Source organism: Triticum urartu, chromosome 6, assembly GCF_003073215.2.
Source record: "Triticum urartu cultivar G1812 chromosome 6, Tu2.1, whole genome shotgun sequence".
In the NCBI taxonomy this organism is placed as follows: domain Eukaryota; kingdom Viridiplantae; phylum Streptophyta; class Magnoliopsida; order Poales; family Poaceae; genus Triticum; species Triticum urartu.
In genome coordinates this window covers 102,921,569-102,993,161 of record NC_053027.1, presented here as the reverse complement: position 1 = coordinate 102,993,161, position 71,593 = coordinate 102,921,569, and the positions used below count along the sequence as shown (strand labels likewise).

Here is a 71,593-nt window from a genome sequence, read left to right as displayed (position 1 = left end):
TGACTCAAGCTAGGGTGCTCCATAAATGCAAACAAAGACATGGATGGATAGAACACCACAATGTTAACAAAACATCCTTACTGATCATCCTCAAAAGAGGCACGGATCACTAGGAAACAACATGAACATATGGCATAACAACAAAATCAGGACAAGGACTTAGTGAAATTCTAAGTCCCTGAAATCAGCATTACCGATTACGATACTTTGCAAGCTTGTGCTAGTCACCACAAATATCACAAAAATACACGGCAAGCACCCCTGTAAATATGGCATGGCATATAACAAAACACATGTAGAGCTCAGGATCATATCATGCACACATTAATCATGGCAAAAATGACAAATTGTCATTTGATGAAACAGATCTGACAAATTCATCACATAGCCCTCTTCCAACAGCATTTCGGACATCAAGATGAGCTCAAATGAAAATGATGCGATGAGATAAAATGATGTACTCGTCGAGACGAACATTTTGATATGCTACACGCACAAATCGGATCTACGATGAGAGAGTTATGACATGCCAAAGTTTGCAAATATTTAGGGTTCGGGGATGAAAAAGTCAACCGAGGGGAAGACTGGATCTGGATCTCAGATCGACCGGCACTATAGCGGCGCGCTTCCCGAAGCTCGCCGGCCGGAGTTGTGGTCGACGCGGCCGGATCTCGGAGGGGGCACCGGAGAAGAGGAAGCCGCGGTGGCGGCGGCCACCGGCGATGAGGCGGCGAAGGGCGGCCGCGGCGGAGGTCGCCGGAGCAAGGGGCTCCGCTCCCTGGCGCGGGCGCCGGCGAGGTAGGCCGCGACGGCGGTCGGCGTCAGGGGCGGTGGCCGGCGGAGGAGACGAGAGGCGCGGGCGGCGCGGCCTCCCTGGCGGCGGGCGCGGGCGACGGGCCGGTGACGGGCCCCGCGGGTCGCGGCGGGTGCGGAACGGCGATGTGGGGCTTGGCCGCCATGTGGCGCGCCCTGGTTGGCGGCGGCGACTTTGTCCGGCCGGACCGGACGTGTCCGGCGCGGTGCGGTGGAAGAGGAGCTAGGTTAGGGGTAGAATGATCCGCGAATTTTTCGGGGAAGGCCTTTATATAGGGGTAGAGGAGGCTAGGAAGCTCCAAATAGAGTGCGGTTTTCGGCCACGCGATCATGATCGAACGCTCTAGATGATGGAGAGGGTTTAGGTGGGTTTGAGGCCAAATTGGAAGGGTGTTGGGCTGCAACACAAACGAGGCCTTCTCGGTCCCTCGGTTAACCATTGGAGTATCAGACGAAGCCCAAATGACACAAAACTTGACAGGCGGTCTACCGGTAGTAAACCAAGACCGCATGGCAAGTCTCGGTCCAATCCGGAAACGTTTAACCCCCACACACGAAAAGAGGTAGAAAGGGACACCGGGTGACATAGGATCGCCGGAATGCAAAACGGACAACGGGGAGAATGCTCGGATGCATGAGACGAACACGTATGCAAATGCAATGCACATGATGACATGATATGAGATGCAGGACAAAGACAACAGCACACAGAGACAAAACCCCGACACCGAGGAAAATAAAATAACTTAGGCCGGAAACGGCAAGATTGGAGTACAGATAAGGTAAATTACATTCGGGGTGTTACAACACTCCACCACTACGAAAGGATCTCGTCCCGAGATCTAGGACTGGAAAAATGCCGGGTACTCAGAACGGACGTGATCCTCGCGTTCCCAGGTGGCTTCACGGTCGGAATAGTGTGACCACTTGACTTTGAGGAATTTGATTGACTTGTTGCGAGTCTTGCGCTCAGTTTCTTCAAGAATAGCAACTGGGTGCTCACGATAAGAAAGGTCTTGTTGGAGATCAATGTCTTTGAAGTTGACGGTGCGGTCAGGGGTCTTGAAGCACTTGCGAAGCTGAGAGACATGGAACACGTCGTGCACGTTTGCAAAGTTGGAGGGAAGCTCGAGTTGATAGGCGAGATCGCCTCTCTTGCTGACGATCTTGAAAGGACCCACGTATCTAGGGGAAAGCTTCCCTTTGATACCGAAGCGACGAGTACCTTTCATTGGAGAGACGCGGAGGTAAACATGGTCTCCGATCTCGAAAGCCAAATCACGATGCTTACTATCATAGTAGCTCTTCTGGCGCGATTATGCTGCTTTGAGGTTATCACGAATGACTTTGCACATTTCCTCTGCCTCTGTGATCAAGTCATTTCCAAGAAGTTGACGTTCACCGGTCTCTGACCAGTTAAGAGGAGTACGGCACTTCCTGCCATAGAGAATTTCAAATGGGGCCTTGCCCGAACTCGCTTGGAAGCTATTGTTGTAGGAGAACTCGGCATATGGAAGACAATCTTCCCACTTCATACCGAAAGAGATAACGCAAGCCCTGAGCATATCTTCAAGAATCTGATTGACACGCTTGACTTGGCCGCTAGTTTGGGGATGAAAAGTTGTGCTGAAACGGATGTTGGTGCCCATGGCCTTCTGAAAAGAATCCCAAAACTTGGAGGTAAAGATGCTGCCACGATCTGAAGAAATCAACTGTGGAATGCCATGCAGAGAGACAATCTGAGAGGTATAAAGCTCCTCCAATTGAGCTGCTGTGATAGACTCTTTGATAGGTAGAAAGTGAGCCACTTTAGTGAGTTTGTCGATGACAACGAATATAGCATCATTGCCACGCTTGGACTTTGGAAACCCCGTCATGAAGTCCATCTCAATGTGGTCAAACTTCCATTCTGGAATGGCAAGAGGTTGGAGGAGACCAGCTGGTCGTTGGTGTTCTGCCTTCACTCTTCTGCAGACATCACATTCATTCACGAACTGAGTAATCTCACGCTTCATTCGAGTCCACCAATACGCCTGCTTGAGGTCATGGTACATCTTCGTACTCCCAGGGTGGATGGAGAGGAGTGAATTGTGAGCCTCATTCATAATGACTTTACGAAGGTCACCTTTAGGCACAATAATGCGATCCTCGAAGAATAGAGTATCCTTGTCATCAAGGCGATAGCACTTGTACTTGGATTGACTCTTGGCAATCCCAATCTTCACCTTCTTCACCATAGCATCAAGAAGTTGAGCCTCGTGAATCTGATCTTCCAAAGTAGGAGAGACTTGGAGGTTGGCGAGGAAACCTTGAGGAACAACTTGCAGATTGAGTTTGCGGAAAGCTTCACAAAGCTCGAGTTGGTAAGGCTTGAGAATCAAACTGTTGTAGTAAGCCTTCCTGCTCAATGCGTCAGCAATTACATTGTCCTTGCCTGAAGTATATTCGATACTCGGATTATACTCTTGAATCATTTCGACCCAACGAGTCTGCCTGAGGTTGAGATTAGGCTGAGTGAAGATGTACTTGAGACTCTTGTGGTCAGTGAAGATGTCCACTTTTCTTCCCAGTAAGAGATGTCTCCAAGTCAAAAGAGCATGCACAACTGCCGCCAACTCGAGGTCATGAGTGGGGTAGTTCTTTTCATTGGGCTTCAACTAGCGAGAAGTATAGGCCACAACTTTCTTCTCTTGCATCAACACTGCACCAAGACCTTGAAGAGAGGCATCACAGAAGACCTCGAACGGTTTGGATTCATCAGGAGGAGTCAGAACTGGAGCAGTGACTAATTTCTCTTTCAGGGTGTTGAAAGCGATGTCACATTCTGGAGACCAAACGTACTTGACGTGCTTCTGGAGAAGGTTGGAAAGAGGCTTCGCGATCTTTGAAAAGTTCTCAACGAACCTTCGAGAGTAGCTTGCGAGACCAAGGAAGCTGCCGAGTTGCTTCACGTTCTGAGGTGGTTCCCAATTCACAATTGCAGACACCTTCTCAGGATTCACCGCTATGCCCTTGGCAGAGATGATATGCCCAAGATAAAGAACCTCATTGAGCCAAAACTCGCACTTTGAAAACTTGGCATAGAACTGATGTTCTCTGAGCTTATCCAGCACCAAACGCAAGTGCTTGGCATGATCTTCCTTGTTCTTGGAAAAGACCAAAATGTCATCGAGGTAGACCAAGATGAAGTCATTTGTGTACGGGTTGAAGATGAAGTTCATCATGCGAGAGAAAGTTGGCGGAGCGTTGACGAGGCCAAAAGACATGACAGTGTATTCATATGAACCATAGCTTGTTCTGAATGCCGTCTTGGGGATATCTTGCTCACGATTTCGAATCTGGTGATAGCCCATACGGAGATCAAGCTTGGAGAATACTTGAGCACCTTTGAGTTGTTCAAACAGCTCGTTGATGTTGGGAAGTGGGTACTTGTTCTTTATAGTCTTCTTGTTCAATGGACGGTAGTCAACACAAAGTCAGTCCATTCCATCCTTCTTCTTCACAAAAATAACTCCACAACCCCACGGAGAAGAACTAGGTCGGATGAGACCCATATTCTCTTGTTCATCGAGTTGTTTCTTCAGCTCCTTCAACTCTTTAGGTCCCAGCTTGTAGGACGTTTGCAAATAGGTTCCGTGCCGGCTCAAGATCGATGATGAATTCAATTGGCCGGTGCGGAGGCATTCTTGGAAGCTCTTCTGGAAAGACTTCTTGATATTCGCAAACGACTGGAATTTGTGAGATGGCATCCAGTTCACCCTTCTCATTGAGAGAAAACAGACGGATGGTATCGTCATTAGCGGCAAAGACAATTACATCCTCAGATGAATGAGTTAATTGAATCTGCCTGGCAGCACAATCAAGCTGAGCCTTGTGCTTAGAAAGCCAATCCATACCAAGAATAAGATCAATATCCGAGTTACCAAGGACCATTGGAGAAGAAAGAAACTTGTAGTCACCCAACGTGATAGTAAAATCCGGAGCCATCATTTTGGTGTTCATGAACAAACCCGGAGAAGAAACCGCTATCGGCTTAGGCAAATCAACAGTATGCACATCATGCATGGATGCAAAAGGCTTCGATAAAAATGACAAAGATGCACCAGTATCAAAAAGAACTCTTGCGGGAATGTCATTAACAGGAAGGTTACCCATAATCACATCTGGCGAGTCCTCTGCCTGAGTTGTGTTCAACAAGTTAACCTTAGCAGACTTGGGGTTATGCTTGACCACAGCTGTACTTGCCGATCTCACAGGAGGAGGAGGAGGAGGGAGACGCCTCTGTTGAAGCATTTGTTGGCATAGTGACCCTTCTGTTGGCACTTGTTGCATGTGACCTCCGAGAGCAGACGGTGATACGAAGCACTCGATCTTGGAGCTTGAGACGAAGTCTTGTTCTGAAAGCCAGGGTTGGGTGGGTGGGAAGATCCACTGCCACCTTTGCTCTTTTGCTGATAAGGCTGACGGAACGAAGGAGGAGGAAGCCAATACTTTTGCTGCCTAGCCACTTGAGTTGAGGAAGAAGGAGTTGCATCTCTGACTCGCTTCTTGGAAGCATCGCACTTCAGTTGAGCAGTCTCTTGCTTCATTGCCATGTTGTAAAACTCATCGTACTTCTTAGGCTCAAAGAGGACGAGAGCTAGCTGGATTTCTTCTCTGAGACCACCCCTGAACTGGTATATCATGCTCTTCTCGTCAGGGACGTCCTGCTTAGCAAAACGGGCGAGCTTCTGAAACATGATGTTGTACTGGTAAACAGACATAGTGCCTTGCTTCAGGTTGCGGAATTCCTCACGCTTGCTCTCACCCACACTCTGAGGAATATGATGAGCTTTGAAGTCTTGACGGAATTCATCCCAGGTAATCACACGGCCTCCTATGGAATCTTTGTACTGCTGAAACCATTCTGCAGCTTGGTCTTTGAGTTGGAAGGAGGCAAACTTGACAAAGTCCTCAGGCCTCACGTTACTGCACTCGAAATGCTTGCATATGTCCACGAGCCAATCATCAGCGTCTGTTGCCTCAACACAATTGCTGAAGGTCTTTGGCTGATTAGCAAGGAACTGGTTGAGTGTAGCAAACTGATTCGGATTGTTGCCATGGCCCTGGTTCCCTTGGTTGTGCTCTTGAAGAAGTTGCATGATCAGATGCGTGTTTGCATTGGTAGCGGCCATCACAGCTTGCCATGCCTCCGGAGGTGGAGGTGGTGGTGGCGGATCAGGATTCTGAGTCGTGCGCGTTGGAGGAGCCATCCTGAAGAGGTTGACATCCGTTAGCATCATGACAGACATATATTGAAGCTGAATCAAACGGGTTGAAATTGCAACATAAAGTCTTCACATCCGAACAAAATGAACGAATGCATTCCAATTGAAATGGTCACATATCCATAAATTGAGAAGCCACTTAGAAATGAGGTAGAAGAAAAACAACAAGGTACGGACAAGAGCAAATACTTGGTGAGGATTACCCAATCCCAAACCAAATATCCACAGAAGAAGAACTAGAGCTACAAGAATTCCCACCTATGAAACTCCCGAACCTTTCCGGTTATGCAATCAGGTGTTGGGGATACAGGGGAAGCATAATATCTCACCCAAATCTAGCAAATCCTACATCCAGATGTATCCATCCTTCAACACATAACCGAGAAACCTTCGGAAATCATTTACCTCAACCTTCGAAAAGCATCCATTATACAAGTTATGGCAATACTCCTGAACTCCTGCCCCAGTACTGGGTGGCGTCGAGGTTATCTCACCAATAACTGCATAAAAGAGATTTTCGATGTCGGCGAAACTCAGGTATTCCAGAATCTCAACGATAAAATTGTGACGACAACACCTCGGAGCTCAACTCCCCGGGACACTGCCACAACCCCTAAATGTCAGGAGGCACCAAGAACAATGTTCTCGTCACAAATCGATCGGAACGATTCCAAGATACCCGCGTGATCCTAAAAAAATTTAGTGAAATTTGAGAAGAGAAGAGTCAAAACTCTATGTCAGGATGCCTTACCAGAGCGATGAAGGGACTGGGGAGTAAAAAGAATTCCTAAACTCTCTGATATATATATACTAAATGACTCAACATTTTTCTAGACTCAACAACGCCAACGATTCGATCAAGCAGGGGGTTCCGAAGGTCGGGGAAGGCTCTGATACCAACTTGTAACGCCCTCAATGCGGCTATATCTCCTACGTGTCGAAGCACGACTTAGAGGCATAGCCGCATTGAAAGCAGTGTCGCAAGTAAGGTAATCTTCACAACAACCCATGTAAATAGATAAAAGGGAAAAAGATACATAGTTGGCTTACACTCGCCACGTCACACAAATACATGAATAACATTACAATCATCCAATACACTCATGGTCCGACTACGGTACCAAAATAAAGATCAACCCCCACATGCGACAAAGTCCCCAATCGCCCCAACTGGGCACCACTACTGATCATCTGGGAAAGACACATAGTAACGGCGAGAGTCTTCATCGAATTCCCACTTGAGCTCGGTCATGTCATCTGGAACGGTATCATCGGTCCCTACATCTGGTTTGGAAGTAATCTATGAGTCACGAGGACTCAGCAATCTCACACCCTCGCGATCAAGACTATTTAAGCTTATAGGTAAGGCAAAGGTATGATGTGGAGCTGCAGCAAGCGACTAGCATATATGGTGGCTAACATCCGCAAAAGAGAGCGAGAAGAGAAGGCAAAAGCACGAACGAACAACTATGATCAAGAAGTGATCCTAGAACAACCTACGCCAAACATTACTCCAACACCGTGTTCACTTCCCGGACTCCGCCGAGAAGAGACCATCACGGTTACACACGCGGTTGATTCATTTTAATTAAGTTAAGTTTCAAGTTATCTACAACCGGACATTAACAAATTCCCATCTTCCCATAACCATGGGCACGGCTTTCGAAAGTTCAAATCCCTGCAGGGGAGTCCCAACTTAGCCCATCACAAGCTCTCACGGTCAACGAAGGATATTCCTTCTACCGAGACATTCCGATCAGACTCGGCATCCCGGTTACAAGACATTCTCGACAATGGTAAAACTAAACCAGCAACACCACCCAGATGTGCCGACAAATCCTGATAGGAGCTGCACATATCTCGTTCTCTGGGCACACTGGATGAGCAAGACGTCGGGTAGGCCAGCCCAGAGTTGCCCCTGGTAGCCCCGGACATCGCTCAGTTGGACCAACACTTATAGAAGCACTGGCCCGGGGGGGTTAAAATAAAGATGACCCTTGAGTCCGCGAAACCCAAGGGAAAAAGGCTAGGTGGCGAATGGTAAAACCAATGTTGGGCATTGCTAGAAGAGTTTTATTCAAGGCGAACTATCAAGGGGTTCCCATTATAACCCAACCGCGTAAGGAACGCAAAATCCGGGAACATAACACCGATATGACAGAAACTAGGGCGGCAAGAGTGGAACAAAACACTAGGCATAAGGCCAAGCCTTCCACCCTTTACCAAGTATATAGGTGCATTAAGATAACAAGATAATATAGTGATATCCCAACAATAAACAATGTTCCAACAAGGAACGCTCTCCAATCTTCACCTGCAACTAGACGGTTAGCTAGGACATGGTGGGTTAGAGGTTTGACATGGCAATTTGGGAGGCATGATAAGCAAGTGGTAGGTATCGTAGCATAGGCATAGCAAAAGAGCGAGCATCTAGCAAGCAAAGATAGAAGTGATTTCGAGGGTATGGTCGTCTTGCCTGCAAAGTTGTCAGAGTTGACTTGATCCTCGTAAGCGAACTCAACGGGCTCCTCGCTCACGAACTCGTCTCCCGGCTCTACCCAAACAAGAACAACAAGCAAACGGAACACAATCAACCACGTGCAATGCTCAAGCAATATGATGCAAACATGGTATGATATGCGGGATGTGATATGTGATGCATATGGGATGTGGTATGATATGCGGGATGTGATATGTGATGCATATGCGGTCGGCGTCGGGGGCGGTGGCCGGCGGAGGAGACGAGAGGCGCGGGCGGCGCGGCCTCCCTGGCGGCGGGCGCGGGCGGCGGGCCGGGAGGGCCGGTGACGGGCCCCGCGAGCCGCGGCGGGTGCGGAACGGCGATGTGGGGCTCAGGCTGAAGGAAATATGCCCTAGAGGCAATAATAATGTTATTATTTTATTTCCTTACATCATGATAAATGTTTATTATTCATGCTAGAATTGTATTATCCGGAAACATAATACTTGTGTGAATACATAGACAAACTAAATGTCACTAGTATGCCTCTACTTGACTAGCTCGTTAATCAAAGATGGTTATGTTTCCTAACCATAGACATGTGTTGTCATTTGATTAATGGGATCACATTATTAGGAGAATGATGTGATTGACATGACCCATTCCATTAGCTTAGCACCCGATCGTTTAGTATGTTGCTATTGCTTTCTTCATGACTTATACATGTTCCTATGACTATGAGATTTGTGCAACTCCCGTTTGCTGGAGGAGCACTTTGTGTGCTACCAAACGTCACAACGTAACTGGGTGATTATAAAGGAGCTCTACAGGTGTCTCCAAAGGTAAATGTTGGGTTGGCGTATTTCGAGATTAGGATTTGTCACTCCGATTGTCGGAGAGGTATCTCTGGGCCCTCTCGATAATGCACATCACACAAGCCTTGCAAGCATTGCAAGTAATGAGTTAGTTGCGAGATGGTGTATTACATAAACGAGTAAAGGGACTTGCCGGTAGCGAGATTGAACTAGGTATTGAGATACCGACGATCGAATCTCGGGCAAGTAACATACCGATGACAAAGGGAACAACGTATGTTGTTATGCGGTCTGACCGATAAAGATCTTTGTAGAATATGTGGGAGCCAATATGAGCATCCAGGTTCCGCTATTGGTTATTGACCGGAGACATGTCTCGGTCATGTCTACATTGTTCTCGAACCCGTAGGGTCCACACGCTTAAGGTTTCGATGACAGTTATATTATGAGTTTATGAGTTTTGATGTACCGAAGTTAGTTCGGAGTCCCGGATGTGATCATGGACATAACGAGGAGTCTTGAAATGTTCGAGACATAAAGATTGATATATTGGACGGCTATATTCGAACACCGGAAGTGTTCCGGGTGATTTCGGAGAAAACCGGAGTACCGGAGGGTTACCGAACCCCCCCCCCCCCCCCCCGGGAGAAGTAATGGGCCATATGGGCCTTCGTGGAGAGAGAGAGAAGGGCAGCCAGGGTGGGCCGCGCGCCTCCTCCCCCCTTGGTCCGAATTGGACTAGGAGAGGGGGGGCGGCGCCCCCCTTTCCTTCTCCCTCCCCACTTCCTTTCCCCCTCCTAGTAGGAGTACTACTCCTACTAGGAGGAGGACTCCTCCTTGGCGCGCCTATAGGGCCGGCAGGCCTCCTCCCCTTGCTCCTTTATATACGGGGGCAGGGGGCACCCCTAGACACACAAGTTGATCCACGTGATCGTTTTCATAGCCATGTGCGGTGCTCCCTTCCACCATAATCCTTGATAATATTGTAGCGGTGCTTAGGCGAAGCCCTGCGACGGTAGAACATCAAGATCGTCACCACGCCGTCGTGCTGACAGAACTCTTCCCCGACACTTTGTTGGATCGGAGTCCGGGGATCGTCATCGAGCTGAACGTGTGCTAAAACTCGGAGGTTCCGTAGTTTCGGTGCTTGATCGGTCGGGCCGTGAAGACGTACGACTACATCAACCGTGTTGTGCTAACGCTTCCGCTGTCGGTCTACGAGGGTACGTAGATCACACTCTCCCCTCTTGTTGCTATGCATCACCATGATCTTGCGTGTGCGTAGGAATTTTTTTGAAATTACTACGTTCCCCAACAGTGGCATCAGAGCCTAGGTTTTATGTGTTGATGTTATATGCACGAGTAGAACACAAGTGAGTTGTGGGCGATATAAGTCATACTGCTTACCAGCATGTCATACTTTGGTTCGGCGGTATTGTTGGACGAAGCGGCCCGGACCGACATTACGCGTACGCTTACGCGAGACCGGTTCTCCCGGCGTGCTTTGCACAAAGGTGGCTAGCGGGTGTCAGTTTCTCCAACTTTAGTTGAACCGAGTGTGGCTACGCCCGGTCCTTGCGAAGGTTAAAATAGCACCAACTTGACAAACTATCGTTGTGGTTTTGATGCGTAGGTAAGATTGGTTCTTGTTTAAGCCCGTAGCAGCCACATAAAACTTGCAACAACAAAGTAGAGGACGTCTAACTTGTTTTTGCAGGGCATGTTGTGATGTGATATGGTCAAGACATGATGCTAAATTTTATTGTATGAGATGATCATGTTTTGTAACCAAGTTATCGGCAACTGGCAGGAGCCATATGGTTGTCGCTTTATTGTATGCAATGCAATTGCGCTGTAATGCTTTACTTTATCACTAAGCGGTAGCGATAGTCGTGGAAGCATAAGATTGGCGAGACGACAACGATGCTACGATGGTGATCAAGGTGTCGCGCCGGTGACGATGGTGATCACGACGGTGCTTCGAAGATGAAGATCACAAGCACAAGATGATGATGGCCATATCATATCACTTATATTGATTGCATGTGATGTTTATCTTTTATGCATCTTATCTTGCTTTGATTGACGGTAGCATTTTAAGATGATCTCTCACTAATTATCAAGAAGTGTTCTCCCTGAGTATGCACCGTTGCGAAAGTTCTTCGTGCTGAGACACCACGTGATGATCGGGTGTGATAGGCTCTACGTTCAAATACAACGGGTGCAAAACAGTTGCACACGCGAAATACTCAGGTTATACTTGACGAGCCAAGCATATACAGATATGGCCTCGGAACACGAAGACCGAAAGGTCGAGCGTGAATCATATAGTAGATATGATCAACATAGTGATGTTCACCAATGAAACTACTCCATCTCATGTGATGATCGGACATGGTTTAGTTGATTTGGATCACGTAATCACTTAGAGGATTAGAAGGATGTCTATCTAAGTGGGAGTTCTTTAGTAATATGATTAATTGAACCTAAATTTATCATGAACTTAGTATCTGATAGTATCTTGCTTGCTTATGTTTGATTGTAGATAGATGCCCGTGTTGTTGTTCCGTTGAATTTTAATGCGTTCCTTGAGAAAGCAAAGTTGAAAGATGATGGTAGCAATTACACGGACTGGGTCCGTAAATTGAGGATTATCCTCATTGCTACATAGAATAATTACGTCCTGGAAGCACCGCTGGGTGCCAAGTCTGCTGCTGGAGCAACACCAGATGTTATGAACGTCTGGCAGAGCAAAGCTGATGACTACTCGATAGTTCAGTGGGCCATGCTTTACGGCTTAGAATCGGGACTTCAACGACGTTTTGAACATCATGGAGCATATGAGATGTTCCAGGAGTTGAAGTTAATATTTCAAGCAAATGCCCGGATTGAGAGATATGAAGTCTCCAATAAGTTCTATAGCTGCAAGATGGAGGAGAACAGTTCTGTCAGTGAGCATATACTCAAAATGTCTGAGTATAATAATCACTTGATTCAATTGGGAGTTAATCTTCCAGATGATTGCGTCATTGACAGAATTCTCCAATCACTGCCACCAAGCTACAAGAGCTTCGTGATGAACTATAATATGCAAGGGATGAATAAGACTATTCCCGAGCTCTTCGCAATGCTGAAAGCTGCGGAGGTAGAAATCAAGAAGGAGTATCAAGTGTTGATGGTCAACAAGACCACTAGTTTCAAGAAAAAGGGCAAAGGGAAGAAGAAGGGGAACTTCAAAAAGAACAACAAGCAAGTTGCTACTCAAGAGAAAAACCCAAACCTGGACCTAAGCCTGAAACTGAGTGCTTCTACTGCAAGCAGACTGGTCACTGGAAGCGGAACTGCCCCAAGTATTTGCCGGATAAGAAGGATGGCAAGGTGAACAAAGGTATATGTGATATACATGTTATTGATGTGTACCTTACTAATCCTCGCAGTAGCACCTGGGTATTTGATACTGGTTCTGTTGCTAACATTTGCAACTCGAAACAGGGACTACGGATTAAGCGAAGATTGGCTAAGGACGAGGTGACGATGCGCGTGGGAAATGGCTCCAAAGTCGATGTGATCGCGGTCGTCACGCTACCTCTAAATCTACCTTCGGGATTAGTATTAGACCAAAATAATTGTTATTTGGTGCCAGCGTTAAGCATGAACATTATATCTGGATCTTGTTTGATGCAAGACGATTATTTATTTAGATCAGACAACAATGGTTGTTATATTTATATGAGTAATATCTTTTATGGTCATGCACCCTTAAAGAGTGGTCTATTCTTATTAAATCTCGATAGTAGTGACACACATATTCATAATGTTGAAGCCAAAAGATGCAGAGTTGATAATGATAGTGCAACTTATTTGTGGCACTGCCGTTTGGGTCATATCAGTGTAAAGCGCATGAAGAAACTCCATACTGATGGACTTTTGGAACCACTTGATTATGAATCGCTTGGTACTTGCGAACCGTGCCTTATGGGTAAGATGACAAAAACACCGTTCTCCGGTACTATGGAGAGAGCAACAGATTTGTTGGAAATCATACATACAGATGTATGTGGTCCAATGAATGTTGAGGCTCGTGGCGGATATCGTTATTTTCTCACCTTCACAGATGACTTAAGCAGATATGGGTATATCTACTTAATGAAACATAAGTCTGAAATGTTTGAAAAGTTCAAAGAATTTGAGAGTGAAGTTGAAAATCATCGTAACAAGAAAATAAAATTCCTACGATCTGATCGTGAAGGAGAATATTTGAGTTACGAGTTTGGTGTACATTTGAAACAATGCGAAATAGTTTTGCAACTCACGCCACCCGGAACACCACAGCGTAATGGTGTGTCCGAACGTCGTAATCGTACTTTACTAGATATAGTGCGATCTATGATGTCTCTTACTGATTTACCGCTATCGTTTTGGGGTTATGCTCTAGAGACGGCCGCATTTACGTTAAATAGGGCACCATCAAAATCCGTTGAGACGACGCCTTATGAACTGTGGTTTGGCAAGAAACCAAAGTTGTCGTTTCTGAAAGTTTGGGGTTGCGATGCTTATGTGAAAAAGCTTCAACCTGATAAGCTCGAACCCAAATCGGAGAAATGTGTCTTCATAGGATATCCAAAGGAAACTATTGGATACACCTTCTATCACAGATCCGAAGGCAAGACTTTTGTTGCTAAATTCGGAAACTTTCTAGAGAAGGAGTTTCTCTCGAAAGAAGTGAGTGGGAGGAAAGTAGAACTTGACAAGGTAACTGTACCTGCTCCCTTATTGGAAAGTAGTACATCACAGAAACCAGTTTCTGTGACACCTACACCAATTAGTGAGGAAGCTAATGATGATGATCATGAAACTTTAGAACAAGATACTACTGAACCTCGTATATCAACCAGAGTAAGATCCGCACCAGAGTGGTACGGTAATCCTGTTCTGGAAGTCATGCTACTAGATCATGATGAACCTACGAACTATGAGGAAGCGATGGTGAGCCCAGATTCCGCAAAATGGCTTGAAGCCATGAAATCTGAGATGGGATCAATGTATGAGAACAAAGTATGGACTTTGGTTGACTTGCCCAATGATCGGCAAGCAATTGAGAATAAATGGATCTTCAATAAGAAGACTGACGCTGACGATAATATTACTGTCTACAAAGCTCAACTTGTCGCAAAAGGTTTTCGACAAGTTCAAGGGATTGACTACGATGAGACCTTCTCACCCGTAGCGATGCTTAAGTCTGTCCGAATCATGTTAGCAATTGCCGCATTTTATGATTATGAAATTTGGCAGATGGCTGTCAAAACTGCATTCCTGAATGGATTTCTGGAAGAAGAGTTGTATATGATGCAACCAGAAGGTTTTGTCGATCCAAAGGGAGCTAACAAAGTGTGCAAGCTCCAGCAATCCATTTATGGACTGGTGCAAGCCTCTCAGAGTTGGAATAAACGCTTTGATAGTGTGATCAAAGCATTTGGTTTTGTACAGACTTTTGGAGAAGCCTGTATTTACAAGAAAGTGAGTGGGAGCTCTGTAGCATTTCTGATATTATATGTAGATGACATATTACTAATCGGAAATGATATAGAATTTCTGGATAGCATAAAGGTATACTTGAATAAGAGTTTTTCAATGAAAGACCTCGGTGAAGCTGCTTACATATTGGGCATTAAGATCTATAGAGACAGATCAAGACGCTTAATTGGACTTTCACAAAGCACATACCTTGACAAAGTTTTGAAAAAGTTCAAAATGGATCAAGCAAAGAAAGGATTCTTGTCTGTGTTACAAGGTGTGAAATTGAGTAAGACTCAATGCCCGACCAATGCAGAAGATAGAGAGAAAATGAAAGGTGTTCCCTATGCTTCAGCCATAGGCTCTATCATGTATGCAATGCTGTGTACCAGACCTGATGTGTGTCTTGCTATAAGTCTAGCAGGGAGGTACCAAAGTAATCCAGGAGTGGATCACTGGACAGCGATCAAGAACATCCTGAAATGCCTAAAAAGGACTAAGGATATGTTTCTCATATATGGAGGTGACAAAAAGCTCATCGTAAATGGTTACGTTGATGCAAGCTTTGACACTGATCCGGGCGATTCTAAATCGCAAACCGGATACGTGTTTACATTAAACGGTGGAGCTGTTAGTTGGTGCAGTTCTAAACAAAGCGTTGTGGCGGGATCTACATGTGAAGCGGAGTACATAGCTGCTTCGGAAGCAGCAAAAGAAGGAGTCTGGATGAAGGAGTTCATATCCGATCTAGGTGTCATACCTAGTGCATCGGGTCCAATGAAAATCTTTTGTGACAATACTGGTGCAATTGCCTTGGCAAAGGAATCCAGATTTCACAAGAGAACCAAGCACATCAAGAGACACTTCAATTCCATCCGGGATCTAGTCCAGGTGGGAGACATAGAGATTTGCAAGATACATACGGATCTGAATGTTGCAGACCCGTTGACTAAGCCTCTTCCACGAGCAAAACATGATAAGCACCAAAGCTCCATGGGTGTTAGAATCATTACCGTGTAATCTAGATTATTGACTCTAGTGCGAGTGGGAGACTGAAGGAAATATGCCCTAGAGGCAATAATAATGTTATTATTTTATTTCCTTACATCATGATAAATGTTTATTATTCATGCTAGAATTGTATTATCCGGAAACATAATACTTGTGTGAATACATAGACAAACTAAATGTCACTAGTATGCCTCTACTTGACTAGCTCGTTAATCAAAGATGGTTATGTTTCCTAACCATAGACATGTGTTGTCATTTGATTAACGGGATCACATTATTAGGAGAATGATGTGATTGACATGACCCATTCATTAGCTTAGCACCCGATCGTTTAGTATGTTGCTATTGCTTTCTTCATGACTTATACATGTTCCTATGACTATGAGATTGTGCAACTCCCGTTTGCTGGAGGAGCACTTTGTGTGCTACCAAACGTCACAACGTAACTGGGTGATTATAAAGGAGCTCTACAGGTGTCTCCAAAGGTAAATGTTGGGTTGGCGTATTTCGAGATTAGGATTTGACACTCCATTGTCGGAGAGGTATCTCTGGGCCCTCTCGGTAATGCACATCACACAAGCCTTGCAAGCATTGCAACTAATGAGTTAGTTGCGAGATGATGTATTACATAAACGAGTAAACAGACTTGCCGGTAACGAGATTGAACTAGGTATTGAGATACCGACGATCGAATCTCGGGCAAGTAACATACCGATGACAAAGGGAACAACGTATGTTGTTATGCGGTCTGACCGATAAAGATCTTCGTAGAATATGTGGGAGCCAATATGAGCATCCAGGTTCCGCTATTGGTTATTGACCGGAGACATGTCTCGGTCATGTCTACATTGTTCTCGAACCCGTAGGGTCCGCACGCTTAAGGTTTCGATGACAGTTATATTATGAGTTTATGAGTTTTGATGTACCGAAGTTAGTTCGGAGTCCCGGATGTGATCATGGACATAACGAGGAGTCTTGAAATGTTCGAGACATAAAGATTGATATATTGGACGGCTATATTCGAACACCGGAAGTGTTCCGGGTGATTTCGGAGAAAACCGGAGTACCGGAGGGTTACCGAACCCCCCGGGAGAAGTAACGGGCCATATGGGCCTTAGTGGAGAGAGAGAGAAGGGCAGCCAGGGTGGGCCGCGCGCCTCCTCCCCCCTTGGTCCGAATTGGACTAGGAGAGGGGGGGCGGCGCCCCCCTTTCCTTCTCCCTCCCCACTTCCTTTCCCCCTCCTAGTAGGAGTACTACTCCTACTAGGAGGAGGACTCCTCCTTGGCGCGCCTATAGGGCCGGCAGGCCTCCTCCCCTTGCTCCTTTATATACGGGGGCAGGGGGCACCCCTAGACACACAAGTTGATCCACGTGATCGTTTTCATAGCCATGTGCGGTGCTCCCTTCCACCATAATCCTTGATAATATTGTAGCGGTGCTTAGGCGAAGCCCTGCGACGGTAGAACATCAAGATCGTCACCACGCCGTCGTGCTGACAGAACTCTTCCCCGACACTTTGTTGGATCGGAGTCCGGGGATCGTCATCGAGCTGAACGTGTGCTAAAACTCGGAGGTTCCGTAGTTTCGGTGCTTGATCGGTCGGGCCGTGAAGACGTACGACTACATCAACCGCGTTGTGCTAACGCTTCCGCTGTCGGTCTACGAGGGTACATAGATCACACTCTCCCCTCTCGTTGCTATGCATCACCATGATCTTGCGTGTGCGTAGGAATTTTTTTGAAATTACTACGTTCCCCAACACGGGCGCCATGTGGCGCGCCCTGGTTGGCGGCGGCGACTTTGTCCGGCCGGACCGGACGTGTCCGGCGCGGCGCGGTGGAAGAGGAGCTAGGTTAGGGGTAGAATGATCCGTGAATTTTTCGGGGAAGGCCTTTATATAGGGGTAGAGGAGGCTAGGAAGCTCCAAATGGAGTGCGGTTTCGGCCACGCGATCGTGATCGAACGCTCTAGATGATGGAGAGGGTTTAGGTGGGTTTTGGGCCAAATTGGAAGGGTGTTGGGCTGCAACACAAACGAGGCCTTCTCGGTCCCTCGGTTAACCGTTGGAGTATCAAACGAAGCACAAATGACACGAAACTTGACAGGCGGTCTACCGGTAGTAAACCAAGGCCGCATGGCAAGTCTCGGTCCAATCCGTGAACGTTTAACCCCCACACACGAAAAGAGGTAGAAAGGGACACCGGGTGACATAGGATCGCCGGAATGCAAAACGGACAACGGGGAAAATGCTCGGATGCATGAGACGAACACGTATGCAAATGCAATGCACATGATGACATGATATGAGATGCATGACAAAGACAACAACACACAGAGACAAAAACCCGACACGAGGAAAATAAAATAACTTAGGCCGGAAACAGCAAGAGTTGGAGTACAGATAAGGTAAATTACATCCGGGGTGTTACAGTGGCGTGGCTGCTGCTCGCGGCCTACCTATAGCTCGAGTACGGCGGCCACAGGGAGGAGCGCTTCGCCGCGCCGCTCAAACTGATCTAGTGGGCGCTCTTCCTTCTCCTCTCCGTCCACGCCTCGACGAGCCTCTGCTACGGGCTCCTCGTGCCCACCCTTCCGTCGGCGCCCGACGACGTAGAGGTCCTCGTAGCCAGCGATGCCAACCCAGCTCAGCAGCCCCAACGGCACGTGCGGGCTAGCTATCAACGCGCTACGACGGGGAGCCATGGCGACAAGCAGAGGGGAGGAGCAACGACACTCAAAAGGACACCACCAGCCGCCGGCAACCCCGCGTTGTGCCGCCTTTCCATGGACCCCTGGATGAGCTCGAGCTCCATGATGGAGGCGGCAACGACAACAACACTCCTCTCTGTAGATGTGGTGTTTGTTAAAATGCCAGAGAAAAAGAGCGGAGGTGGAAGAAGAATGACGTGTGGGCCCCACTTGTCATAACGGTCACTTAATGGTCAGACTAAACGGTGTTGACTTTTTCTCCACATCAGCCCTGACAGACGGGCTCCACATGTCATAAACACGTTTAAATCTTCTAAACGGGCCATTTTCCGGAAGTGATAGTTTTTAGTCACGAGATTCCAATTTTTTGGTAGTAATCAATCACTTTTTTAAAAGTGGTAGTTCTGTGGGACGCGAATCCCAAATGTGGTAGTTTTTTTTTTCAAACACTCCATCCTAGGGGGATAGCCATACTCACTTCACATGTACACGGTACCAGCCTTAGGCACGCCCGAGAAGCTCTCCTGCTCTTCCTCAAGAAAAAAAAATCTTATACGACATGGTAGTATGCCACCTGTCGTGAGACCTGCATCCTGTACTAACACATGGCAAACGAATCTCAAAGCACCGTCCCTCTTTCTTCCACCTATGACTTCACTCTGTCTTTTTTATTCCCCGGCGGTCATCGTTCTCCTCAATTTTTGCACAGGCTCGCTAAGGGAGTCCTGGATTAGGGGGTATCCGGACAGCCGGACTGTTGGACTATGAAGATACAAGATTGAAGACTTCATCCCATGTCCGTATGGGACTCTCCTTGGCGTGGAAGGCAAGCTTGGAAATACGGATATGTAGATCTCCTTCCTTGTAACCGACTCTGTGTAACCCTAGCCCCCTCCGGTGTCTATATAAACCAGAGGGTTTTAGTCCGTAGGACAACATATAATCATACCATAGGCTAGCTTCTAGGGTTTAGCCTCTCTGATCTCGCGGTAGATCAACTCTTGTACTACTCATATTATTAAGAATAATCAAGCAGGACGTAGGGTTTTACATCCATTAAGAGGGCCCGAACCTGGGTAAAACATTGTGTCCCCTGCCTCCTGTTACCATCCACCTTAGACGCACAGTTCGGGACCCCCTACCCGAGATCCGCCGGTTTTGACACCGACATTGGTGCTTTCATTAAGAGTTCCTCTGTGTCGTCATCATTACGCTTGATGGCTCCTTCGATCATCGATAGCGATGCAGTCCAGGGTGAGACTTTTCTCCCCGGACAGATCTTTGTATTCGGCGGCTTCGCACTGTGGGCCAACTCGCTTGGCCATCTGGAGCAGATCGAGAGTTACGCCCCTGGCCACTAGGTCAGGTTTGGAAGCTTAAATTACACGGCCGACATCCGCGAAGACTTGATCTTCGACGGATTCGAGCCCCTGCCGAGTACGCCGCACGATCACGATGAGCATGATTTAGCTCTACCGTCGGACAGTGTGCAGGAGATCGCACCAGCAACCGCTCCGACCCTCAACTCAAAGCCGATTGCGCCATCCACGGACGGGGGGATAGACCCCACCACGGAGGCCGCATTCTCAGCGGCGATCGAGCCAAATATCGACCTTACCCTTCACGAGAGCTGTGACGCCAAATTGCCGGATTCTTCCCCGGCCACGGACTCCGAACCGCCTGCGCCCGTGCCTATCGAATCCGATTGGGCGCCGATCATGGAGTTCACCTCCTCGAATATCTTTCGGCACTCGCCCTTCGGCGACATGCTGAACTCATTAAGGTCTCTCTCCCTGTCAGGAGAGTCCTGGCCGAACTATGTTCGGCAGGATTGGGATGCGGATGACGAAGAACTTCGCCGCCCACCCACCACCCACTTAGTAGCCACTGTCGACAATTTGACCGACATGCTCGACTTCGACTCCGAAGATATCGACGGTATGGACGACAATGCGGGAGACGAAGAGGAACCACTACCCACAGGGCACTGGACAACCACCTCATCATATGATATATACATGGTGGACACACCCAAAGAAGGCTATGGCGACGGGACAGCGGAGGATGACCCCTCCAAGAAGCAACCCAAGCGCCGACATCAGCGGCGCCGCTCTAAGTCTCGCCAAAGCAAAAGCGGTGACACCGGCACAGGAGATAATAGCACTCCGGACAGTGCCGAAGACGACAACAATCCCCTCCAGCAAGATTTAGAGCGGGAGGATGGAGAAGCCAGCCCTTCCGAGAGAGCGGCAGATGGAGAGGCGGAGGATGATAATTACATGCCTCCCTCCGAAGACGAGGCAAGCCTCGACGATGACAAATTTGTCGTGCCGGAGGATCCCGCCGAGCAAGAGCGCTTCAAGCGCCGGCTTATAGCCACGACAAATAGCCTTAAGAAAAAGCAGCAGCTTCAAGCTGATCAAGATTTGCTAGCTGACAGATGGACTGAAGTCCTTGCGGCCGAGGAATATGAACTTGAACGCCTCTCCAAGAGTTACCCAAAGCGCAGGTTGCTACCCCGACTGGAGGAGGAAGCATTAAAATCTACATCTCCAGCATATGACGCGGCTGATCGGCCACCTCATGGCCGCGACACAGAGGCATTTCAGCCAAAAACTCAGCCCGCACCCCGACGCCACTCAAATAAAAATGACAAGGCATGGGGAAACACGCTAGACCTGCGAGACGTATTGGAGGACAAAGCAAAACACGCAAGATCGATCTACGGATCACGAGGGCGCGCCACTACGCGAGATGATAACCGTCACGCCGGATACAGTAAAAGTAAATCCGGCCGGGCCGAACACAGCGGACAAGACTCATTCAAGCTGCGTCGCGACATAGCCCACTACAGAGGCGCCGCACACCCCATATGCTTCACAGACGAAGTAATGGATCACCAAATCCCAGAGGGTTTCAAACCCGTAAATATCGAATCATACGACGGTACAACAGATCCTATGGTATGGATCGAAGACTTCCTCCTGCACATCCACATGGCCCGCGGTGACGATCTACACGCCATCAAATACCTCCCACTCAAGCTCAAAGGACCAGCTCGGCATTGGCTCAACAGCCTGCCAACAAAATCCATCGGCTGTTGGGAAGATCTGGAAGCCGCATTCCTCGACAACTTCCAGGGCACTTATGTGCGACCACCAGATGTCGATGACTTGAGCCACATAATTCAGCAGCCAGAGGAATCGGCCAGGCAATTCTGGACACGGTTCCTGACAAAGAAAAATCAAATCTTCGACTGTCCGGATGCAGAGGCCCCAGCAGCTTTTAAGCACAACATCCGCGACGAGTGGCTCGCCCGGCACCTTGGCCAGGAAAAGCTGAAATCTATGGCAGCCCTCATGACACTCATGACCCGCTTTTGCGCGGGAGAAGACAGTTGGCTGGCTCGCAGCAATAACATATCAAAGAACCACGGTACTTTAGATACCAAGGATAGCAATGGCAGGTCACGTCGCAACAAAGATAAGCGCCGCGTCAATAGCGACAATACATGGCAGTCAATGCCGGATTCAGAGGCTCTAAACCCGGTCAGCGGAAAAAGGCATTCAAAAGAAGCACTCCGGGCCCGTCCAGTTTGGACCGTATACTCGATCGCTCGTGCCAAAGACATGGCACCCCCGACAAGCCAGCCAACCACACCAACAGGGAATGTTGGGTGTTCAAGCAGGCCGGCAAGTTAAACGCCGAAAACAAAGATAAGGGGCTACATAGAGATGACGAGGAAGGGCCCCGGCAGCCGAACACCGGAGGACAGAAGAGGTTCCCCCCTCAAGTGCGGACGGTGAACATGATATACGCAACCCACATCCCCAAGAGGGAGCGGAAGCGTGCGTTAAGGGATGTATATGCGTTGGAGCCAGTCGCCCCAAAGTTCAACCCATGGTCCTCCTGTCCGATCACCTTCGATCGCAGGGACCATCCCACTAGTATCCGTCATGGCGGATTCACCGCACTGGTCCTAGACAGATTTCACCTCACTCGAGTCCTTATGGACGGCGGCAGCAGCCTGAACCTGATTTATCAGGACACAATGCGCAAAATGGGTATAGACCCCTCAAGGATCAAACCCACAAAAATAACCTTCAAAGGCGTCATACCAGGTGTAGAGGCCCATTGTACAGGCTCAGTCACACTGGAAGTGGTCTTCGGATCCCCGGATAACTTCCGAAGCGAGGAGTTAATATTCGATATAGTCCCGTTCCGCAGTGGCTATCATGCACTGCTCGGGCGAACCACATTTGCGAGATTCAACGCGGTGCCACACTATGCATATCTCAAGCTCAAGATGTCAGGACCTCGGGGGGTCATCACAGTCAATGGAAACACAGAGCGCTCTCTCCGTACGGAGGAGCACACTGCGGCCCTCGCAGCAGAAGCGCAAAGCAGCCTCTTAAGGCAATCCACCAGTTCGACGATTAAAGACCTAGACACCTTCAAGCGCGCCCGGAGTAATCGGCAACAAGACCGCCTGGCACGTTCCGAGCTCGCATAGCAATGCGGCCCCACCCCAGTCCCAGCCAAACGGCGAAATCCATGCCACGCGTACATAATTACGCATTGAAAATACCATGGGCACAGGTGGGGAGGGGGACACGACTACGGCACGCCCCAAGACGCGGCTCAACCGCACTAGGGGCTTCCTGCTTTGTTATTTTTCTCTCTTTCAGGACGTTAATCTCTGGAAACCCTGTCCGGCAGTATGATTGCCGGACACACGATGCAACAACCAAGGAGGCAAAAAGCTACGTCGCACCACGGAACTCCCAGGTGGTCTCTGATACTTGCTTCAAATACCATTCCTCAGGTTGTCCTTGGAGGGGACATGTCAAATAGTCCTACTTTTGCCTTATCGCACTACTTGTATCATTCTGCTTCAACGCACCTTTTTGAATAGACAATGCATAGCACTAGACTATTACCGCATTCTCTATTCTTATATATATATATATTCATTCACAACATTCAGCACCCGTACACTTTGGTACGGCCAATATGCCAGGGGCTTAAGCGTACCCCATAATACGGCGTGAGAAGTCCGAACACTTTCAACAGTGCGGCACCCCGAACTTATAGCATTATATGCATCAGCTCCGAATCATGTCTTGGGTCAATAGTTGGGTTTGCCCGGCTCCCATGTTTTGGTACCTTACGTTCCGCTATATCGGCTAAGGTAGCACTGGGAGAACTACTGCGATTGTGCCCCGGTTCATCTGGGCAAGCACCTCAGTAGAGAAAGCTAAAATTGACTGTCATGATAAGGCGAGAGCTGGTCGCTATTCGAGAGGTCTCGAGTCCCTAAAGACTTATGCCGCTTAGAGCGAGGAGTCGGCTTTGTCCGGCTTAAAGGCGTGTATAGCGCCCCAAATTCGGCCTTCCGAATACTAGGGGCTTTGCCAAAATTTAAAATTGTAGACTTCTATGGCTAAGTGAGAGCGATAAAGCATTATAGTTCGATTGCCTTGTTCGTTGTGCTGAGCACCTCCCTCGAAGGACCCAACAATGGGAAAAAGAGTGCTCAGATTTATCTCGAACACCCCAGCACTCAGGGCATGGGGGCAGAAGCCGACGACTGGCCATCTCTCAGATTTAATAAACAGCTGCACAGAAGGTAATATTTTAAATTCAGACAAGCGTTGCATAGCGCATATGAACAAGTTTTCATAATACAGGATCACACGAGCAAGTTCATTCAAAAATTACATCATTCGCACACTCGTCCGCCACAAGACGGGCACCCTTCAGGACACCCTTATAATACATTTCGGGGTGGCGATGCTCCTTGCCCTGCGGCGGCCCCTCCTTCACCAGCTTCTTGGCGTCCATCTTGGCCCAGTGCACCTTCGCACGGGCAAAAGCCCGGCGGGCACCTTCGATGCAGACGGACCACTTGATGACTTCCAGCCGGGGGCAGGCGTCCACAAGCCGCCTCACCAGGCCAAAGTAGCTGTTGGGAAGGGAGTCGCCAGGCCACATCCGGACTATAAGGCCCCTCATGGCCTGTTCGGCCGCCTTGTGCAGCTCGATCAGTTGCTTCAGCTGGTCGCTCATAGGCATCGAGTGTTTGGTCTCAGTATACTAAGACGAGAACAACTTCTCCGTCGAGCTTCCCTCCTCGGCCTAGTAATATTTCACGGCATCCGACACGCTATGGGGCAAATCTGCGAATGCTCCTGGAGAGCTCCGGACTCGGGTAAGTAACAAGTAATTTGCTTTCACATGCTTGCTTTGCATATTGAATGCCTTACCCGCCGCTATCTTCCTCATCGCCTCAATTTCTTGGAGGGCCTTTTGGGCTTCAGCCTTGGCATGCTTTGTGCTCTCGAGGGCCACAGCAAGCTCGGACTCTCGCGTCTTCGAGTCAAGCTCCAAAGTCTCGTGTTTCTTCACGAGAGCCTGGAGCTCTCGCTGCACCTCGCCCACCCGTGCCTCTTGTCTCTCCCGCTCGGTGTGCTCCTTGGTCGCTTTGTTTTCGGCCTCGGAAACGCTTGCTTCAGGGTCACCACTTCGGTCGTGGCCCCTAGCACATTCATGATGATCCTGTCATTTCGCAACCACATTTTCTTTTTTATATATAGACAAGGTATTATTTACCTTTGTTCTTCTCGAGCTGCCTCTTGGCAAGGCCGAGCTCTTTCTCAGACCACTCGAGGTTCTGCTTCAGTGCGGCGACCTCCGCAGTCAGTGCGACATAGGTCAGCAGTGAAGCCTGCATACGCATACAGACATACTTATATTAGACTCCTGCAGATATTATTTGATCCTCTATTCGGCTTTTCTTTGTGAACACCAAATAGAGTATCAGGGGCTACTGTCTATGCGGTAATATTTTTCCTATATTTTAAATTTTACCTCAAAGTCTGCTAGAAGGCTGGCACAGGCTTCAGTCAGTCCGCTCTTGGCAGACTGAACCTTCTTGATCACCGCACTCATGATAGTACGGTGCTCTTCGTTGATGGAAGCGCCGCGAAGCGCTCCCAGCAGGTCGTCCGGTGCCTCTGGATGGACAGCGGTCACCGGCACGGATGGCTTGCCCCTCTTGGAAGGGGGCCGCCTGCCCGAGTCCGGAACCGCTGGAGGTTCCGGCGTGGTGTTCGGCTGAGGGCCGAACTTGGAGCCCCTGGGAGCCTTGCTCCCTTTGCTCCTGGAGTCCGGAAGGTCGCCTTGAGGCGCCTCCGGGATTGTCTCCCCCCGGCTCGGTGTCCCTTGAGACAATACCTCAGCATTGTCCGTAGGGCAAGGAGAGGAGGCGGTTGGAAGTGTATCACTATTCATGTCCGACGAGTCCAAGGAACCGTCTGATGAGGATACGTCGATACGGGCTTGGGGCGGACTGCATAATCATATTCGACGTTAGGAGAAGCAGTGCAACAAAAGTATGCTATGAGTTACTCTGGTATCTGAATACTTACGACTTCGCCAGGGGCTTGGCCCTGAGCAGCCACTCGTCTTCTCCGTCGGCGGCGGTGGTGGAGTAGTCCAGAAGGAGAGTCCTTCCCTTCTTGGACCCTTCGGCCTCCCCAGTTGGGGCGGCCTTCCTTTTCTTGTCTCCCCCGGCTGGAGGGGGAGAATCTTCATCTTCCTTCTCCTCGTTTTCACGGGAGGAGTGCGTCTCGGAGTTATCGGACGATGTGTCCGATACCACCTGGCGTCGGGAACTCTTTTGGGTTCCCGTGGCCTTCTTCTTGGTCTTCTTCGGCACCTCATAAGGAGCCGGAGTCCGCATCTCCGTCAGGAGAGCGTCTGCAGGGTCTTCGGGCAGAGGGGGCGGACAGTTAATCTGCTCCGATGTCTCCACCCAGTCCTGTCAAAGGCATGGGAGCTTAAACTCCGCACATGGTTAAGCTATGGGAAATAAATACCCTACCCGGTGTACAGAACTTACCGGATTCGCAGAGCGCTTCGCGCTTAACCCACGGTCCTCGGTAAGAGAAGGGGGGACCTCGGCGCCTTTGAACAACACCTTCTAGACGTCCTTATGCGTCGTGTCGAAGAGCTCGCGCAGAGTCTGGTGTTGGGCTGGGTCGAACTCCCATAAGTTGAAAGCCCGTTGTTCACACGGGAGGATCCGGCGGAAGAGCATGACTTGGACTATGTTGACAAGCTTAAGTTTCTTGCTTGTCATGTTCCGGATACACTTCTGGAGTCCGTCCAGCTCCACCGATGAGCCCCAAGACAGGCCCTTCTCCTTCCAGGAAGTGAGCCACGTGGGGATTCCAGATCGAAACTCGAGGGCCGCCACCCAGTTGGTGTCACGCGGCTCGGTGATGTAGAACCACCCCGATTGCCACCCTTTTATGGTATCCACGAAGGAGCCCTCGAGCCATATAACGTTGGGCATTTTGCCCACCATGGCCCCGCCGCATTCCGCTTGTTGGCCGCCTACTACCTTCGGCTTGATATTGAAGGTCTTCAGCCATAGGCCAAAGTGGGGCCGGATGCGGAGGAAAGCCTCGCACACGACGATGAACGCCGAGATGTTGAGGATGAAATTCGGGGCCAGATCATGAAAGTCCAGCCCATAATAGAACATGAGGCCGCGGACGAATGGATGGAGGGGAAACCCCAGTCCGCGGACGAAGTGGGGGAGGAAAACCACCCTTTCGTGAGGTTCCGGGGTAGGGACGATCTGCCCCGCGGCTGGCAGATGGTACGCGATATCCGCGGCTAAGTATCCGGCTCCACGTAGTTTTTTTATGTGTCCCTCCGTGACGGAGGAGGCCATCCACTTGCCTCCCGCTCCAGACATGTTTGGAAAGAGTTGAGGAGAAGGATGTGGACTTGGGCGCTGGAGCTCGAGTGCATGAAAATGGATGAGCAAGGAGGAAGAAGGCATGGGTAGACGAAGGTGAAACCTTATCCCTTTATAAGGGCGGACGAAACTATGCGCCCCCACCAGCCCAAGAGTTGATGGCGCGGTTGGGTTACCCACGTCCGTATTGATGGGAATCCCGTAATAAGGGGACACGATCTCTGCTTCGACAAGACGTGCCAAGGAAACCGCCTCGCGAAACACGCTGAGATAGGTTATGAAAAACGATTCGAATAAAGACTTGGCTGTGGTGTGATGCCACGCTACGGGGTACGTCAGCAGATCAGATTTGTAGAAATATTATTCTCTCTACGGTGGTATGTGGAACTTGTTTTGCAAAGCCGGACACGATCCTCGTGTTCAAAATCGTCTATGAAGTACTCGGAGGAGGAACCCGCCTTGCAATGCCGAAGACAATCTGCGCGTCGGACTCATCGTCATTGAAGCCTGATTCAGGGGCTACTGAGAGAGTCCTGGATTAGGGGGTATCTGGACAGCCGGACTATATCCTTTGGCCGGACTGTTGGACTATGAAGATACAAGATTGAAGACTTCGTCTCGTGTCTGGATGGGACTCTCCTTGGCGTGGAAGGCAAGCTTGGCAATACGGATATGTAGATCTCCTTCCTTGTAACCGACTCTGTGTAACCCTAGTCCTCTCCGGTGTCTATATAAATCGGAGGGTTTTAGTCCGTAGGACAACATACAATCATACCATAGGCTAGCTTTTAGGGTTTAGCCTCTCCGATCTCGCGGTAGATCAACTCTTGTACTACTCATATTATCAAGAATAATCAAGCAGGACGTAGGGTTTACCTCCATCAAGAGGGCCCGAACCTGGGTAAAACATTGTGTCCCCTGCCTCCTGTTACCATCCGCCTTAGACGCACAGTTTGGGACCCCCTACCCGAGATCCGCCGGTTTTGACACCGACACTCGCCGTCGGTCCGAGGGCTTAGATGACGTGTGGCGTCAATAAAAAGGTCATCCACCTCCTTGTGGTGTTTCCTCGTGGACTCCCTATCTTGTAGCGCCGAGATCTTGTGGACCCTGCTCGACTTCTGCACGGGCTCGCCATCGATGGTGACAACGGAGCAGCTCGTGCTGATGGTGGCCATGGGACCCGAGCATGGCAGGGACTCTGTCATGGACGGCTGGTGCTGGAAAGGGGGCGACATGGGAGGAGATCTCAGGGCATACGGATGCAGCAAGGGAGTGCCCTGATGTGTTCCGGCTCCTATTGGTGAAGCTAGCTGCTCGACGAGAGGAGAGAGAGAAATCAAAGGAGAGAGCGAAATCAGACATGGAAGAAAGGGGAAGGGTGCTTTGAGATTTGTTTTGCCAACTATCGGCAGGGGAAGCAGCAGGGGAAGCGGGGAAGGGTGCTTTGAGAGTCGTTTTGCCAACTGTCAACAGTGGAAGCGGGTCTCGCAACATGGGGCGTACGACCAAGGCCGTATAAGATTATTATTTTCCCCCTCTCCCTCTCCCTCGAGGAGGGCACGCGACGCAAGAGATGCAGTGGCGGCAACCCCGCCGAGTTCCAGCGGAGACGCGTTCTTATTGTGTTTTATTTCAAGAGAATAATGTGCTTGTGCACATGGTTTATGAGAGCAAACCTCAAACTCAAGAGCTAGTTGCAAAAAAGGTTAGGCAAATGATCTAATTGCTGCATGGTGAGACAAAATCAAGATAAATAACCAGGATTACCATAATCCACCATGACGCCAAAAACAGGGAATGTGCTATAGAAAATACATTAGTTACTGGGCTGATTGGCTTGCGAGATGACATAGAAATCCCTAGTGCACGGCAACGTCACTGACAAAATCGAAGAGACAGTTGCCATTCACGAAAATAAGTTAGCTCCACGGAGCAGGCCGCAACCAGGATCAACAAAGTCACAGCTCAACACCAAAGGATGCCACTACAAAACGAGGATTCTGAGTAAAAAGCTAAAAACACCCAATATATATATCAAATAGATAGGTATATTATGCTAAAAAAACACAAAAGATGCCACTTTGTACACGGAAATGCTAATAACAGTCTTCGGACTCCCAGAAGCCAACTGGTGTATTATGCGCCACCGCCATCGCGTCGTTTATCATATCAACTCTGTGCTCGGCTTATACGTCCACATCCACTTCCTCGTCGAGGTCCTCATACTGGGAAAGAAGATGCAACAAACTGTGAGCACGCATGTTCGTCATATGCAAGCCAATAACTATTCTTCTATAATAAGAAATATAGGCGGGGAGAATGTAAATGAGCAATGTCATGCTTTTTTTAGTGCATATGATAAAACAGGTTCCCGGTTTCTTGGAGGATAGTCACCTGCTCGAAGGCATTTTGGCCCACTGGAGGTACAGGCGATCTAGTCCCGTCAGCATCATTTTCTAGCGATGCATCTAGCTGTTCGTTTCTATCATCCAGTTCAACTGCCTCGTTAAGGTCATATAAGGCACGAGCAGCCATACCAGTGGAGGGCAAAGCATGCTTCACTGGAGAATCTTTCACCTGTAAGTTTAAAAATATCTACTCAATTAAGTATTCTCTTGTAATATGCAGAATTCATTCGTCAAGATGATTCATTGCTAATAGTCTAGCGACTCGATAATGAAGGAAAACTATGAGGTTCACTCGTTACTTATAAGCAAGCCAGCAATCACAATCTGACATTTAAACACAAAACTGAGATGGCATGGGGTAATAAACAAGCCAGCAATCACGATATGACATTTAACACAAAACTAAGATGGCACGGGGAAATACTGGACCTGGTCTGCAGAGGAGGCAGCATTTCCAAGCTTATTCTTTTCATCTTCCCACAGTCTCTTCTTCAAATATATAGATTTTGTTCCATCACTACCCTTACTTGTTTTATCATAGTCTGTAATATCGCCTTCTGACCTATATTTATCTGATCTAGTGAATGTATCAGTCTCTCGCTCTCTTCTTTTCTTAGCTGAAAAAATGGACAAAAGATTAGATGCAAGTATACAAGCAATATGATAGAAAGATATTTCTGCAATAATGTACAGAATGAAATCTCAATAATGTGAAGAAAAAAATTACCCCCTCCAATGTTTCTACATAGTAATTAATCACATGCAATAATGTACAGAATGAAATCTCAATAATGTGAAGAAAAAAATTACCCCCTCCAATGTTTCTACATAGTAATTAATCACATGTATTTAATGCTTAAGATTAACAGTTGGAACCTTTAGCTATTGCTTAATACTTAATAAGATGGGTTGCTTAAACATGTTAAGATGCATATGGAAGTAAAAATATGTACGAGATCCACATTGTGCTGATCATCATATGTTCTTCAGCAGTATATATAAATCATCCAAGAATCCAAGCAACCTACCAGCTTTTGCCTCATCACTAGTTGAGTATGGGATTGATCGCTTTTTAGCTGGAGTAGCATTTGGACTCCTTTCATAAGGTCCATTTAGATCTTCATCAACATGGACGCTGGAAGCTTCTTCATTAGCACCACGCTTTAAAATTTCTGAAGCAAGCATATCACCAAGTCTCTCAAAACGAGCTTGTGACCTGCACAGCTCCAATAGTCAATACTTAGTTACTACAAATTCGCAAGTCATGAAAGATACTCCCTCTGTAAACTAATATAAGAGTGTTTAGATTACTACTTTAGTATTCTAAACGCTCTTATATTTCTTTACGGAGGGTGTAGAATATAGTGATGTAAGCAAGCCAAGAATGTATTTCATTACAAGATTTAATATTGATGAGTATGCACCTTTTCAACTCCTCCCGAGCTTTCATAAAACGGACATGAGCTTTTAGGAACTTCTTCATTTTTGACGTCATTCTACGTTGGAATCATAATTCAATATGAGAACAGGATATCTACATAATAAAACCACCTAGCTATTGATATTAATAATAAAGAAAGTGACCAAATTGGCATGCGCAAGTGTTGCTTAGATACCTATGACATTCTTCTTTCTCCCTCCTCAGCTGCTGATCAAGGTCACTTACTTGGCTAGAAATCCTGCGCACTTCGTCCATTTTCTCATCCAAAACAATCTACAGAGTAAATGTTAATTAGAGCACGGAGTGAAGATTTTAGAAGGTCGGCCGATGTAAATGACATACATTGAACAAAGGGCATAAATAACAATTTAATCTTTTTTCTTTTAACATGGTACGCTAACATTTACTAGCTATGTTCAAGAAATATGATATTCTGGACATTAATAGTCTCCCACATAAATATAGCCTTGCCAACAAGTTGGGTTCGATGTTTGGCAAAAACACATACATTTCTGGGTGGAATGTGTAACAATGCACAACATTGCATTGAAACAAAAACTGACCTCGAGATGAGATTTATCGTCACGCAGAGCCTCCATATCTGATCTAACTTGTTTCAGCTGCACAATATTCAAATTTTGAAAAATTCAGAATTTCAATATGGAAAATGTGACAAAGGTGCATGTGATCTATAAACTGGATTACACAGTGCTCAAAGCCTCATACCTCCTTTTCATAATCCTCTTTCTCGTCACCACTAGTGACTTTTTCCTTTTTCCTATCATTATTATCAGAGATAGGAGAACTCTTAGATGAGTTTGTTTCTCCATCATCCATCTTCTTTTCATGCCTCCTCTCACTGAAAGATTGAAGATAACATAAACAGTAAATTACAAGATAAACATGACTTGCTCATATTCAAGACAGATAGAACATATCTAGTAAACCAACAAATCCAGTGAGACTGCAGTGAAGTGTGCTGCATTGCATTCCATTTAGATTGGAACAAATCATAGTTATCTGCTATGTTGATAACAATTAAGCATATAAGAATACAAGATAACTTAAAAAATACTAATGTGTTCAAAGTATTTTTACAATTAAATGGCTCCAAAAGACGAGGATCATATGTTGAACTGCAATATATACCTCTTCCTGCTGGGAGACCGTGAAAAGCTAGACTCTGCAAGCAAAATTACAAATAAGAACGTATAGCAGGAGCAAGCAGAACGTAGAAGTGAACAGGTGTGTGTGTGTGTGTGTGTGTGTGAGAGAGAGAGAGAGAGAGAGAGAGTTTACCCCTTTCTCGAGAAGTTGGTCTTCGATCGTGTAGGGAACGATGACCCCTGAAATCTCTTCCAGGGGAATGCCTCCTGCGAGGTGAGAACCTCCTTTCAATCCTGCCTCTGAAATCACCACCTCTATAATCTCTTCTCCCTAAAAGAAACGAAGGTTTACAAGTTTTATACAAGGAAGAACTCATGTCAACAGAGTAAAATGGAGCGATAAGGAGAGAAGGACACCCATAAGCCTGTCAAGCTTACCACGAACTTGATCTACAAGATTATTCAATTAGCAATAAGTAGCAGCAGCTCCAGGATAATGTCATTAGCCATGCAAAAAAAACGCAGCGCCAAAAAATAATACGCAAGCAGACACCAAGATACAATGATGCATCCATTAGGATAATACCAATACTCATAATGTTGATCATCTGAAGTGAAATAGATGGAAGCTCCATAAACAGCCCATACAGCAATTATGATGAAATAAGGTCTGCCATAATCCAGATATCACCATATAAATGTACTAGCATTTGTCCAGATATCTTCGGCGACTTGGATTGCCAGCGATAAGAATACTTCCCAATGAAACTAGTTGATGTGCCATGATCAAAAGATATGCAACTTGGTTCATTGCAAAGCCTGCTAATCATTCAGTGGACTCTGCCGTGATCATAGCACATCAAACATATTATGGGTATCAATCAAAGGAGGCCAATACCCTCAAAGGTTCACCTTCTGATACAGCCCGAGCATTTAGTGGTCACGACAAATCATCGAAATACCAATCGAAGAAATCTATAGAAAAGGCCATGTTATCCTCTGGCAGCAGTCGAGTCTAACAAATTTGTGATGGCAATTAAATCAAAAGACAACCAGTAAGAATGCCACCTAATTCTGCAACAAGCTTCCAGTTGTTAGAATGCTTACTCAATTGTTATCTATCTGCAGCAGCTGATGTTCAATTCAAGCAGTAGTACGAAAATCATAGTAAACCACCCAAGCACAATAAGCCACAACACATGGAACACATAGATTAAATGAATCATGAAGCAAACACAAAAATAACTTGTCAACATCATGTCGCCTAGAAAATAGAAAAATGCTCCAGAAACGTCCATCCATAATAATCCAATTCAGACATATCATTCCTTAAGGACTAGCATGGGCAAATTCTCATAAATACATCCTTCTAGTCAACCTGATCTCCAAAAGAAATAAAAATTAACCATTTGTAATGTGTCGTTCATGTGGCTGGCAAACAACTCATAATGACCGTGTTGTTCTTCAGAGGTAACCGTTTCATTTCGCTAAGATACAAATCACCCGAATTTCGCGAACGACCATTCTTGGTGGGATCCAAAACCCAATCTTTCCAGCATTCAGCCATCTTTGGCAGTATTCCATACCCTAGATTTCCCAACATTCAATCATGCACCTAGATTTCCGTAGATCTACACCCTAACTACCATAAAAATCAAGAGAATTAGGCAACATCCAACCCTCCCCGCATCTCGCTACGACAGAAACCCTAAACCCCGGGCGAGGATCTCGGGGAGAAACGACAGGCGACCGAACAGGAGGGGCAATGGGGTGGCGGGCACGGGGAGAGAGGGCGCGCATACGTACCGGCGTGGTGGGGCGGGAAGGTGGGCCGGGAGGAGGGGGGCCGGCGGAGCTCGGCCGTGCCGTGGGCGAAGCTGCAGAGCTCGCGGTCGCAGTTGCCGTTCTGCCACAGCGCGCACATCTTGGTCTTGTACGCCGGGCCGCGGCGCGGAGGGGGCAACATCGCTCGCCGGCGGGGGGAGTCCCGATCGCGGGGGCTAGAGGGGAGGGGAGGATGCGGATGCCCTAGGTAGGCGGAGCACCTGGGTCGGGAGGAGGAGCGGAGATGGGCTGGGGTGGGTTCGGGCACTTGCCAGGAGATGGCGTATAAGTATGGTTTTTTTTTCAGTGTATAAGTGTATTATTTATGTGTACCAGTTTTGATAATCTTGAAATAGACTCCCCTCTATTGTTTAACTTGGTTGCTGATGTTTTTATCAAAATGCTCAAAGAAGCCACTTCCCAAAACTTAATCTCGGGGTTTCTGCCCCATGTGATTCCTGGAGGTGTGGTTAGTCTGCAATATGCAGACGGCACCATACTCTTCTTGAAAAACTCTGGTCATAAAGCAAGGAATTTTAAATGGCTTTTGTCATGTTTTGAGAACTTATCTGGAATGAAAATTAACTTTCACAAAAGTGATTTCATGACTATCAATGTTGAGGAGGCAACTGCTAAGGAGTTTGCATAAATCTTCGGTTGTAAAAAAAAGGCTCATTCCCTGTAAAGTATCTGAGAGTGCCTCTGCACTATGATAAACTTAAAAGAGAAGATCTCCAGCCTATCATTGACAGAATCATTAAAGGCATTTCTGGTTGGCTGGGAAGATATCTCATTTATAAATGGAAAATTATATTGTTGTGTGCTTGTGTGATTAGTATTTCTGCTTACTTAATGTCCGTGATCAAATTTCCTAAGTGGGCAATCAATGTCATTAACTCTCAAATGGCTCATTTCTTTTGAGGGAATTTGGGAGATCAACACAAATACCACCTAGCCAATTGGGGCTTAATTAATAGGAAGAAGGAATTTGAGGGTTTGGGGTTCCCAATATTAAAGAATATAATATGGCCTTGCTAGCTTCTTGGGGTAAAAGATTCTTTGATCACCCTGACTCGGACTGGACTAAACTCCTCTTGTATAAATACAGAGTTAATTCCCCCAATCTCCTCTGGGCTAAAAGTGAAGGGGGCTCTACCTTTTGGAAGTGTATTACTTGGGCCATGGCAGCAGCAAAAATCTTCTATAGATGGAGGTTGGGAGATGGGAATCTCATTAGCTTTTGGCATGATGTGTGGGTGGGGGATTGTTCCTTTAAAGTACAATTTTGGGACCTACTCCCCCCGTTCCTAAATATTTGTCTTTTTAGAGATTTCAAATGGACTATTACATACGGATGTATATAGACATATTTTAGAGTATAGATTCACTCATTTTGCTCTATATGTTGTCACTTGTTCAAATCTCCAGAAAGACAAATATTTAGAAACGGAGGGAGTATTTAGTATCTGTAATCAAGCTGATAGTACAGTGGCCCAGATCTGGGATGGGAATGAATTAAAACTGGCATTTAGAAGATGTGTTGATCGCTTTGGTATGGACCGCTAGGATCAACTTGTTTGTGTGGTCAAGCAGCATCCTCCTCTGGATGGGGTGGACACCCCAATTTGGGGCTTAGAACCCAGTGGGGTATATTCAGTAAAATCCTTCTATAAGCAAATTAACTTTGGAGGGATAGTTCCTACTATTAGTGACAAAATGTGAAAAATCTTATGTCTACAGAATATTCATATCTTTCTGTGGTTATGTGTTCACAATAAGGTACTTATTAGAGATAATCTTGCTAAAAGAAGAGTAGTTGAGGATCCTTCCTGCCTTTTCTGCTCTGAATATGAAACTGTTCAACACTTGTTGTTTGATTGCGTGGTTGCCTAACAAGTTTGGGATTTTGTTGCAGAATTCTTTGGTGTCGACAAAATAACCGGTTTTGAAAATATCATATCCTTCTGGAATATGCATAAGAAGAATGTTGTTTTGAATTTGGTGACAACTGCTGCCTTATGGAGCCTGTGGAGACTAAGAAACGAGTTTTGCTTTCAGAGGCGCAAATGGAGAAGTGTGAAATGCATTCTTGCAAAACTAAGTTGCTATTTACAACAATGGAAGGTTCTCTGCGATGATGTGCAGGCAACTCTATTACAACAATGCATTCTCCTTTTGGACAAACGGCATGGGGAACTCCTCCGGATCGCATGGAGATGATGCAAGAAGAGACCAACTGAAGAACTGGGCGTGGGAGACGATGGATCAACCGAGGACGTATCCTGTGCAACGAGCGAACTGATGCTACGGGTGCACCAATGCAATCTGAGCCGCCCGATGCACAATAGAGGGACCAGAGTCTGTAAACAGATGAGCTGCTGGTATTCCCTCCGTAAACTAATATAAGAGCGTTTAGAATACTAAACTAGTGATCTATTTGCACCAACAGTCATTCCCCAAGACATCTTTTCCTTTCCCTCTCATCTCATCTGCCTCCTGTGCTCAAAATGTCGTGCCTCAGGATGGTACAGCAGCAGCACGTGTGGGTAGAAACATGGAACAGCTTCGCTAGTATGATGCCGAAATATTTGAGCAATAGTTCTCATGTATATGGCCCCATGCACGTAAATTGAATCCATATTACATGTGCTAACAGCAGACTAATAGTACAGGTGGACTTTAACTGTAATTAGACACTTAATATGATTAGGCAATTCTTCAGTTGACCCATAACATTTTCAGGTCTGTCATACCTGTCTTGTTTTTGAATTTTCTGTAAGATATTTATACTATTAGTTTGCAGGAGTGAAACAACGGCAAGTATTGCGGAAATTCCCTACAAGATAAATTTAATCTCATCCAACCATGTTATTTTGGTGACCTCTCCTGTTTTCCTATGCATCTGAAAATTTATGATTTTCGTGATTTTCAGGTATTGTCTGCATGATTAGCTACATGCTCGTCTATGAAAAAAAAACAAATTTGCTGTAGAAGCTAGTGTTCTACTTGCATCAACTTGGTCTCTTTCAGAGCTGCATGGTGCTCATTCATTTGCCTAAAGCAAAGAGATACTACTATTGTCGGAAACTCGGAATGCACCGCTACCTCTGGTTCTAATCAGATTGATGTATGTGTGGAGGAACAGTCGCATATAGAAGAGCTCGAAAATGTCAAAAATGAAAGCAGATGACATTCTTTTATGAATTGTGTAGAAACAAAGTTTTCCTTATGACATATTTTTTTATCTCATGTACCTACACAAAGTCTGAACCCTTTGGTCTACATGACAGTCAGTTACTTCTCATCAATCTTTTAAATTTTACAGAGTTTCCTCTGTATACATTCTAATTTGATTACATTTCTGTGAGACAGTTCAAGCCTTAATGGACTACTTGAACACAATACAATTAGCATCCCACTGTATCACATGGCCAGCTCCTTTGCGGTTGTTGTGTCAATGTCCCGCAGAAATAGTGTAGCCGCGCTCCACTGTGGACGACCGTTTCAGAGAAGAGGAGGGACGCTGATGCGTCACCGGCAACGGAACAAGGTACAAGAGATAGAGGGAAGAAGGTCGAGCGGTCTAGGGGAGTGGGCCAGAGAGGTGACCAGACGAATTGCTAACCCTAGCTCCAAATCCGAATCGCCCTGTCATGCTCAGGTGCAGGAGACAAAGACAAGAAGAAGGGAAGAGATGATGTCTTGGGAGAGGACTCTTCGCGCAAATGGATGATATCTGAGGACGAATATGGAAAATGTACCGGCAGCCCATCTGTATATAGAATCTGGTTCCTCTATTGTCCATCTAGCAGCTCAGATTGCATTGGTGCATCCGTAGCATGAGATGGTTCGTTGCACAGGATACATCCTTTGGATCAACCCATTCCCTTGAAGATCTACCTTTTGATTCATCCTCCATTGTTCTTTTTTCTACCGGTGCTCTGTAATAAGTAGACTAAAAACTTATGCGATCAAGCCAAAAATTGTTGTTCTATTTGGTTGTAGGTTTCTATCGTTGCATTAGCTGCTTTGTAGTAGTCGGTTTCCATCAAAAACTTGTGACTGGTTGCTTTCTGCTTCATTCTATAAAGTGGGGCGGGGGGCAACCCCCTTTCATTCAAAAATAATAATCTTGAAATATTCGGCCTTTATAATAAGCCTATGAGAAAACTGTTGGGGAACGTTGCAGTAAACAATTTTTTTTCTACGGTTTCACCAAGATCCATCTATGAGTTCATCTAGCAACGAGTGATCGGATTGCATCTACATACCTTTGTAGATCACGCGCGGAAGCGTTCAAAGAACGGGTATGAGGAAGTCGTACTCGACGTGATCCAAATCACCGGAGATCCTAGCGCCGAGCGGACGTCACCTCCACGTTCAACACACGTACGGTCAGCGTGACGTCTCCTCCTTCTTGATCCAGCAAGGGGGAAGGAGAGGTTGATGAAGATTCAGCAGCACGACGGCGTGGTGGTGGATGCAGGGGTCACCGCAGCAGGGCTTCGCCGTTCTACTACGAGAGGGAGAGGTGTTGCAGGGGAGAGGGAGGCGCCAAGACTCAAGGGTGCGGCTGCCCCCTCCCTCCCCCCCTTTATATAGGCCCCCTAGGGGGTGCACCGGCCCTAGGAGATGGGATCTCCTAGGGGGGCGGCGGCCAAGGGGTGGAGTGCCCCCCAAGTCAGGTGGGGCGCCCCCCACCCTAGGGTTCCCAACCCTAGGCGCATGGGGTGGGCCAAGGGGGGAGCACCAACCCACTATGGGCTGGTTCCCCTCCCCACTTTGGCCCATGGGGCCTTCCGGGATGGGTGGCCCCACCCGGTGGACCCCCGGGACCCTTCCGGTGGTCCCGGTACAATACCGGTGACCCCCGAAACTCTCCCGATGGCCGAAACTGCACTTCCTATATATAATTCTTCACCTCCGGACCATTCCGGAACTCCTCATGACGTCCAGGATCTCATTCGGGACTCCGAACAACTTTCGGGTTACTGCATATTCATATCTCTACAACCCTAGCGTCACCGAACCTTAAGTGTGTAGACCCTACGGGTTCGGGAGACATGTAGACATGACCGAGATGGCTCTCCGGTCAATAACCAACAGCGGGATCTGGATACCCATGTTGGCTCCCACATGCTCCTCGATGATCTCATCGGATGAACCACGATGTCGAGGATTCAAGCAACCCCGTATACAATTCCCTTTGTCAATCGGTACGTTACTTGCCCGAGATTCGATCTTCGGTATCCCAATACCTCGTTCAATCTCGTTAGCGGCAAGTCACTTTACTCGTACCGTAATGCATGATCCCGTGACCAGACACTTGGTCACTTTGAGCTCATTGTGATGATGCATTACCGAGTGGGCCCAGAGATACCTCTCCGTCATACGGAGTGACAAATCCCAGTCTTGATCCGTGTCAACCCAACAGACACTTTCGGAGATACCCGCAGTATACCTTTATAGTCACTCAGTTACGTTGTGATGTTTGGTACACCCAAAGCACTCCTACGGTATCCGGGAGTTACACGATCTCATGGTCTAAGGAAAAGATACTTGACATTGGAAAAACTCTAGCAAACGAACTATACGATCTTGTGCTATGTTTAGGATTGGGTCTTGTCCATCACATCATTCTCCTAATGATGTGATCCCGTTATCAATGACATCCCCATGTCCATAGCCAGGAAACCATGACTATCTGTTGATCAACGAGCTAGTCAACTAGAGGCTCACTAGGGACATATTGTGGTCTATGTATTCACACATGTATTACGATTTCCGGATAATAAAATTATAGCATGAATAATAGACAATTATCATGAACAGGGAAATATAATAATAATCCTTTTATTATTGCCTCTAGGGCATATTTCCAACAGTCTCCCACTTGCACTAGAGTCAATAATCTAGTTACATTGTGATGAATCGAACACCCATGGAATTCTGGTGTTGATCATGTTTTGCTCTAGGGAGAGGTTTAGTCAACGGATCTGCTACATTCAGGTCCGTATGTACTTTACAAATCTCTATGTCTCCATTTTGAACACTTTCACGAATGGAGTTGAAGCGACGCTTGATATGCCTGGTCTTCCTGTGAAACCTGGGCTCCTTGGCAAGGGCAATAGCTCCAGTGTTGTCACAGAAGAGAGTCATCGGGCCCGACGCATTGGGTATGACTCCTAGGTCAGTAATGAACTCCTTCACCCAGACTGCTTCATGTGCTGCCTCCTTGGTAACGTAGCAGAAATTCAAAATTTTCCTACGTGTCACCAAGATCTATCTATGGAGAGACCAGCAATGAGGGGAAGGAGAGTGCATCTACATACCCTTGTAGATCGCTAAGCGGAAGCGTTCAAGTGAACGGGGTTGATGGAGTCGTACTCGTCGTGATTCAAATCACCGATGATCAAGTGCCGAACGCACGGCACCTCCGCGTTCAACACACGTACAGCCCGGTGACGTCTCCCATGCCTTGATCCAGCAAGGAGAGAGGGAGAGGTTGAGGAAGACTCCATCCAACAGCAGCACAACGGCGTGGTGGTGATGGAGGAGCGTGGCAATCCTGCAGGGCTTCGCCAAGCACCACGGGAGAGGAGAAGAACTTGGGAGAGAGGGAGGGGCTGCACCAAAGGCATAAGGTGTGTTTTAGAGGCCCTCCTACCCCCACTATATATAGGGATCCCAAGGGGGGGTGCGCCAGCCCTAGGAGATCCAATCTCCTAGGGGGCGGCGGCCAGGGGAGGAGTCCTTCCCCCCCAAGGCACCTAGGAGGTGCCTTCCCCTGCTGGGACTCTTCCTTTAGGGTTTCCCCAGGCGCATGGGCCTCTTGGGGCTGGTGCCCTTGGCCCATGTAGGCCAAGGCGCACCCCCTACAGCCCATGTGGCCCCCCGGGGCAGGTGGCCCCACCCGGTGGGCCCCCGGGACCCTTCCGGTGGTCCCGGTACAATACCGCTGACCCCGAAACTTGTCCCGATGGCCGAAACAGGACTTCCTATATATAAATCTTTACCTCCGGACCATTCCGGAACTCCTCGTGACGTCCGGGATCCCATCCGGGACTCCGAACAACATTCGGTAACCACATACAAGCTTCCTTTATAACCCTAGCGTCATCGAACCTTAAGTGTGTAGACCCTACGGGTTCGGGAGACATGCAGACATGACCGAGACGTTCTCCGGTCAATAACCAACAGCGGGATCTGGATACCCATGTTGGCTCCCACATGTTCCACGATGATCTCATCGGATGAACCACGATGTCAAGGACTTAATCAATCCCGTATACAATTCCCTTTGTCTAGCGGTATTGTACTTGCCCGAGATTCGATCGTCGGTATCCCTATACCTTGTTCAATCTCGTTACCGGCAAGTCTCTTTACTCGTTCCGTAACACATCATCCCATGATCAACTCCTTGGTCACATTGCGCATATGATGATGTCCTACCGAGTGGGCCCAGAGATACCTCTCCGCTTACACGGAGTGACAAATCCCAGTCTCGATTCGTGCCAACCCAACAGACACTTTCGGAGATACCTGTAATGCACCTTTATAGTCACCCAGTTATGTTGTGACGTTTGATACACCCAAAGCATTCCTACGGTATCCGGGAGTTGCACAATCTCATGGTCTAAGGAAATGATACTTGACATTAGAAAAGCTATAGCATACGAACTACACGATCTAGTGCTATGCTTAGGATTGGGTCTTGTCCATCACATCATTCTCCTAATGATGTGATCCCGTTATCAACGACATCCAATGTCCATGGTTAGGAAACCGTAACCATCTATTGATCAACGAGCTAGTCAACTAGAGGCTTACTAGGGACATGGTGTTGTCTATGTATCCACACATGTATCTGAGTTTCCTATCAATACAATTATAGCATAGATAATAAACGATTATCATGAACAAGGAAATATAATAATAACTAATTTATTATTGCCTCTAGGGCATATTTCCAACAGCAATTGCTAACATGATTCGGACGGACTTCAGCTTTGCCACGGGAGAGAATGTCTCATCGTAGTCAACCCCTTGAACTTGTCGATAACCCTTAGCGACAAGCCTAGCTTTATAGATGGTCACATTACCATCCGCGTCTGTCTTCTTCTTAAAGATTCATTTATTTTCTATGGCTCGCCGATCATCGGGCAAGTCAGTCAAAGTCCATACTTCGTTTTCATACATGGATCCTATCTCGGATTTCATGGCTTCCAGCCATTTGTCGGAATCCGGGCCCGCCATCGCTTCTTCATAGTTCGAAGGTTCACCGTTGTCTAACAACATGATTTCCAAGACAGGGTTGCCGTACCACTCTGGTGCGGAACGTGTCCTTGTGGACCTTCGAAGTTCAGTAGGAGCTTGATCAGAAATATCTTGATCATCATCATTAACTTCCTCTCTAATTGGTGCAGGCACCACACGAACATGTTCAGCTTGTTTCCTAGTGACCCGTGCCTCTTTTGAGGATGATCAGTAAAGGAGTTTTGTTAATCATGTTATGCTCTATCCATCCATGTCTTTGTTTGCAATTGTGGAGCACCCTAACTTGAGTCAATCGAGCTCTACTTTTGCTTCGTGGTGAATCTGGGCAGATCGTCAACTCGTTTGCGATTTTGCCGGGGTTGTTGTAGTTGATCCGTGCATGCTATGCCATTGTTCTTGCCATGTCTAGCTTGTATTTTGTGCCTTCTTAATGGATGTATGCTTTCCTTGCCATGACTTGCACCGTGGTGAGTGCATCGAGCTCATTTACATGCCTTCGTGAGTTATATTTCAGCATGTCTCAGTTTTCACTAAGTCTGAAAACTGATTGTGTTTTAGCTATGTTCGTGTGCCCGTTAGTATATTTTGTGAACCCTTTTGGCCCCAGGTCACTTTGGGTCTCTTGTTAAGCTTGTTGAGTAGCTCCATGCCATGTTCTTGCTTGTCTTAATCAGGTCATGTATCATGTTGTTTTGCTACTCCGAAGAGGGCTTCGTGATCTGAAATTTCAGACAAGTGTTAATTTCACTAAGTCTGGAATCTGTTTTGCATTTGCGTTTTTGCCATGCTTGTTAGAACCTCATAATGGATGAATTGGCCATGGCTCAGTGCTAGTCTTTTGTTAAGAATCTTGTGTGCATCCCTGCCATGTATTTTGTTGTCTTGTTTGGTGGCTGTAGCATGTTCATTTCATTGCATTTAGATGCCTACTTGCTGTGAATCGCAGACCGGTGTCAATTTTGAAACGCTTGCCATTTCCAAACCGTAACTCCGATTCCGGCGTTCTTTATATCGTTTTCAAGCGATTTCATCTCATCTTTCCAGTGGCACCCTTGGAATTCCAAGTTGAGTCCAGCTTCATGCATTTCCTGTCATATCTTGCATTTTGCATCCCGCATCGCATCCCGCATAGCATATCATCATTGCATCGTATCGCTTGATCCTTGCACGTGGTTGATTGTATCCTTGTTGCTTGTTTGTCTTGTTTGGGTAGAGCCAGGAGACGAGTTCGCTAACGAGGAGCCCGTTGAGTTTGCTTGTGAGGATCCAGTCAACTCTGACAACTGTGCAGGCAAGATGATCATACCCTCGAAATCACTACTATCTTTGCTATGCTAGTTTGCTCGCTCTTGCTATGCCAATGCTACGATGCCTACCATTTGCTTGTCAGCCTCCCAATTGCCATGTTGAAACTCTAACCCACCATGTCCTAGCAAACCGTTGATTGACTATGTTACCGCTTTGCTCAGCCCCTCTTATAGCGTTGCTAGTTGCAGGTGAAGATTGGAGGCCGTTCCTTGTTGGAACATTTATTTACTTGTTGGGATATCATTATATTGCTATGTTATCTTAATGCATCTATATACTTGGTAAAGGGTGGAAGGCTCGGCCTCTCGCCTAGTGTTTTGTTCCACTCTTGCCGCCCTAGTTTCCGTCATATCGGTGTTATGTTCCCGGATTTTGCGTTCCTTACGCGGTTGGGTTATAATGGGAACCCCTTGATATTTCGCCTTGATTAAAGCTTGTCCAGCAATGCCCAACCTTAGATTTACCATTTGCCACCTAGCCTTTTCTTTCCCTTGGGTTCTGCAGACTCAAGGGTCATCTTATTTTAACCCCCCCGGGCCAGTGCTCCCTCTGAGTGTTGGTCCGAACTGGGCAGCCTGCGGGGCCACCTCGGGGAAACTTGAGGGTTGGTTTTACTTGTAGCTTGACCTATCTAAGTGTGCCCTGAGAACGAGATATGTGCAGATCCTATCGGGATTTGTCGGCACATTCGGGCGGTGTTGCTGGTCTTGTTTTAACCTGTCGAAGTGTCTTGAGTTACCGAGATACCGAGTCTGATCGGAATGTCTTGGGAGGAGGTCTATTCCTTCGTTGACCGTGAGAGCTTGTCATGGGCTAAGTTGGGACTCCCCTGCAGGGATTGAACTTTCGAAAGCCGTGCCCGCGGTTATGGGCAGATGGGAATTTGTTAATGTCCGGTTGTAGATAACTTGAACCTTAATTAATTAAAATGAATCAATTGAGTGTGTTACCGTGATGGCCTCTTCTCGGCAGAGTCCGGGAAGTGGACACGGTGTTGGAGTAATGTTTGCGCAGGTTGCTCTCTAGTTTCTCGCTCGTGCTTTGCCTCCTCTTCTCGCTCTCTTTTGCGAATAAGATAGCCACCATATATGCTAGTCGCTTGCTGCAGCTCCACATATATTTGCCTTACCCTGCCTATAAGCTTAAATAGTCTTGATCGCGAGGGTGCGAGATTGCTGCTGAGTCCCTGTGGCTCACAGATTACTATAACTCCAGATGCAGGTCCAGGTGATTCCGCTCCAGGTGACGAGTACGAGCTCAAGTGGGAGTTCGACGAAGACTCTCAGCGTTACTACGTGTCTTTCCGATGATCAGTAGTGGTGCCCAGTGGGGGTGATTGGGACCGTGTCGCATGTTGGGTTCTTTTCTATTTTGGCGCCGTAGTCGGGCCATGAGTGTTTTGGATGATGTAATGTTATTATTGTACTTGATTGACGTGGCGAGTGTAAGCCAACTATGTTCTCCCCTTTTATTATTACATTACATGGGATGTTTGTGAAGATTGCCTAACTTGCGACATATATGCCTTCAATGCGATTATGTCTCTAAGTCGTGCCTCGACACGTGGGAGCTATAGTCGCATCGAGGGTGTTACAAGTTGGTAATCAGAGCCATCCCCGACCTTAGGAGCCCCATTGCTTGATCGTTTTTAGCGGCCGAGTTGTGTCTAGAAAAATGTTTTGAGTCATTTAGGAATTATATATCGGAGAGCTTAGGAATTCTTTTTAATTCCCAGTCTCCTCATCGCTCTGGTAAGGCATCCTGACGTAGAGTTTTGACTCTTCTCTTCTCAAATTTCACCAAAAAAAATTTTTAGGATCACGCGAGTATCTTGGAATCGTTCTGATGGCTTATGATGAGAACATTGTCTTGGTGCCTCCTGTCAGGGGTTTAGTGGAAGTGTCCCGGGGAGTTGAGCTCTGAGGTGTTGTCATCATAATTTTATCGTTGCAATTCTGGAATACTTGAGATATTTTCGCCGACATCGAAAATCTCTTTTATGCAGTTCGTTGGTGAGATAACCTCGACGCCACCCAGTACTGGGGCGGGAGTGCGGGAGTATCGCCATAACTTGTATAACGGATGCTTTTCGAAGGTTGAGGTAGATGGTTTCCGAAGTTTTCTTGGTTATGTGTTGAAGGATGGATACAGCTGGATGTAGGAATTGCTAGTTTGGGTGAGATATTATGCTTCCCCTGTATCCCCAACACCTGATTGCATAACCGGAAAGGTTCGGGAGTTTCATAGGTGGGAACTCTAGTAGCTCTAGTTCTTCTTCCACGGATATTGGTTTGAGATTGGGATTTCTTACCGATTATTCGTTCTTGATCCGTACCTTTTTGATTTATTTCTCTACCTTAATTCTACGTGGCTTCTCAATTTATGGATATGTGACCATTTGAAGAGGAATGCATTCGTTCATTTTGTTCGGATGTGAAGACTATATGTTGCAATTTTCATTCCATTGGATTCAGCTTCAATATTTATCTGTCAATGTGCTAATGGTGGTCAATCTCTTCAGGATGGCTCCTCCAACACGCACGACTCTGAATCCTGATCCGCCACCACCTCCACCTCCTCCAGAGGCATAGCAAGCTGTGATGGCCGCAACCAATGCAAACACTCAGCTGATCATGCAAATTCTCTAAGAGCGCAATCAAGTCAGTCAAGGGAATCAAGGCAGCAATCAGAGTCACTTTGCTACACTCAACCAGTTCCTTGCTAACGGGCCAAAGACTTTCAGCAATTGTGTTGAGGCAACCGATGCTGACGATTGGCTTGTGGATCTGTGTAAGCATTTCGAGTGCAGCAACGTCAGGCCTGAGGACTTTTTCAAGTTCGCTTCCTTCCAACTCAAAGATCAAGCTGCAGAATGGTTCCAGCAGTACAAGGATTCCAGAGGTGGACGTGTTATCACTTGGGATGATTTCCGTCGAGATTTCCGAGCTCATCATATTCCCCAGAGTGTGGTTGAAAGCAAGCGTGAGGAATTCCGCAATCTGAAGCAAGGCTCTTTGTCTGTCTATGACTACAACAAGTTGTTCCAGAAGCTTGCCCGCTTTGCCAAGCAGGACGTGCTTGATGAGAAGAGCATGATATATCAGTTCAGGGGTGGTCTCAGAGAAGATATTCAGCTCGCTCTTGTTCTCTTTGAGCCCTTGAGATACGATGAGTTCTACAACATGGCACTGAAGCAAGAGGCTGCTTAGTTGAGGTGTGATGCTTCCAGGAAGCGAGTCGGAGATGTTACTCCTTCTTCCTCTACTCAAGTGGCCAAGCAGCAGAAGTTTTGGCTTCCTCCTCCTCCGTTCCGTCAGCCGTATCAGTAGAAGAGCAAAGGTGGCAGTGGTTCTTCCCACCCACCCAACCCTGGCTTTCAGAACAAGACTTCGTCTCAAGCTCCAAGATCGAGTGCTCCGTATCACCGTCCGCTTTCTGAGGTCACGTGCAAAAAGTGCCAACAGAAGGGTCACTATGCCAACAAGTGTCTCAACCAGAGGTGTCTTCCTCCTCCTCCTCCTGTCAGATCGACAAGTACAGCTGTGGTCAAGCATAACCCCAAGCATGCCAAGGTCAATTTGATGAATGCAGCTCAGGCAGAGGACTCGTCAGATGTGATCATGGGTAACCTTCCTGTTAATGATATTCCTGCAAAAGTTCTTTTTGACACGGGTGCATCGCATTATTTCATGTCAAAGCCATTTTTTTTACCAAGCATGAGTTCATTTCTTCTCATTTGGGTAAACAAATGGATATCGTTTCTCCTGGCAAACGTTTGAGTGCTAGTCTGGAGGTCCCAGATGTTACTATCACGTTGGGCGACTACAAGTTCCTTTCTTCCCCAATGGTTCTTGGTAACTCGGATATTGATCTTATTCTCGGGATGGATTGGCTTTCTAAGCACAAGGCTCAGCTTGATTGTGCAGCCAGGCAGATTCAATTGACTCATTCGTCTGAGAATGTAATTGTCTTTGCCGCTCGGGATAATATCATTCGTCTGTTTTCTCTCAATGAGAAGGGTGAATTGGATGCCATCTCTCAAATTCCAGTCGTTTGCGAATATCAAGACATCTTTCCAGAAGAGCTCCCAGGAATGCCTCCGCACCGGCCAGTTGAATTCGTTATTGATCTTGAGCCTGGCACGGAACCTGTGTGCAAATGTCCTTACAAGCTCGGACCTGAAGAGTTGAAGGAGCTGAAGAAGCACCTCGATGAGCAAGAAAGAATGGGTCTCATCCGGCCTAGTTCTTCTCCGTGGGGTTGTGGTGTTCTTTTTGTGAAGAAGAAGGATGGAACGGACCGACTTTGTGTTGATTACCGTCCAGTGAACAAGAAGACCATCAAGAACAAATACCCACTTCCCAACATCAATGAGCTGTTCGAACAACTCAAAGGTGCCCAAGTATTCTCCAAGCTTGATCTCCGTATGGGTTATCACCAGATTCGCATTCGTGAAGAAGATATTCCCAAGACAGCATTCAGAACAAGCTTTGGTTCATATGAATACACTGTCATGTCTTTTGGCCTCGCCAACGCTCCTCCGACGTTCTCTCGCATGATGAATTTCATCTTCAACGCCTACACCGATGACTTCATTTTGGTCTATCTCGACGACATTCTGGTTTTCTCGAAGAACAAGGAAGATCATGCCAAGCATTTGCGTTTGGTTCTTGATAAGCTCAAGGAACATCAATTCTACGCCAAGTTCTCCAAGTGTGAATTTTGGCTCGATGAGGTTCTTTATCTTGGTCATATCATCTCTGCCAAGGGCATTGCCGTGAATCCCAAGAAGGTGTTTGCAATTGTGAATTGGGAACCTCCTCAGAACGTGAAGTAACTCCGCAGTTTTCTCGGTCTCGCAAGCTATTGCCGAAGATTCGTTGAAAACTTTTCTAAGATCGCGAAGCCTCTCTCTAATCTTCTTCAGAAGCACATCAAGTACGTTTGGTCTCCGGAGTGTGATATTGCTTTCAACACTTTGAAAGAGAAGTTGATCACTGCTCCAGTTTGACTCCGCCTGATGAATCCAAGCCGTACGAGGTCTTTTGTGATGCCTCTCTCCAAGGTCTTGGTGCAGTTTTGATGCAAGAGAAGAAAGTGGTTGCTTATACATCTCGCCAGTTGAAGCCTAATGAGAAGAACTACCCCACTCATGATCTCGAGTTGACGGCAGTTGTGCATGCTATGTTGACTTGGAGACATCTTCTATTGGGAAGAAAAGTGGACATTTTCACTGATCACAAGAGTCTCAAGTACATCTTCACTCAGCCTAATCTCAATCTCAGGCAAACTCGATGGGTCGAAATGATTCAAGAGTATAATCCGAGTATCGAGTATACTCCAGGCAAGGCCAATGTGATTGCTGATGCTTTGAGCAGGAAGGCTTACTGCAACAGTCTGATTCTTAAGCCTTATCAACCCGAGCTTTGTGAAGCTTTCCGCAAACTTAATCTGCAAGTTGTTCCTCAAGGTTTCCTCGCCAACCTTCAAGTCTCTCCTACCTTAGAAGACCAGATTCGCCAAGCCCAGCTTCTTGATGCTATGGTGAAAAAGGTGAAGATTGGGATTGCCAAGAGTCAGTCCAAGTACAAGTGCTACCGCCTTGATGACAAGGACACTCTCTTCTTCGAGGATCGAATTGTTGTACGCAAAGGTGAACTTCGTAAAGTGATCATGAACGAGGCTCACAATTCTCTCCTCTCCATCCACCCTGGGAGTACGAAGATGTATCAGGATCTCAAGCAAGCTTATTGGTGGACTCGAATGAAGCACGAGATCGCTCAATTCGTGAATGAATGTGATGTCTGTAGAAGAGTGAAGGCAGAACACCAAAGGCCAGCTGGTCTCCTCCAACCTCTTGCCATTCCAGAATGGAAGTTTGACCACATTGAAATGGACTTCGTGACTGGGTTTCCAAAGTCCAAGCGTGGCAATGATGCTATATTTGTTGTCATCGACAAACTCACCAAAGTGGCTCATTTTCTGCCTATCAAAGAGTCGATCACTGCAGCTCAATTGGCGGAACTCTATACCTCTCGTATTGTCTCTCTGCACGGTATTCCTCAAGTGATCTCTTCAGACCGTGGCAGCATCTTTACCTCGAAGTTTTGGGATTCTTTTCAGAAGGCTATGGGCACTAACATCCGCTTCAGCACTGCTTTCCATCCTCAAACAAGCGGTCAAGTCGAGCGTGTCAACCAGATTCTTGAAGATATGCTCAGGGCTTGTGTGATCTCCTTCGGCATGAAGTGGGAGGATTGTCTTCCTTATGCTGAATTCTCATACAACAACAGTTTTCAAGCAAGTTCGGGCAAGGCCCCATTTGAAATTCTGTATGGCAGGAAGTGCCGTACCCCTCTCAACTGGTCTGAAACCGGGGAACGTCAGCTTTTGGGTATTGACTTAATCACAGAAGCAGAAGAAATGTGCAAAGTCATTCGTGATAACCTCAAAGCAGCCCAATCCCGCTAGAAGAGCTACTATGATAGTAAGCACCGTGATTTGGCTTTCGAGATCGGAGATCATGTTTACCTCTGTGTCTCTCCTATGAAAGGTACTCGTCGCTTCTGTATCAAAGGGAAGCTTGCCCCTAGATACGTGGGACCTTTCAAGATTGTCAGCAAGAGAGGCGACCTCGCCTATCAACTCGAGCTTCCTTCAAACTTTGCAAATGTTCATGACGTGTTCCATGTCTCTCAGCTTCGAAAGTGCTTCAAGACTCCTGACCGCACAGTCAACTTCGAGGACATTGAGCTCCAAGAAGATCTCTCTTATCGTGAGCACCCAGTTGCTATTCTGGAAGAGACTGAACGCAAGACTCGCAACAAGTCAATCAAATATCTCAAAGTTAAGTGGTCACACCATTCCGACCGTGAAGCTACCTGGGAACGCGAGGATCACCTCCGTTCTGAGTACCCGGAGTTCTTCTAGTCCTAGATCTCGGGACGAGATCCTTTCGTAGTGGTGGAGTGTTGTAACGCCCCAGATGTAACTTTCCCAATTTGTACTCCAACTCTTGCCGTTTCCAGCGTTAAGTTATATTTATTTCTTGGGTTCGGGTCTTTGCCTCCGTGTGTTGTTTTCGTTTTCATGCATCTCATATCATGTCATCATGTGCATTGCATTTGCATACATGTTCATCTCATGCATTCGAGCATTTTCTCCGTTGTCCGTTTTGCATTCCGGCGCTTCGTTCTCCTCCGGTGGTCATTTCTAGCTTTCTTTCGTGTGTGGGGATTAAACATTTCCGTATTGGACCGAGACTTGCCAAGCGGCCTTGGTTTACTACCGGTAGACCGCCTGTCAAGTTTCGTATCATTTGGACTTCGTTTGATACTCCAACGGTTAACCGAGGGACCGAAAAGGCCTCGTGTGTGTTGCAGCCCAACACCTCTCCAATTTGGCCCAAAACCCACCAAACTCTGCTCCATGTCCTAGAGCGTTCGATCACGATCGCGTGGCCGAAAACCGTAGCTCATTTGGACTCTCCTAACTCCACTTATGCCTATAAATAGAACCCCCGATTTTCGGATCTCTCCCTCTCCCCGAAACCCTAAAAAAAATCCCTCTCCGCCGCCGCCGGACGTGTCCGGACGAGCCGGACAACGTCCGAATTCCGCCGCCGCCACCCAGCGCCCGCCACGTGGCACTCCGCCGCCACCTCGCCACCGCGGGCCCGAGAGCCCATCGCCGGCCCGCCCCCGTGCCGCTCCGGGCCGCGCCCCGCGCCTCCTTCCGCCGCCGCCTCGCCCAACTCCGGCGCCCGACGCCGCCATCGCCGCCCGCCGCTGACGCGCCTCACCGCCGCCCCGCTCCGACTCCGGCGGGCGAGCCCGCCACGGCCACCGCCGCACTCGCCCGCGCCGCCTCCTCCGGCCGCGCCGCCCACTCCGCCGGCCGGCCGCGCCCCTCACCACCCCGGCCATCTCCTCCTCCTCCGGCCGGCGCGCCGCGTCAAGTCCGGCAAGGCTCCGGCGAGCTCGGATCTCGCCTCGGTTCGCGTGCCCGCCGGTCAAACCCTAGATTTGGGGTAGTTTTTTTTTCACTAAGTCCCTAAACTTTTTCAGTCCATATGCTCCTGTTCGAGGCCCCGTAACTTTGCATTCGTAGCTCCGATTTGGACATATAGTATATCAAAATATTTGCCTCGACGAGTAAATCATTTCATTCCATTGCATCATTTTCATTTGAGTTCATCTCGATGCCCAAAATGCTATTAGAAGAAGGCTTCGTGAGTTAATTGTCAGATCTGCTAGTTCATCTTAGACTTTTGTCATTTTTGCCATGATTATTGTGTGCATGATATGCCTGTGAGTCCTTCATATGTTTTGTTAAACATTTTGTATTCTTTCCAGAGGTGCAACCCATGCATTTTTAGGATGTGTGTGGTGACTTGTGCAAGCTTGCAAAGTGAGGCACCCGGGAAATCTGTTTTCAGAGACTTAGTTGTTTTCATCAAGTCTGGAATTATTTAGTTCATGATGCCATATGTTCAGCTTGTTTCCTAGTGACCCGTGCCTCTTTTGAGGATGATCAGTAAAGGAGTTTTGTTAATCATGTTATGCTCTATCCATCCATGTCTTTGTTTGCAATTGTGGAGCACGCTAGCTTGAGTCAATCGAGCTCTACTTTTGCTTCGTGGTGAATCTGGGCAGATCGTCAACTCGTTTGCGATTTTGCCGGCGTTGTTGTAGTTGATCCGTGCATGCTATGCCATTGTTCTTGCCATGTCTAGCTTGTATTTTGTGCCTTCTTAATGGATGTATGCTTTCCTTGCCATGACTTGCACCGTGGTGAGTGCATCGAGCTTGTTTACATGCCTTCGTGAGTTATATTTCAACATGTCTCAGCTTTCACTAAGTCTGAAAACTGATTGTGTTTTAGCTATGTTCGTGTGCCCGTTAGTATATTTTGTGAACCCTTTTGGCCCCAGGTCACTTTGGGTCTCTTGTTAAGCTTGTTGAGTAGCTCCATGCCATGTTCTTGCTTGTCTTAATCAGGTCATGTATCATGTTGTTTTGCTGCTCCGAAGAGGGCTTCGTGATCTGAAATTTCAGACAAGTGTTAATTTCACTAAGTCTGGAATCTGTTTTGCATTTGCGTTTTTGCCATGCTTGTTAAAACCTCATAATGGATGAATTGGCCATGGCTCAGTGCTAGTCTTTTGTTAAGAATCTTGTGTGCATCCCTGCCATGTATTTTGTTGTCATGTTTGGTGGCTGTAGCATGTTCATTTCATTGCATTTAGATGCCTACTTGCTGTGAATCGCAGACCGGTGTCAATTTTGAAACGCTTGCCATTTCCAAACCGTAACTCCGATTCCGGCGTTCTTTATATCGTTTTCAAGCGATTTCATCTCATCTTTCCAGTGGCACCCTTGGAATTCCAAGTTGAGTCCAGCTTCATGCATTTCCTGTCATATCTTGCATTTTGCATCCCGCATCGCATCCCGCATAGCATATCATCATTGCATCGTATCGCTTGATCCTTGCACGTGGTTGATTGTATCCTTGTTGCTTGTTTGTCTTGTTTGGGTAGAGCCAGGAGACGAGTTCGCTAACGAGGAGCCCGTTGAGTTTGCTTGTGAGGATCCAGTCAACTCTGACAACTGTGCAGGCAAGATGATCATACCCTCGAAATCACTACTATCTTTGCTATGCTAGTTTGCTCGCTCTTGCTATGCCAATGCTACGATGCCTACCATTTGCTTGTCAGCCTCCCAATTGCCATGTTGAAACTCTAACCCACCATGTCCTAGCAAACCGTTGATTGACTATGTTACCGCTTTGCTCAGCCCCTCTTATAGCGTTGCTAGTTGCAGGTGAAGATTGGAGGCCGTTCCTTGTTGGAACATTTATTTACTTGTTGGGATATCATTATATTGCTATGTTATCTTAATGCATCTATATACTTGGTAAAGGGTGGAAGGCTCGGCCTCTCGCCTAGTGTTTTGTTCCACTCTTGCCGCCCTAGTTTCCGTCATATCGGTGTTATGTTCCCGGATTTTGCGTTCCTTACGCGGTTGGGTTATAATGGGAACCCCTTGATATTTCGCCTTGATTAAAGCTTGTCCAGCAATGCCCAACCTTAGATTTACCATTTGCCACCTAGCCTTTTCTTTCCCTTGGGTTCTGCAGACTCAAGGGTCATCTTATTTTAACCCCCCCGGGCCAGTGCTCCCTCTGAGTGTTGGTCCGAACTGGGCAGCCTGCGGGGCCACCTCGGGGAAACTTGAGGGTTGGTTTTACTTGTAGCTTGACCTATCTAAGTGTGCCCTGAGAACGAGATATGTGCAGATCCTATCGGGATTTGTCGGCACATTCGGGCGGTGTTGCTGGTCTTGTTTTAACCTGTCGAAGTGTCTTGAGTTACCGAGATACCGAGTCTGATCGGAATGTCTTGGGAGGAGGTCTATTCCTTCGTTGACCGTGAGAGCTTGTCATGGGCTAAGTTGGGACTCCCCTGCAGGGATTGAACTTTCGAAAGCCGTGCCCGCGGTTATGGGCAGATGGGAATTTGTTAATGTCCGGTTGTAGATAACTTGAACCTTAATTAATTAAAATGAATCAACTGAGTGTGTTACCGTGATGGCCTCTTCTCGGCGGAGTCCGGGAAGTGGACATGGTGTTGGAGTAATGTTTGCGCAGGTTGCTCTCTAGTTTCTCGCTCGTGCTTTGCCTCCTCTTCTCGCTCTCTTTTGCGAATAAGATAGCCACCATATATGCTAGTCGCTTGCTGCAGCTCCACATATATTTGCCTTACCCTGCCTATAAGCTTAAATAGTCTTGATCGCGAGGGTGCGAGATTGCTGAGTCCCTGTGGCTCACAGATTACTATTACACCAGATGCAGGTCCAGGTGATTCCGCTCCAGGTGACGAGTACGAGCTCAAGTGGGAGTTCGACGAGCACTCTCAGCGTTACTACGTTTCCTTTCCCGATGATCAGTAGTGGTGCCCAGTTGGGGGTGATTGGGACCGTGTCGCATGTTGGGTTCTCTTTTATTTTGGCACCGTAGTCGGGCCATGAGTGTTTTGGATGATGTAATGTTATTATTGTACTTGATTGACGTGGCGAGTGTAAGCCAACTATGTTCTCCCCTTTTATTATTACATTACATGGGATGTTTGTGAAGATTGCCTAACTTGCGACATATGCCTTCAATGCGATTATGTCTCTAAGTCGTGCCTCGACACGTGGGAGCTATAGTCGCATCGAGGGTGTTACAATCTTACAGCTGAAGAACTTGTCGGAGACTTCATATCTCTCGACCCGGGCATGAGCTTGAAAAACCATTTTCAGCTCTTCGAACATCTCATATGCTCCGTGTCTCTCAAAACGCTTTTGGAGCCCCGGTTCTAAGCTGTAAAGCATGCCGCACTGAACGAGGGAGTAGTCATCAGCACGTGTCTGCCAAGCATTCATAATGTCTTGGTTCTGTGGGATGGGTGCGTCACCTAGCGGTGCTTCTAGGACATAATCTTTCTTGGCAGCTATGAGGATGATCCTCAGGTTCCGGACCCAGTCCGTATAATTGCTGCCATCGTCTTTCAGCTTGGTTTTCTCTAGGAACGCGTTGAAGTTGAGGACAACGTGGGCCATTTGATCTACAAGACATGTTGTAAAGATTTTAGACTAAGTTCATGATAATTAAGTTCATCTAATCAAATTATATAATAAACTCTCACTCAGATAGACATCCCTCCCGTCATCTAAGTATAACATGATCCGAGTTAACTAGGCCGTGTCCGATCATCACGTGAGACGGACTAGTCAACATCGGTGAACATCTTCATGTTGATCGTATCTTCTATACGACTCATGCTCGACCTTTCGGTCTTCTGTGTTCCGAGGCCATGTCTGTACATGCTAGGCTCGTCAAGTCAACCTAAGTGTTTGCATGTGTAAATCTGTCTTACACCCGTTGTATGTGAACGTTGGAATCTATCACACCCGATCATCACGTGGTGCTTCGAAACAACGAACTGTCGCAACGGTGCACAGTTAGGGGAAACACTTTCTTGAAATTATTATGTGGGATCATCTTATTTACTACCGTCGTTCTAAGTAAACAAGATGCAAAAACATGATAAACATCACATGCAATCAAATAATAATAGTGACATGATATGGCCAATATCACATAGCTCCTTTGATCTTCATCTTGGGGCTCCATGATCATCTTGTCACCGGCATGACACCATGATCTCCATCATCGTGTCTCCATGAAGTTGCTCGCCAACTATTACTTCTACTACTATGGCTAACACGTTTAGCAATAAAGTAAAGTAATTTACATGGCGTTTCTCAATGACACGCAGGTCATACAAAAAATAAAGACAACTCCTATGGCTCCTGCCGGTTGTCATACTCATCGACATGCAAGTCGTGATTCCTATTACAAGAACATGATCTCATACATCACATATATATCATTCATCATTCATCACAACTTTGGCCATATCACATCACAAAGCACTTGCTGCAAAAACAAGTTAGACGTCCTCTAATTGTTGTTGCAAGTTTTACATGGCTGCAAAAGGGTTCTAGCAAGAACGTTTTCTTACCTACGTGAAAGCCACAACGTGATTTGTCAACTTCTATTTACCCTTCATAAGGACCCTTTTCATCGAATCCGCTCCAACTAAAGTGGGAGAGACAGACACCCGCTAGCCACCTTATGCAACTAGTGCATGTCAGTCGGTGGAACCAGTCTCACGTAAGCGTACGTGTAAGGTCGGTCCGGGCCGCTTCATCCCACAATACCGCTGAAGCAAAATAAGACTAGTAGCGGCAAGAAAGTTGACAATATCTACGCCCACAACAAATTGTGTTCTACTCGTGCAAAGAGAACTACGCATAGACCTAGCTCATGATGCCACTGTTGGGGAACGTTGCAGTAAACAAATTTTTTTTCTACGGTTTCACCAAGATCCATCTATGAGTTCATCTAGCAACGAGTGATCGGATTGCATCTACATACCTTTGTAGATCACGCGCGGAAGCGTTCAAAGAACGGGGATGAGGAAGTCGTACTCGACGTGATCCAAATCACCGGAGATCCTAGCGCCGAACGGACGGCACCTCCGCGTTCAACACACGTACGGTCAGCGTGACGTCTCCTCCTTCTTGATCCAGCAAGGGGGAAGGAGAGGTTGATGAAGATCCAGCAGCACGACGGTGTGGTGGTGGATGCAGGGGTCACCGCAGCAGGGCTTCGCCGTTCTACTACAAGAGGGAGAGGTGTTGTAGGGGAGAGGGAGGCGCCAAGACTCAAGGGTGCGGCTGCCCCCTCCCTCCCCCCCTTTATATAGGCCCCCTAGGGGGTGCGCCAGCCCTAGGAGATGGGATCTCCTAGGGGGGCGGCGGCCAAGGGGTGGAGTGCCCCCCAAGCCAGATGGGGCGCCCCCACCCTAGGGTTCCCAACCCTAGGCGCATGGGGTGGGCCAAGGGGGGAGCACTAGCCCACTATGGGCTGGTTCCCCTCCCCACTTTGGCCCATGGGGCCCTCCGGGATGGGTGGCTCCACCCGGTGGACCCCCGGGACCCTTCCGGTGGTCCCGGTACAATACTGGTGACCCCCGAAACTCTCCCGATGGCCGAAACTGCACTTTCTATATATAATTCTTCACCTCCGGACCATTCCGGAACTCCTCGTGACGTCCAGGATCTCATCCAGGACTCCGAACAACTTTCGGGTTACTGCATATTCATATCTCTACAACCCTAGCGTCACCGAACTTTAAGTGTGTAGACCCTACGGGTTCGGGAGACATGTAGACATGACCGAGATGGCTCTCCGGTCAATAACCAACAGCGGGATCTGGATACCCATGTTGGCTCCCACATGCTCCTTGATGATCTCATCGGATGAACCACGATGTCGAGGATTCAAGCAACCCCGTATACAATTCCCTTTGTCAATCGGTACGTTACTTGCCCGAGATTCGATCGTCGGTATCCCAATACCTCGTTCAATCTCGTTACCGGCAAGTCACTTTACTCGTACCGTAATGCATGATCTCGTGACCAGACACTTGGTCACTTTGAACTCATTGTGATGATGCATTACCGAGTGGGCCCAGAGATACCTCTCCGTCATACGGAGTGACAAATCCCAGTCTTGATCCGTGTCAACCCAACAGACACTTTCGGAGATACCCGCAGTATACCTTTATAGTCACTCAGTTACGTTGTGACGTTTGGTACACCCAAAGCACTCCTACGGTATCCGGGAGTTACACGATCTCATGGTCTAAGAAAAAGATACTTGACATTGGAAAAACTCTAGCAAACGAACTATACGATCTTGTGCTATGTTTAGGATTGGGTCTTGTCCATCACATCATTCTCCTAATGATGTGATCCCGTTATCAATGACATCCCCATGTCCATAGCCAGGAAACCATGACTATCTGTTGATCAACGAGCTAGTCAACTAGAGGCTCACTAGGGACACATTGTGGTCTATGTATTCACACATGTATTACGATTTCCGGATAATAAAATTATAGCATGAATAATAGACAATTATCATGAACAAGGAAATATAATAATAATCATTTTATTATTGCCTCTAGGGCATATTTCCAACAAAAACATGAAAAAAATGAAAAGAACAAAGGTCATATATTATTAAGCATCATGGACCATTAAAAAATACCCTAAAAAGGCATTAAGTCTTGGGGGTGTCGAAGTCTACTTCATCATCCATCGACGACGTGTCGTGATCAAAACTCGTGGCGCATTCAGGTCTCGGTCTTAGCAGAGCAAACTTGTTGAAGCCCAGAAGCTTGTGTAACGGGCAGGAAGTAGTTAATGTAGACCAGTAGACGCCAACGGCCATCATTTGTGTAGCAAATCACAACAATCGCAACCCTAGATAAGAATACGTTGGAGAGGCCCTATAAAATGACACATGTTCGGCTAGACGGGGTCAGGGAACACAAAATCTCACACGCTCCCCAACAAGGCGCGGGTGCTTAAACTTCGTCGGTTGAAAGGGAGCTGGATGACTAAGGCACACATCCCCGTTGTTTGCACAGAGGAACAACATCACCAAGACAAATCCACGGACAAGAGAAACAAACCCACACGCCTCCCGAGATACAAACAAGCACATGGTAATGATGCGTGAAGCGGGGACACTTTATTCCACGTCATCAACCACGCCACCAAATCACCACGGTCTATCCGAGATAAAACCTAAATTTACTTCTATCAGTATCACCACCGAAATGAAGACTTAGGGTCCATACGAAGAAAGAGGGTTTCGCCGGGGAGCTTGGTAAATTGGTCATTGCCGCTGTCTCCTAGGTCACAAGAGTGGGTTGGGGAATAAATGATGCGCCCTTTTGTTATAAAGAAACATGTTTTTTTGTGCACTCCACTGAAAGATATGCGATCATAAAAAAAATTATAACTATTTATAGTCAAAATGTCTAAATTTAGGAAGCTTGGCTAAAATTCTCAGATTATGCGTACAACCCGATGTCAATGGCGTGAATAAAAATACAAAAATGAAATAGCAATTGAAAACAAGTTACTTGAGAAGGACAAGGTATAAAAATTTGAACTAGGTAGTCATTAAAAGGTGGCAAATATATAAACGATTAAACAATATTAGAAATTTGAACTAGTCCATGACTTCAAAATAAGGACATGGATACTCAAATTAAGCATTAAAATTTAGGCAGAAAAAATGCCGCTCAAACGTGCCTAGGCATTGGGTGTAGGCCTACCTTGGCCATGGAAGGAGGTTTAGGCGTCCAACGGGTCATGTGTCGGCCAACAAGGTCCTCCGGCAAGGAATCGACCTCATCCGACAAGTAGTCAACCTTTCCGGCGAGTAATCAACCTCTCCGGCGAGAATTTGACATCTTTGACGGGAAATCGACGATGGGGAGAGAGAGGGGAGATGCGCCAAGTTCTCCGTGGTGGGTCATGCATGTCACTGGCCCTACCACTCACTCTGCTTCTCTACAAAGATATTACGTGTGGTGGCCGCTCCTGATTTTTGTAAAGAATTTCTTAATAATGACCAATTATCCTGACGAGTTTTTGTTTGTCCATGATGACGTATTCTTAGAATGGTCACACCTAGAGACGCGTGGATAATGCTTGTGCCAAAGTAGAGGGATTCAAGACATGTTTGAAATGCTCACCAATGAGATCGAATAAATTATAGCCCCCAATGGGCAAACTAATGCAACCATTTAATAAATTCCTGAAAACACCAATGAAACAATATACATTGAAAATAAAAATATATGTTTCTTAAGAAGCCTTGTCCATACATATCATCAGTCCCACCTTCTGCTCATGCTCATGAATTCAAACAGTACCAATCTAAACCCATGTAGAGATATCAGCCCTGTTGAATCTACGGAGGTCCATGGTGAATTATGAGTACCGAAATAGTGACAACTTAATCAAAAGTGCTATTATGAGCACGAGCTCAGATGAGCTCAGATGAACAGTAAAACCGTGTGAAATAAAAAGAAAAAATCTGATATTTTTGGCAATAAACATCAATGTATGTTTCACCTGCATGCAAAACAATCATGATGAAATGACAATCATGGAAGTTTGAGCAAAAAATACAAAATCAATGCTCCCCATCCTTTTTGGAGCGTCGATTTCGTTTTTTAATCCAAACTTTCATGAATGTCATCCCATCACAAATATTTACATGCAGGTAAACACACATTGATGTCTGTAGCCAGAAAAAACAGGATTTTTTTCATGATGTTACTGTTCTTCAAGCTCATATGAGCTCGAGCTCACAAACTCCACGTCTTGCATATTTTCAGGTATTAAGTGCTGGAATATCTGCTCGTGGTTTTGGAAATTTCTTTCTAATAAAAGAAGCTTTTACATGCCTACAAATAGTCATTGCAATCTGATCAGGAAATTGTGAATTAAAACCGAATCCCATTTTGCAAGAACGGATCTCAAGTTAGAAAACGAGTGCATGAATTTCATCAGATACTAATGTAGAGGTGTGATATAACCATGTGTATGTGGCATGCATATACAGTAATGCCTCTCCAAACATGTATTCAGTTCAGCCCTGTGTATGTGGCATTTGTATGTATACAGTAATGTCTCTGCAAATGGGTATTTGTACATCGTCTCAGGCAAAAAAAACCTATAGATAACATCTAAGATTGTATCCCAAAATTAATCGTTTGAGTCCGAGCTATCTAAATGATCATCCAGCACTGCAGGAAACTGTTTCTCCTGGGGATTTAACTGTGAAGCTGGGTTACAACTGCCACTGCTCCGAGATTGACTCGCCGCCTTCTTTTGTGATGCCCCAACTTCCTTGCAGGCCTTATCTAGCATCACCAAAAAATCTCTTACAATGACAAAGAGGCTAAATCCGTCATCTTTCGCATCGTTTCCATGGAAATACCGGATTGTTTTCTTCACCAATGATCTCAACCTCTTCTCTTCTTTCAACAGAAAGTTGGTCTCATTCTCTGCATGTTCTACGAAACGTGACAGCGAGCGGTGGAATCCACTATTCTCATCTATCGTTTCCATGTCAGAGTTCAGGAACTCCTTTGTGTTCAGCAACTCACGCCTGAGCTGCAATACACTGGCAGACAAAGCATCAGCATCTAGCGCGGCTATGTTCTTGGCATTAACCAGTTCACTGCTAAGCCCTGATACAATCTTTAGGCCGAGCTTGGAGTAGTACTCGCCATCTTCTTGGAGAGACCCGTTCGAATCGTCTCCGGAAGGTTGAGTCCTTCCACTTTCCATGGCCAACCTTGCTTCGCGGACACCTTCGGACCGAATAATCTCCTGGACAACAAAGTGAAGCAATGTAGTTTTTCCATCGGCACCCTTGACATCTGACAACTTCAGAAGGGTGTCAAGTTTGAATGCGTTAGCACCACCACGGAAGGTCCCGTCATTCAAACGGTTTCCAGTTTTGAGAACAGCTTCTAGCAGCTTCAGAAAAAGGCGGTGCTTTAGTTCCCCACAAGCAGCCTGACACCAAAAAGATAGTCATTTTAGTAAAGGTTGGAGTGCTTTTCAGATTTAATACAGAAGTCAATTGCTTTCACTTGGCTTACCTCCAATTGCAGGAATGAATCCCTGAGACTTGAAGCATCTTCTTGCAAAGATGACATGAAAAGCAGAGCGCTGATCCTCTTGTAAGCAAAAGGAATGTCAGTTAGTGCCTTCATGACTTGTTCTGCAAGACCTAGTTGCGAGTAGTCCCCATCGTAAAGCCTGAGTTTCAGCTCCTCCTCATCACTTGGTTTCATTCTCAAGATCGTCTCGAGAAGTAGTCTAGGAAGTTCATTTCCTAGAGAACAGAGGTGAAAGGAAATGTCAGAGAATGCTGCCTTTATCTGTGCAGGAACATGCATCTTTTCCATATATGAATAAACAAGCTACATGACCAATCAACAATAGTTTATTATGAACGAACAGCTACCTTCAATGAGAGCATCTTGAATGTCCTCTACCCTGACATTCATTGCCTTGAAAACAACTGCCAGGTTGCACGATTTCTTAAAATCAAGAAGAGAAACATGCTGAGGTGAAGGGTCTGCCATGGCAAGTTCCTTGTCCTTGGTGTTGTTTCTGTTGCCAGCGCCATAACCAAACAATGCCTCTATCATATCCTCGTTCACACTGCAAAATGCATTTGTCAGATACAAGCCTCAAAATGCAGACAAATGGATTAATAACTTGTTGCTAGTGTAAAACTTACTGAAAAGAACCAAACTTGATGTCATGCCAGGCCATCGACTGGTTAGGATTGGCAAGAACTTTGTTCCAATAGAATGGCCGAAGTTTGGGTCTTGGAGCACCCACTTCAGCTTCAGATGATTCACTGGCCTGCTCGCTTGCAGATGATCCTTCAGAATGACTTGACTCAACAGGTGACAGCTGAGGAAATCTTGCTAATGAGCCTTTGGGAGGTGCAGGTGGGGGAGGACCAGCCTTCCTGACAGGAGGAGGCGGTGGTGGAGGCGGCGGCGGTGGCGGTGGCGGAGGCATTGGTTTAGGAGCATCACTTGTGTTGTTCTGTGTTCCTCCAGTAGCTTGCGCGGGAGTTGACGCATCAGTTGAGGTTTTAAAACAGCATGGAAAGCACCGACTCATGCTGCCTCCGGGCTTAGAAGCCCTGACCCCTTGATCATCCTTGTGAAGCTGACTGGAGGATGCACGGATATTGGGTGACGCGCCTGCATGAAATTGATGCTATATGATATAATACCGCACCAAGAACAATCCAACATAGGTTGACAAGAAGGGATATTGCCTCACCAGGCGTGTTAGCCAACTGCATGTCAAGAAGAGGATGGTCATCTCGAGGCTCGCCAACAGAGACCTTGCTCTTGTTGCATCCACAGCAGTAGAAAATCAGAAATGCAGCAATGAACGAGAAGGCCGCCGTCGGGAGCACGACAGTCAAGACCAATTTTATGTAGTTATGCTGCTTATCCGAAGGTGAGACTGGAGGAGGCACTCCCCGACGCTTCTTTGCAGGTTTATCTTCGAGATGTCGGCTGCGAGGTTCGGTGTTCGGAGAGTTGGGAGGTGTAAATGGCGGCTCCGTCAGAGAAAGAGGAAACCGAGCTTCACCTCCAGAGGAAGGAGCATCTCCAACCATTTGATCAGCCAAATGCCGTCTTCTTGGATAGAAGTTTGAACGAAGCAAGACCTGCTGGTCCTCAAGATAGTTGATAAATTCTTGTGACATGCCCAAGCTGATATAATTTGCGCGGATACAGTCATGGGTAACAGAAGACTTGTCAGGTGGAAGAAGGGCCAGGAGTTCGATAAGCAGCATCGTCTTCAGTTCACCCTTTGAAGAATGGCTTGGCAGTTCTTCATAAGCAAACGTCTGCCCAGTGCCTAAAATTTCCTCCGCGCCAACTATGTCTTGTAAGCAAATTGACCATATTTTGTCCACCTGCATCCATCCATGAAACATTCTAAACAGTGAGGATTATATGATGCTTCAGCAAACATAGCAAACAGTAAGGATTACTTGTAAGCAAATTTAATTGTAAATGCTGACTGCTAATTGACTAAAGGTCCAGAAACAGCCTGCGATACTCATGCTGAAAAGTTCTTGTGGAACTGATACGCTTTCCATGAGTAAACAACAGAGGCCTACTTTTTAAAGGAGATGAAAGGGACTCGTACTCAAAAGTTTTATTAAAATCAAAGCAAAGAAATCCACAACTAACTGTACTAGTACATCCGTCCCTATCCTACAAGAATGAGAGTGCTTACGAGATCCCCATCGAGAACCAGTGAAGACGGAGGAGCAGAGGTTGAGGAAGAAGAGGGGGGCCGCGTCCATCCAGACAAGACATGCACCCCGTCCACCTCTCCTCCCCCTCTCGACGGCCCGACCAACACCGCCGCGACGAACAGCACGAGCAACCCCATCCTCCCCGTCATGGCTGCCGCCTCTCAGATGCCCGACCTCCCAAAACCCACCATCTTTCGATGGGTCTCGCCTCAGTGGAGCGGCAACAGAGGGAGGAGGATCGCTATATCTTGGGCCGTTGGGCGGCGGAATCGCCGAGGAGGAGGAGGAGGGGTGGGTGCCGTTGGTTATGGAGCACTGAAGACTCCCGGTGTCGGTCGGCCCGCACTAGCAGATGATTCTGGTAGTAGAAGTGGTAGGGGAGTCAGCGTCCTGTGGCGTTCGTTGTTTTTATGGCAAGACGTGGATGGATGCCCATTTCCTTACTGCTTGGAATTTGGAAGGAGAAGTTAGGCGTGACGGCACCCGCGGAGCAGGAAGAAGAGCCGGGCGCTGACTTCCGTTCCGTCCACGTGACGGTCACGCGAGAGGACCGAGCGCCTGGCAAGGAAGAGAAGAGAAAAAGAAACTGCTCCTATAGTACGAAAGGCGGAGCATTTCTTCGCGGCGACGACGACGGCGAGGCGTCGGCGCCCCGCTCGCTCGTGCCCTCATGTGCGCAGATTTGGATTCAGATTTCGCTCGAGCTCGATCCTTTGCTTTCCGTCGCGTCGCGACTGCTGCCACGGGAGACCAAGCGGTGAAAACTAGTTACTGCGTTGACTGGGGAGGGGATAATGGAATGGACCTTCTCCGTCGTTTCTCGCCGTCGGCGGCGATGGACCTTCAGATTCCGCTCGAGGTCGACCCTTGCTGCCACCGGAGACCAAGCGGTGAAAAATAGTTACTGCGTTGACTGGGGGGCTGGGGAGGAGAGAGTGGACCTTCTCGGTCGTTTCTCGCCGTCGGCGGCGAGGCGATGGACTCCGCCGTGCAGTGCCGACGCTGTTCGGCGGTGCGTCCCTCGGCCCGCCTCCGTCGTTCCCGGGAGACGAGTTCGTCCGGCCCGTGGGCCTTGACCCACTGGACTCCAAGAAAGCCCTGGTCCGGGCTACTAGGGCCCGGGCCCGTCGACAGAGGGTCACGGCCCGAGAGAGCTGAGCTATCACTTTTCTCCAAAAAGAAAAACTACTCCCATTTGTTTTCCTGAAAAAAAGGAGAGGGCCGGCCGGGCTAGCGTGCGCCACCTGGATACACCTGGGGGGCATGTGGACCGGAGAAGAAGAGACGCGGAAATGAGCTAAGCTAAGCTAAGCTAAGCTATATTCGATCCGCCGCCCACCCTCGCGCGAATCCGCCGCGCCGACTACCTGGGACCCACAGACAGCGCCTCTCCGCCGCACCGCCCCGCCGGCCGTCCTCCACCAGGTAAAGCTTCGTGCGGTGCTCGCTAGCTCGCTCCGCCGGATGGGCCGGAGAGATCTGCCTGCCGGCGGCCTCCGCCGGCTGCTTCTCGACCTAGTAGTACTATTCTTTCTCGCCGTTCTATCTTCTCGCGGAGTTTCCTGGCCGGCTAGTTGATCGCCCTGTGGAGGACAGGGGGATTTTGCTGATATGGCAGGGATTTCGATGTTAGCCCCTACGGCCCTGCCCTGCCATAAGTTCTTGTTCTGGTAACCGGAAGAAGAAGCCGATGCTAGATTCTTTATTTTATTTCATTTTTGGGTAAACTGTTTACTGGAGCAGCCGGAAATCCTGTGGCATCAGACCGATTGCGGTGTGATGGACCTTCTCGGGGTGTCTGATTTCATACCGCTAGGTGGCCGGCCTGATTAGTTTCCCAATTGTTGCCATTTCAGTGCTTTGGCTGGTAGGATAAGTATTCCCCCCCAAAATAATGGGAGGTACGCTTCTTTAGGCAAATTAACCGTCGGTGCTATGTACTCCCTCCGTCCGGTGAAAAGTGTACGTCTAGAAATTTTAGGACAAATTATGGAGTGGGCTAAAAATTGCATTGGGAAGATGCAAGCCATCATCTCTCTCCTCTTAAATCGCCCAACCCCCAATGAGCTAAGTGCATGTAGAAATTAAGAAGACTATGTATAGAATACTATTGGTCGTGATTACCGTGTGATGAGAGAAAATACTTTAAAGTGCATTGGGAAGATAGAAGTACACTCTTTTGTGGACAAATTTTAAACCCAAACGTACACTCTTCAGCGGACGGAGGGAGTATGTATGCTTGCAATCACGATGAGATGGGCAGTACAGTCCCTGAAAGAGCTATGCTGGATTTTCTTAATTTTGTCATGGACTCCTGAATATGCTTTAATGCTTGTGCGTTTGTAGCAGCTTGACCCCCGTTTGTGTTACATTTCGCTCCATGGTTGTTCTGATTAGGTTTGTTTATTTTTCATTGCAGTTCTGGGCTGGTGACACCGTAACGGATTTATCTTGGAAAACTCGGAAGTGCTCCGGGGAGTTTGGCCTGGAATTTACTTGTTGAGTTATCACAAGAGTGGTGGCTCCATACTGGTTCGGTATTTGTGTCTTTACTCCTGGCCTCTGGAGCACCGAAGAAGTGAAGAGTGGGGGATATTGTCGTGGTAGGCCACATACCTATTAATAGACCGCTGTAAACGTAGTGCATAGTGGACACTGAAAGCACTATTCGGCTTTCTAAAGATAGATTGCTATAATGGAGGATAGGAGGACAATTCTGATGGACCGTTATGAAATCGGGAGGCAATTAGGGCAAGGGAACTTTGCCAAGGTATATTATGGTCGGAATCTCGCAGGTGGACAGGCTGTTGCGATAAAGATGATCGATAAGGAGAAGGTTTCGAGGATTGGTTTAATTGTGCAGATAAAGAGGGAGATCTCAATAATGGGATTGGTAAGGCATCCCAACGTGTTGAAGCTTTTCGAGGTAATGGCTAGCAAGAGCAAGATTTACTTTGTTTTGGAGTATGCCAAGGGCGGCGAGCTTTTCAACAAAATAACCAAGGGAAAGTTAAGCGAGGATGCTGCGAGGAAATACTTCCATCAGCTCATCAGTGCCGTAGACTACTGCCATAGCCGAGGTGTTTATCATCGCGACTTGAAGCCGGAGAACCTACTCCTGGATGAGAATGAAAACCTTAAAGTCTCTGATTTCGGTCTAAGTGCCCTGGCCGAGTCCACGAGACAAGATGGCCTCCTCCACACCACCTGTGGAACTCCAGCTTATGTTGCTCCTGAAGTGCTTAGCAGGAGAGGCTATGATGGTGCGAAGGCTGACATATGGTCCTGTGGAGTAATTCTGTTTGTGCTGGTGGCTGGTTTCCTTCCTTTTCATGACACAAATCTTATAGAGATGTATAGGAAGATCTCCAGGGCTGAATATAGATGCCCTCGCCCTTTTTCAGTTGAGCTGAGGGATCTACTGTATAAGATTCTTGATCCAGACCCAAGCACTAGAGCTTCCGTTTCAAGGATAAAGAGAAGTGCTTGGTACAGGAAACCCGTTGATGTAAATGGACTGAAGATTAAACAAGAAACAAGAGACAAGGTTCAGAAAGGTGAACGCACAACCTCTGAATCAACAGAAGGCAGCAATTCAGAGGTTAACCAAGAAGCGTCATCAAGCCTCACAAACTTGAATGCCTTTGACATAATTTCTCTCTCAACTGGATTTGACCTATCCAATTTGTTCGAAGAAAAGTATGGCCGGAGGGAGGACAGATTTACCACTAGGCAGCCAGCAGAGGCTATATTTGCCAAGCTGAATGAAGTGGCCAAGAAATTGAAGCTCAAAATCAAGAAGAAAGAAAACGGTGTCTTGAAATTGGCAGCACCAAAGGAAGGAATGAAGGGCATTCTTGAGTTTGACGCAGAGGTTTTTGAGTTTGCGCCTTCTTTGCATTTAGTTGAATTAAAGAAGACCAATGGAGACACTATAGAGTATAAACAACTGATGAAACATGAGATAAGGCCCGCACTTAAGGATGTGGTTTGGGCGTGGCAAGGCGAGTCGCACCCGCTCCCTGAGAAATTTATCCGAGGAGAGCAGCAGCAGTCACCTTTGCCATCACAGCAGCAGCAACCACCTTTGCTATCGCAGCAGCAGCAATCACCTTTGCCATCGCAGCAGCCACAGGAGTAATCGGCCCCATTGCCAATCTGCTACCACAAAGGCACAGGACAAGATGCAGCCACTGCCGCCATGGCATCAGCAGTACCTACCAAAAACTATTGTTGGCAGCACCTACAAACCATGCGGAGCGTTGCAACGTCCAGGACCAGTTTGCTGTCGCAGCAGCTGCATGATTTGTTCAAACAGCCAGTGCCATATGACTTGTTGACAGACTTGTCACCGGTTCATCAGGTTTATCTTGTGTTAGTAGTAGATCAGTTGCCTACCATTTGGCATTTCCCCCTTCTTTTTAGCTCCTTTTGTATTGCTGTATTTTCTTCTGATGTTGTATATTCCCTCTTTGCCAAAAGCACGCTCAATTTTGGGGACCTTTGTGGACTGCAGAAATTTGTGTTCGGTGTGACTGAAGATATTGAATAGCTATAACAGAAATCATGGCATGCAGCCATCACCATATCTAGAACACTCTAAACTAGGTAAATGGATGTAACCATGTGATGTGTGGAACCTGTGTGAGTGAACAAACATCTATTTGGAATCTGGACATTGACTAGAACTACTGTATATGGAGCCTAGAAAATCATTTTGGTTGTTCATCTTTCCAGTTTTTGTATTTTGAATGTTCATCAGCTAGTGTCTTCTGAAGGAGCTAAATATCATGATTATATCTCTTTTTTGGAAAATGATTATATTATATATGTGTCTAATAGCGAACGATGTCATCTTCTGATCATCTAATTGTCACCTGCTGTCTATGTTTGCCTTTTGCCTTGCAGTCTTATTTGTCACCTGCTGTAATGTCATCTTCTGATCATCTAATTGTCACCTGCTATCTATCTTTGCCTTTTGCCTTGCAGTCTTATTTGTCACCTGCTGTAACTTTTCCTGTTTGCATTTGCACGCGAGAGATGTTGAGAAACGCCATCCAACGCCCTTGGAATTTTATCTATCCCTCTATTTTTTTCAAGACAATTCAGATCTGTTGACGAAAAAGCGAAGAAATAGGTTAGTTATTCCATTACAATGCCATCAAGAACAAGAGAAAGAACGAATGTCCTGCTTTGGGATTTCGATTGAGAATCTGGTCATCTAATTGGTCATTTACGAATGTGAGAAATGTTGTCTGTAAGGGCTTCGAACCTTCATGTTACATCGGGTGTGATTTGTGTTCCAAACTTTCAATCAGCGTTACGCTGATGATTTGAAGCATACCTCTTGGTTTCTCCATAGCTAAGCATTTTCAGATTCTGGGATTCAATCGAATCAAACAACCAAACATAGAAAAAAAACATAAACACTAACGTCCACACGTGTGGACATTCCGTTCACACGCGTGGATCCGCGTCTGTTTGTGGATGCACGAATCTTGGCATGTTTGTGGTGCCACGTAGGACTGGCTGGTGTGTGAGAATTCATCCGGTCATCCACACGTCCGTTTCACCATACGGAGGGGCTGGTATGTGGGCGTTTAGCAGTTCGCCCACACATCAGTTTTCACTCACGCACAAGGGCTGGTGTGTGGGCATTTGCCATCTCGCCCATACGTTCGTCTCCTTTTCCACACCCAAGCTGTCAGTTGTCATGCGTTTTGCAGTGTACATGGCAACTGCTCTAGTGTGCTTGTAAGCAGATGGCAACTCTTTTTTTTACCTGAACATGTCAATTGCCATATGTTTTGCAGGGTACACGACAACTGCTCTAGTGTGCTTATAAGCAGATGTCAACTCTCTCTTTTACCCGAACATGTTGTTTTGACATGTCTCTTTGTAGCGTTACACGACAACTGCCTAGTGTTAGAAGGTGGCAACTCTTAAAATTTTCAAATCATGGCAACTGCAGTAAACCAGATCATATATGTCAACCGCTTAGTGTTAGTAGGTGGCAACTTCTAAAGTTCTCAAATCATGGCAACTATAGTAAACCAGACCATACGTGGCAACAACTGCAGTTGTTCAAAATGGCATCTAGCACTTGACCTAAAGATGGCAACTGTAGTTGAGCAACCATGGCAACTGTAGTTGTCCGACATGGCAACTGCAGTTAAACAGACATTGAAGAAGGTCCGAACCATGACAACTACGGGGACGCGTGGTGACTGTCACGCGGGGCATGCGGGACCGTGAGGTAGGTGGCTGAGAGAGGTCGTGTGGGCTTATACATTTTGCCCACACGTAGGCGTGTGAGAGGGGCTGCAAGGAAAAAAAAGCGTGTGGGCGCTATATGTTTTGCCCACACATAGACGTGTTGCCCACACGTAGGCGTGTGGGCTGGTTCTCTTAGACACCACACAAAACGTGTGGATAGACCCCTTAACACCCACACGTGTGGCAGTTATCGTCGTCCAAAACAAAATTAAAGTATTCTAATCCTCCATTATTTCTATGAAAATACTTTGAATCAAATAGGCCATGATAATTCGTGGAGAAAGAAAATTCAGCATTAGGGCGGCCTTAAGAACTTCAGCGATGATATTTTTTAGGGGGGGTGGGTTGCAATACTCGAACGGCAATGCCTGGCTGTATTGTACGACAGGGGAAACGATAATAGGCAAAACCAAGGAAGACACTTGGCATCTGGGAAGTGAAATGGTTCCAAAATCTGAGATGGAGGAAAATAGACAAAGAGAAGCACATGCATCACTGGGCGTGATGAACCAATCGTCGTATCCGGCTGCGGTTTGACTAGCGTTGCGCTCAATTACTCATTTGAGACATATCTATCTTCTCCCTGTCGATGCTCAGTCTTTCACATCGTAATACTATGGTTTTTCTATTTATGTGATTGTAATTTTTCGTGAACAAGAGAGGCATTTATAGGTCAGAAGAAACACATTTGGTACTATTACCTTTCAAGAGACCGACGCTCCAGTTTGAGCCCCATGGACACGCATTTTGTGGATATCCACACTGAGCGAACGAAGCGACGCTTTGTTTCTTAACTCATATTTCCAACTCAAAGGTTTATGTTGCCTCCTCGAAGGAGGCTATCCAAAACCTCGACTAAATGGGCAATATGCATGGTATGAAAAAGGAGAGGGGAAATTGACATTTTCACGAGAAAATTGTACTAGGTCTTATGACAACATCATGTCATGCGTCGAGTAAAACAAAGTCGGTCTTATTAGTGCCACAACCTTTAATTTTCTAAATCACATTGAATTTCGACCAAACCGACATCATCTCCATGTAGATGCTCTTTCAACCTTGATCATCGTCGTTCTCTCTTGTTGATCATGCACACCCTGCCCGATCATCGACCATTATTGGTCATCCCTCTAGGCAAGAGAGCGGCGGTTCTCTCTTGTGCAACCCTAATCACCAGGCTAAATTTCGTGTTTTTACCCTTTTTTGAAACTTAATTGAAATCTGACCCTAGTCTGAATTTTTTTCGGGATCTGACACTTTTGCTATCGCCAAGGTCCCTGGCGGTAGGGTTGGATACCCT

The 71,593-nt window shown here is 47.0% G+C and overlaps 3 protein-coding genes across 7 annotated transcripts; 1 reads left to right on the top strand and 2 right to left on the bottom strand.

Moving 5' to 3' along the window:
- Positions 1–29,239: 29,239 nt before the first annotated feature.
- On the bottom strand, positions 29,240–34,418 carry LOC125515976 (zinc finger CCCH domain-containing protein 13-like). Of its 4 annotated transcripts, XM_048681454.1 has the most exons (13): positions 34,126–34,418; positions 33,388–33,393; positions 32,758–32,769; positions 32,513–32,650; positions 32,363–32,396; positions 31,940–32,072; positions 31,777–31,833; positions 31,389–31,486; positions 31,197–31,268; positions 30,801–30,988; positions 30,202–30,389; positions 29,759–29,941; positions 29,240–29,589 (listed from the first exon to the last, which is right to left on the bottom strand). In XM_048681454.1, exons 1-13 carry the CDS (start codon positions 34,283–34,285, stop codon positions 29,551–29,553), a joined length of 1,308 nt encoding a protein of 435 aa, XP_048537411.1. In that variant the 5' UTR covers positions 34,286–34,418; the 3' UTR covers positions 29,240–29,550. The 4 variants fall into 4 exon arrangements, with proteins under 4 accessions (XP_048537411.1, XP_048537413.1, XP_048537412.1 ...); XM_048681456.1 differs by lacking the exon at positions 32,758–32,769; XM_048681455.1 differs by lacking the exon at positions 33,388–33,393.
- A 26,342-nt stretch (positions 34,419–60,760) lies between these two features.
- LOC125515974 (formin-like protein 10) lies at positions 60,761–65,156 on the bottom strand. 2 transcript variants are annotated; one of them, XM_048681452.1, is made up of 6 exons: positions 64,823–65,156; positions 63,021–63,669; positions 62,461–62,938; positions 62,182–62,381; positions 61,814–62,049; positions 60,761–61,727 (listed from the first exon to the last, which is right to left on the bottom strand). In XM_048681452.1, exons 2-6 carry the CDS (start codon positions 63,544–63,546, stop codon positions 60,909–60,911), a joined length of 2,259 nt encoding a protein of 752 aa, XP_048537409.1. In that variant the 5' UTR covers positions 63,547–63,669; positions 64,823–65,156; the 3' UTR covers positions 60,761–60,908. The 2 variants fall into 2 exon arrangements, with proteins under 2 accessions (XP_048537409.1, XP_048537408.1); XM_048681451.1 differs by lacking the exon at positions 64,823–65,156 and adding an exon at positions 63,996–64,787.
- Positions 65,157–65,244: 88 nt separating this feature from the next.
- LOC125515975 (CBL-interacting protein kinase 26-like) lies at positions 65,245–68,689 on the top strand. The gene is made up of 2 exons (XM_048681453.1): positions 65,245–65,442; positions 66,437–68,689. Exon 2 carries the CDS (start codon positions 66,713–66,715, stop codon positions 68,156–68,158), a length of 1,446 nt encoding a protein of 481 aa, XP_048537410.1. The 5' UTR covers positions 65,245–65,442; positions 66,437–66,712; the 3' UTR covers positions 68,159–68,689.
- The last annotated feature ends 2,904 nt before the right edge of the window (positions 68,690–71,593 follow it).

Bases quoted from the DNA above. Each gene is read 5' to 3' on its own strand.
- LOC125515974 (XM_048681451.1), bottom strand. From the start codon at position 64,166: ATGACGGGGAGGATGGGGTTGCTCGTGCTGTTCGTCGCGGCGGTGTTG. The intron at 63,670-63,995 runs GTAAGCACTCTC...GGATGGATGCAG, and splicing joins TGGTTCTCGATGGGGATCTC to GTGGACAAAATATGGTCAAT. The intron at 62,050-62,181 runs GTAGCTGTTCGT...TCTGTTCTCTAG, and splicing joins TCAAGATGCTCTCATTGAAG to GAAATGAACTTCCTAGACTA.
- LOC125515976 (XM_048681454.1), bottom strand. From the start codon at position 34,285: ATGTTGCCCCCTCCGCGCCGCGGCCCGGCGTACAAGACCAAGATGTGC. The intron at 31,269-31,388 runs GTATCTAAGCAA...ATTCCAACGTAG, and splicing joins GAGAAAGAAGAATGTCATAG to AATGACGTCAAAAATGAAGA. The intron at 30,989-31,196 runs GTGCATACTCAT...GGAGCTGTGCAG, and splicing joins GCTCGGGAGGAGTTGAAAAG to GTCACAAGCTCGTTTTGAGA.
- LOC125515975 (XM_048681453.1), top strand. From the start codon at position 66,713: ATGGAGGATAGGAGGACAATTCTGATGGACCGTTATGAAATCGGGAGG.